Source organism: Saccostrea cucullata, unplaced genomic scaffold (assembly GCF_032062105.1).
Source record: "Saccostrea cucullata isolate Sc308-1 unplaced genomic scaffold, CSIRO_AGI_Scuc_v1 ctg396, whole genome shotgun sequence".
Taxonomy (NCBI): domain Eukaryota; kingdom Metazoa; phylum Mollusca; class Bivalvia; order Ostreida; family Ostreidae; genus Saccostrea; species Saccostrea cuccullata.
Window position 1 is genome coordinate 420,329 of NW_026933195.1, and position 72,089 is coordinate 492,417.

The 72,089-nt window shown below is 34.2% G+C and overlaps 4 protein-coding genes and 1 long non-coding RNA gene across 6 annotated transcripts in view; all 5 read left to right on the plus strand.

Moving 5' to 3' along the window:
• LOC134237584 (E3 ubiquitin-protein ligase TRIM33-like) overlaps positions 1–704 on the plus strand; it is a 980-nt gene extending 276 nt beyond the window's left edge. Inside the window, exon 1 of the mRNA XM_062719704.1 lies at positions 1–704. This exon is cut by the window's left edge and continues 276 nt beyond it. Coding sequence (XP_062575688.1) covers positions 1–704 — 704 coding nt within the window.
• Positions 705–3,930: 3,226 nt separating this feature from the next.
• On the plus strand, positions 3,931–6,250 carry LOC134237607 (histidine-rich glycoprotein-like). The gene is made up of 3 exons (XM_062719736.1): positions 3,931–4,135; positions 5,110–6,009; positions 6,121–6,250. The coding sequence occupies exons 1-3, from the start codon at positions 4,099–4,101 to the stop codon at positions 6,153–6,155; spliced, it is 972 nt and encodes a 323-aa protein (XP_062575720.1). The 5' UTR covers positions 3,931–4,098; the 3' UTR covers positions 6,156–6,250.
• A 6,049-nt stretch (positions 6,251–12,299) lies between these two features.
• Positions 12,300–16,378, plus strand: LOC134237608 (uncharacterized). Of its 2 annotated transcripts, XM_062719737.1 has the most exons (10): positions 12,300–12,403; positions 12,503–12,643; positions 12,778–12,867; positions 13,025–13,180; positions 13,268–13,354; positions 13,491–13,559; positions 13,716–13,787; positions 15,166–15,273; positions 15,555–15,614; positions 16,191–16,378. In XM_062719737.1, exons 1-10 carry the CDS (start codon positions 12,401–12,403, stop codon positions 16,287–16,289), a joined length of 885 nt encoding a protein of 294 aa, XP_062575721.1. In that variant the 5' UTR covers positions 12,300–12,400; the 3' UTR covers positions 16,290–16,378. The 2 variants fall into 2 exon arrangements, with proteins under 2 accessions (XP_062575721.1, XP_062575722.1); XM_062719738.1 differs by lacking the exon at positions 13,268–13,354.
• Positions 16,379–17,961: 1,583 nt separating this feature from the next.
• On the plus strand, positions 17,962–36,601 carry LOC134237599 (uncharacterized). The gene is made up of 18 exons (XM_062719727.1): positions 17,962–18,054; positions 21,656–21,853; positions 22,147–22,250; positions 23,012–23,157; positions 23,290–23,348; positions 23,701–23,882; positions 24,359–24,432; positions 24,555–24,640; positions 24,831–24,862; positions 26,167–26,855; positions 27,181–27,257; positions 27,967–28,154; positions 28,742–28,780; positions 29,339–29,583; positions 31,764–31,882; positions 32,455–32,609; positions 33,000–33,073; positions 33,838–36,601. Exons 2-18 carry the CDS (start codon positions 21,663–21,665, stop codon positions 33,877–33,879), a joined length of 2,502 nt encoding a protein of 833 aa, XP_062575711.1. The 5' UTR covers positions 17,962–18,054; positions 21,656–21,662; the 3' UTR covers positions 33,880–36,601.
• A 6,581-nt stretch (positions 36,602–43,182) lies between these two features.
• Positions 43,183–43,621, plus strand: LOC134237609 (uncharacterized). The gene is made up of 2 exons (XR_009985848.1): positions 43,183–43,370; positions 43,565–43,621. It is a non-coding gene; the product is annotated as an uncharacterized LOC134237609 (long non-coding RNA).
• Positions 43,622–72,089: the final 28,468 nt, after the last annotated feature.

Here is a 72,089-nt window from a genome sequence, read left to right on the forward strand (position 1 = left end):
ACTCATCCAAAACTACATGGCTGAAAGGTTTACCGGACAATTTCTTCATAGTAAACCTGATAGACAGGCGTTCAATTCGAACTGAAAGTAAAACTTGTGATCCGTGTGCATCAGACGGAAAACGAGAGCCCGCGTCAACTTGGTGTGTAAACTGCACTGAAGCTCTGTGCAAGCAATGCAAAAGCGATCACCAAAAATTCAAATCACTCCGCGACCATTCTCTTCTTGACCTGCACTTGGTCAAGACCAGGGAAAACGCCCCATTCAAAGGTTTTATTCCATGTCCAGAACACCTATCTTCACAAGCTCAGGTGTTTTGTGTTGATCATCATTCAGCATGCTGCACCTTATGTGCTACTATCCGTCACAGAAAGTGTTCTGATATATTAACATTAGAAGAAGCTGCGAAAAACGAAAAGGTTACACAAGAGTTAAATGCAAAATTAGATGAACTGGCCAAAGAAATACAAATAAAGATTTCCAGCAGAAAAGAGCGTCAACAAAATTTGCAGACATCGAGAGAAGCTATAGAACAGGAGGTAGACACTCAGACAGATGAAATGATCAGTCATCTGGAAACCCTGAAAACATCATTTAAACAGGGGCTCCAAAAATATGAACAAAATGTGACTAAAACTCTTGAGAGCGAAATTTCAAAGCTTTCCACTCTCTTATCAATAGTCCTGTATAAAAACAATTATTAACTGCTTCGGTTGAACAAGGGTCAAACGAAGAATGCTTAGTTGAAAGAGAAAAAATTTTGAAATCAGAAGGAGAACTAAAGAATAATTTTAGTGTATTCGATGCAGTAAGATCAACTGGAAAACTTTCATTCCATGCAGATTCTGGGTTTTTGAACTTGAAGTCTAAGTTAACAACAATGGGGCATTATGTTGAAGAGAAAAAATATTGCATGAGAGAAGAAAAAATCAAATTACTTCAGAAGGTGGAGCTCTGTGGTGGTGTCTGTAATGTTGTCTTCGACAATCAAGGTAATATCGTAATCACTGATTATCACAACAAAAGGGTACTAGTATGTGATGTTTCTTTGAAATGCAAATCTACAGTGTCAGTACATGGAAATCCACGGGACATAACGATAAATAGAGATGGTCTTATATATGTCTCCTTACCTATTGAGATGGAAATAATTGAATTGGATGTAAAAACCAACACTGTCAGAAAAATATTTTCTACATCAATTGAATGTTGGGGTTTGTACTGGATGAATAATAAATTCTTCATCAGTAATGCTAAAGGCAACCTTATTCAGATATATTCTGATATGGGGAAGAAAACAGATGAAATGGAGACATCCGGCGCATGGATCATTTCTGGCAAACAAGACACCGACAGTATTCTGTACGCTAAAGGTGATGAACTAATGGAAACCTCGGTGAGTTCTAAGGAAGAGAAAATGTTATTTCAACAATCTGCTTCAGGACTACGTGGCATTAGCACGGACTTTGATGGCAATGTATACACAGTTGGGAAGAACAGTAACAAACTTTACCAGTTATCTGAAGATGGAAATTTGATTCGAGAGATGAATATGGGAGAATTTCATCTGAAGAAAAATCTTTGGAGTGTTCGTCTTAATGACGGCAATAAGTTTGTCATTACATCTACTGGCGGCTCCGTTGCTGTGTTCGAGATAACTTCTGAATAATTCTACATGATGTATTTATATGATATTTTTTACATGTACGTCTATAGTGTACCAACAAAACAAAAACTTGTACAAACACATTTCAACTTTTTTGTTTTGTTTTGTTTTGTTTGTGTTTGAATGTGTGTGTTTCTTACAAAGCTTGTCTGTTTTAAATGGCATCGTTGCTTTTTAATTTTAATATGGTTTTGTACTTAATAGTGGACTAACAATGTGTGCAGTGAGGGCGTATCTGTTAAACATAAATTATATTTTCGCTGGCCACAATATGCACTGTATAATTTTTCAGCCAGCGACAACTTATATAGATGAACAACAATATGCGCTGGTGACAATATGTACAGGACGACGATATGAACAATTGCAAGTGAGCTTCGTGAAAAAATTCTGAACATATTTTTTCATCCGGCGACAATATAAGGATGCACTGAGAATATAGGTGTATGTCATCATCGAAACGACAATAAGTATCGTATCAACCCTTTGCAAAGAAGAAATTGTTCGAGAGAACATATTGAACAGTATTCAAGCTCAAAAGTCTATTCAAAATTACAGAATACATGTACATTCATGGGAACCAGTGCATGGATTTTATACAGCGTTTCAGTATCTTTAAAACATATCAAAGAAATACTAGATTGAAATACTGAAATATTGAAAAAAAAATCTTAACTGCAGATCAATCTACAATTGGATGTGGCATTTGTGGGTTTGTTATGTTGGTGTAACCAAGAAGTCACTTGATTAATAAATTAACAGAATTTTTGCAAAGTAATAGCCCTTCAAGAGTACACCTTCCCATATTAAAACAACAACCGACAGGAATGCTGAATAAGTAACTAGGCATGGCTTTCCATATTATGCTGGCAATGATAATTTCGATAGTGTTGGGAATCATTCAAATCAAGTCGAGAGTATCACAGTGTGAGTGAGATGTGACTCTTAAAAAAGAGATATGTAAACATAGTAATGGACACTGTGGTTTTACAAGCACCTAAGTTTTAACACCAGTGAAGAAAGAAGATGCACTGCAATATATTCATGTAGTGATGTAAATGAGATATGGATACTTAAAATCAGAAAATTTGAAGACAAAACATTTTACCAAAATACATAACTTCAAAACGTACGACTTTCAACTCTTTATATATTAACCATTCCCCACGTTAAAATTAAGTCCAGAATTTTTTACATCATAGATAGCTGCTTCTTTTTCAGAAAAAAAATAGTAAAAATGGAAGTCGTAAATTTATATACCTTTGCAAATATCCCGTTGACATTTGCAAAATCATCATTTATGTAGCAATTTACATGTACCATTATCACCTTTACATGGAGTATAATTATGTCTCCCTGCTTTAATTGAGAGTTTGCTCTACGTACGTACAATACAGTAACTAATTAATACGAGACAAGGTATTGACAAATAAATTGATGAAACAAAGAACGTACATCATCAGTGTCGTTCTATAAGTCAACATTTGGCAAGTTCTATGGTCGATAGAGTACTACGATATTGCTTCCATATACAATCTATCACTAAGGCGAATTTTAACTGATCTTTCTTCATTGAAATTGTAAGGCCACTATTATTACCCGGTACATTGAATTGCATACGAGTTGTCCAATCATGACAAAGAGCACACGGCACTTTTTAGCAGGGGTTGCTTGCTTATCTATGGCATCTGATCCAACCTCTGATGCATTTAGAGGTCTGTGTTTGCTCCCCGTTTGTATTGTTTAAGTGGATTTCTGAGATCTTTGTTCTTGATTTTTACAACATTAAGAGAGAGGCTAAGATATGAAATCTATCGGCCATCAGCATTATCAAATTAAAAAGGATAACTCAACGAAGAAATTAAGGATTTAAAAAAATGCCTTCTGGTTCTTCTAAAGGATAATTCTACTTTTTTAGCGATGTCAAAAAGAAAAATTACTTAAAATGTCAATGTACCAATACGCAAAAGAAAGTTTTTGATAATTTTACAAATGTAGTATTTTCGCTGGTTCAGTTCTGATTCTCAAAAAAGGAATCGAAAATTAAAAAAGAGGCCGATATTTCAGAATTTTTTTCCAGAATACATACTAGTAAACAAATATGTTTTTGCCTCAGAAGTCTAGAAATACCCGGTACGATCAAAGAAGTTCTGTAGTGTAAATTTTTATAAATAAAATAGACGTCAAGGAATTTCTGTAATGTGAAGATTTGTAAAACCAGAATAAACGAGATTTGTGTAAGATACATGTGCATGACAGTAATTATGTCAATATCTTGGTCAGCCTTGCGCTCGTCATGAAATCTAAGTTACCTAATCAAACTAACCTTGTTGTTATCATGGCAAAGGTAAAGGGACCCATGCTTCCTACATAAAAGGCCCGAGAGGAGACCAAAGAACGATAAACTGTAGGAAGCATTCAAACTGATCACAATGCTGAGAATTTTGTGTGGAATCGCTCTCGTGATTGGTGAGTAGTAAATAAAATATGATATTTATATAAATAGAAATTACTGACATAACAAACTGCATGTATTTAGTTCATCCGGCCTTTTAACTTTGGTCTGAACCCCAAAATACTATAATATAGTATCAATCATATTTTAAATTATCGTTAAAAATTACGACAAACTTTGATTTTCATGCTTCTCAGTACTAAATTTCGATAAATAGCGACTAAAGGCTTAAAGAAATGTTATCATGCACTTAAAATCTATGTGCATTTTGTTTAACGTCCCTCTCGAAAATTTTTCTTTCATACGAAGACGCCACCATTTACTGGTGACGAGCTGCAAATTTTATTCAGACTCGGCACTCAAGGCCATTGAGCAGTGAAGGATATTTTTCGTGCCAGCAACTATTGCGACACAGGACCTCGGTTTTTGCGGTCTCATCCGAAGGACCGGTCCTCGCGTTCCACAGTGGGATGAACTAAACTAAAATATGTATATATCGGGCAGTTTCTAAGCTCAAAATCCATTAAAACATTGCGCATCGGGAACAGAGCAAACACTGACCTCCAAAACATCAGAGGTGGGATCAGGTGCCATGGAGGAGTGCCGACTGGTCACATGCGCTGTGAACTCCCTGTCAATATCAGGAAAAACGGAAATTTTCAAACAATTCAATTCATTGTATCTATATTAGCGTTAGTAGCAATATTTTAAGCATGAAAAATATTAGCATGTAAGCATTTGACTTTATGATAGGTTTTATTTTCTAACAATGTCAGTGTATCGACAATAAAACTTACATGTACGAAATGCTGACTTTAAACGAGACTGTTGATATCCTTGTTTCATCGACTCGTTTTTCAATAGCTTGCCTCGGGGCAGAAATAGCTAAAATGTAGTATCAGGTAAAGCTCAAGCAATCGAAACACATCATAAAACTATACTTTTATACAAGACGAAACTTGACTTTGCTTTCTTTCCACTTATTTAGTGACAGCTACTGCCTTTCCAAACCTTCAAGAAAGAGCTGAATCATGCACCACCGACGCTGACTGCCCTAACGACACATGCCATGACCATCCAGGAAATGTAATATGTGCAATTCACCACGGAAATACCGGCGTCTGCCATTGTGAACATCACCACCACACGCCACATCCTCATCCTGCAGTTAAAGCCGAGTCATGCACCACCGATGCTGACTGCCCTAATGACACTTGCCATGACCATCCAGGCAATGTAATCTGTGCAATTCACCACGGAAATACCGGTGTCTGCCATTGTGAACATCACCACCACACACCACATCCACACCCGGCGATAAGAGCCGAGACATGCACCACCGATGCTGACTGTCCAAATGACACTTGCCATGACCATGCTGGAAATATAATCTGTGCAATTCATCACGGGAACACAGGGGTCTGCCATTGTGAACACCATCACCACACGCCCCATCCTCATCCTGCAGTTAAAGCCGAGTCATGCACCACAGATGCCGACTGTCCAAATGACACATGCCATGACCACCCAGGAAATGTTATCTGTGCAATTCACCACGGAAACACAGGGGTCTGCCATTGTGAACACCACCACCATACACCACATCCTCACCCTGCGATAAGAGCCGAGTCATGCACCACCGATGCTGACTGTCCAAATGACACGTGCCATGACCACCCAGGAAATGTTATCTGTGCAATTCACCACGGAAACACAGGGGTCTGTCATTGTGAACACCACCACCATACACCACATCCTCACCCTGCAGTTAGAAATGATAAATGTTTTAATGATACTGACTGTCCACAAGCTACTTGTCACGGACAAGATGGAATTGTGACGTGTGAAATTCATCATGAGGGCCACGAAGGGATATGCCATTGCACACGTAAGTAATTTTGTTGTTTTGTTCAAAATTTAAGAAAAAAGAATTTCTTTGCATTTTATTTTTTTATTTGTTCCCAATCATTATTTTCCTCTTTTTTTTTCTCTCCACTAGATACTCAAAAGTCATGGGAAGATGAAGAAGAATAAACACTAGATCAACTATTTTCTTTCTGTATTCATATTTCATATACATGTATCTGATCTTGTATTATTAATCATTAAGACTTTATATGTATTTATTGTATCATTTTTATGTATGTTGAATAAACAATATTTACACTTAATTTGCTCATTGGTCTGTTATATGGGTAATGATTGTGTTACTGATCTATCAATTTTAAAAACATTTTGAACGAAAAAAAATCACCAACCAATATATTAAATTTGTAACTGTAAATTGAATTCAGTACTTCATTATTTTATCACAAAAATGCAACGTAGCTGCAGGTATTTTTATATCTGATGTATTTTTAATTCAAGTATAGGAATATGAATTGAGGGCTTTAGATGAAACTCATGTATTGGTGTTTATATATGTTATAAGAAGATTGATTGATTATATTTGCTTAAGTCCCTCTCGAGAATTTATCACTCATATGGAGACGCCATCCCTTGCCGGTGGAGAGCTACAAATTTTGTCCTATACTCAGCACTGTGGGCCAGTGAACAGTGAGAGTCTTTTTTCATGCCAACACCTGCAACACGGGACCACGGTTTATACGGTCTCATCCGAAGGACCGGTCTCCACGTCCCACAGCGGGATTCGAATTAAAACGCGACGTACGGATTGGCTCCTTACTTCTAGAGCAGACGCTATAACCACGCGGCTATTGTAAGAAGATAAGATTTATGATTTTATAAGAAATTACCTGTATAGCATATCTTTCTAATTAAATGATTAAATTATTTTCATATCAATTTTAATTTTAAACAAGATATGTTTGTGAAGCATTGATGCCCCCGTATGGTGAGGGTTGAATTCTCTCAAATGCATGTCAATCTCCAAAGGTAAAGATCAAAAGTTTTGGTACCCAAAGGAATGTCTTGTTACAAGAAATACACCAGTGAAATTTGAAAGCCGTACTACTAACTGTTCAAAAGTTATGTCTAAGGTTAAAGTTTTTTAAAAAGTGGATCAAATTCCAAGGCCAAGAGGTCAAAAATATGCAATCCATATGAAAAGTCTTGTCACAATGAATATATGTACATGTGAAGGATGAAAGCCCTAGCTCCAACGTTAACTGTTCAAAAGTTATAGCCAAGGTTAAAGTGAGGTATTTTTATATAAAAGTATGTCAAACTCCAAGATAAAGATGTCAGATTTGGTGGTATCCATGGAAAGGTCTTGTCACAAGGAATACATCTGTGAAGTATGAAAGCCATAGCCCCACCAATTCTATAGTTATGCGTTAGGTTAAAGTTGACAACAGACAGACAGAGAGACAAAGAAACAGACAGGACAAAAACAAAATATCCTAGGGATCTTTCAATTCGGGGCATGATCCGGGGGCTTTCTTCAATTTTACCGTCTCGACATTTGTCAGCCATATTGAATTTTGGTACAATTGCATGCACCTGTCCTGAACAGGATGTAGATGGTGTACACCTAATGTGTACAATTTATCATGGAAAAGTGTACACCGAGTGTAAGATGTTGACAAATCAAGCGCGCGCAAACATTTTTTCGACATATTAAAAAGTAAAATGGAAAAGAGTAGCCTCAATAAGACACGGAAAGCGCTTATATTAAATTTAATGGGGAATATTTGGGGGAGAGAGTAAACCAGTTTTATATCTACTTTGAGATATGTGATAGTAATTTTGCATAGATTAAGCTTATTTTTGGGGCCAAAATTGAGTAACATCAATGATGGGCAACGAAATGCATGTTCAGAGCGTATTGCTTTCCCAACATTACCTCAGATTTATAAACATAACTAATTACGTTAGGTATATCTATTTAAAAAAAATACATCCAATTGTTCATATTTTAATATTATTTTGTTTTAAAAAGTTTAACACAAAGCTGGTTCCATACTCTTGCATTTCATGTTTTCCGATCATCAGTCAGCATTGCTTCACTCGGAGTTCCTCGGATGGTTCGTATCTCGAACATAAACTCGAGGTTTGAATGGAGCGCATTCGGCAAATGGGGCATAGCGGAGTCAGCCGAAGATTGCCGATTGACATAGCTTAGACGTCATCATAATTATACGTTCCCCAAACGAAGTTGGGGAACATATTGTTTTTACTCTGTTTCTTATTATTATGTTCCCCAAACGAAGTTGGGGAACATATTGTTTTTACTCTGTTTCTTATTATTATTATTATTATTTTTCTTCTTCCTGGGAAAATTTTGTCCACGAATGATCTTGTAAACTACACATCCGACTTAGGTGAAACCTTTTTAGGGTTGGTAGGCATGTAATGTAGAGTTGCCGAACAAAGGTCATTTTGCGTGCACGTGCCTGCAAGAGCGAGCACGTGCAACACGTGAAATGACTAATATAATGTATATTGCCGTAACTTTTCTATTTTTTGATGAAATGTTTTGAAACTCATAATGTAAGGATATATTAGTAGCATAGACAATATGACATGGTCAAAATAGCAAGATCTCACGCGCATGCACGTGCACTTCACTCTATTGGCTGAAACTAAAGTCTCAATATCTTTCTTGTTTTTTTTATAAAATCCTTTGAAATTTTGAACTTAGTATTTTTTTTAATCATGATATATAAAAATTTCATTTTGAAAGAACGTTCATGCATGTGTGCTGGATCAAGAGCGCGCACGCGCAACATGTGAAATTACCAATATAAGGATGAACCTCATAACTTTTCTATTTCTTTTAAAATTTTTTGAAACTCGCAATGCATGATATATTAGTAGTATAGACAAGATGGCATGGTCAAAATAGCTACAGATAACACGCGCATGCAGGTGCGCTTTGCTTGATTGGCACAAATAAAAACAATATCTCTTGTTTCTTGTCATAATCTTTTGAAATTTTAAACGTAATCCTACATTATGAAGATCTACAGCATGATACATAAAAATATTCATGAAAGCATTCGCATGCGCGCGTGCTGCAACCTGATTGGCTGAAACTTTAAATGGCTGTATCTCCTTTGTTTAAAGACGAAATGCTTTGAAATTTAAAACATAGCCATGCATTAGGATATCCTAAAATATGATATAGAAAAAAATTCATGAAATCACGAGCATGCACGTGTGCTGTAATCTGATTGGCTGAAACTTTATATGGCTATATCTCCTTTGTTTTTTGACAAAATGTTTGGAATTTTAAAATATAGTCATTCATTTAGATATCCTTCAATACGATAAAGATAAAAAATTATGAAATCACGCGCATGCATGTGTGCTGCAATCTGATTGGCTGAAACTTTATATATATCCCTTGTTTTTCAACCAAACAGGATGGGATCATTCAGAACATAGATAAATATAAGGGACTCCTACAAGAAGGTGTAGTCATTATGCACGTGAAATGAGTAAAATTAAATTACTACTTAAATTAATACTTTTTGATTAAATGCTTTGATAATAAGCATATAAAAATTTTAGATAGTGTAGACAAGATGATATGGTCGTTACGCACATGAACACGTGTGCAATGCCTATTTTTAAATATATTTTGTATTTTTCTGGGAAGACCTTTTTTTAGTCTAAATTCCATAAAGTATTTCTTATTTGATAGAGATTACAGGGAATATGGCACCAAAAGGGAGTTGGGGAGCGTTTGGGGAAGGATAATTTTAACGGTCCCCGTTACAATTAGCACTAGTTATTATGTGTGTCCCCCGCTTGAAAAGTGGGGGATATTAATTTGGGTTTGTCATTTCGTTTTCCGTCCGTCCGTCCGTCCGTCTGTCCGTCTTTCTGTCTGTCTGGAACGCTTTCGTTTCCACACGATATCTCGAGAACCCTTTGAGCTTTTGCAATGAAATTTAGCATAGCAACTCCCTATGGACTAAAGAATACCCCTATTGATTTTGAGGTCAAAAGGTCAAAGGTCAAGGTCATAAATAAGCAAATTCTGTCTGTTAAAACACCTTCGTTTCCACACGATATTCTAGAACCATATATTGCAATGAAATTTTATATAACAACTCCCTGTGGCCTATTGAAGACCCCTATTGATTTTGAGGTCAAAAGGTCAAAGTTCAAGGTCGTAAATTTATACATTCTGTCTGTGTGTAATACTATTATTTCCGGGCGATATTTCAAGAATATTTTGAGCTTATGCAATGTAATTTTATATCAAAAGTCCCTAGGACGTCTCTCGCCCCTTTCAAAGTGTCCCGCCCCATTTGTTTTTATTAGTATTTATAGTATTACATGTCGCTATATTTAGCGCAGTGGCATGAGGAGAGTTTTTGCGTATAAAACAGGTTCTCGGCGGACTTTATGTTCTTATTACATCTATTAGAACTGTTTAATAAAGGCTAAATAAATCAAACACCATGGATTGTGTAAAAGAGAATAGAACATGAAAACATGAATATATACATGTATGTGACTTCAGTTCTGCATATACCTCGCGCTATGTAAAGCGATTCCGTGGTCTAGTGGTTATGCCTCTCGCTTCATGTGTAAGAGACTATAGAAGAAAACCTTTCGTTTTTTTTTTGTTTATTTTAATACTTTTTTTTTTACTAAATGATAGTATTCAGCATGTGAAATGAAAAATTTATGAGGCTATAAAATCATCATTACAGTGTGATAAAAATTACATATAAAAAAATTTTTATACACATAATGAAGTATAAGCAATCAAATCTTTATATGCATATTGACATACATGTATTTTTTTGCTTCAGTATACATGTATACATTTAATAATTCTACAAATTCAGTCAGGGGGAGCCGACTTTTTCCCTAAGCGGGGGACACGAATTCTCTGAATTAGCTTGTTATTATTATTTTTCTTCTTCCTGGGAAAATTTTGTCCACGAGTGATCTTGTAAACTACACAGCCGACTTAGGTGAAACCTTTTTAGGGTTAGTAGGCATGTTATGTAGAGTTGCCAAACAAAGGTCATTTTGCGCGCAAGTGCTTGCAAGAGCGCGCACGTGCAAAGGTGAAATTACCAATATAATGGATATTGCCGTAACTTTTCTATTTTTTGATGAAATTTTTTGAAACTCATAATGTAAGGATACATTAGTAGTATAAACAAGATAGCATGGTCAAAATAGCAAGATCTCACGCGCATGCACGTGCACTTCGCTCTGATTGGCTGAAATTAAAGTCTCAATAACTTTCTTGTTTCTTGTCATAATCCTTTGAAATTTTGAACATAGTCCTACATTATGAAGATCTACCGCATGATATAATAAGAATTTTCATGAAAGCATGCGCATGTGCGCGTCCTGCAAGCTGATTGGCTGAAACTGTAAATGGCAATATCTCCTTTGTTTTTTGACGAAATTCTTTGAAATTTAAAATATAGTCATGCATAAGGATATCCTACAAAATGATATAGAAAAAAAATCATGAAATCACGCGCATGCACGTGTGCTGCAATCTGATTGGCTGAAACTTTAAATGGCTATTTCTTCTTTGTTTTTTGAAAAATTCTTTGAAATTTAAAATATAGTCATGCATTAGGATATCCTACGAAATGATATAGAAAAAAAATCATGAAATCACGCGCATGCACGTGTGCTGCAATCTGATTGGCTGAAACTTTAAATTGCTATATCTCCTTTTTTTTTTTTGACGAAATTTTTTGAAATTTAAAATATAGCCATGCATTAGAATATCCTACAAAATGATATAAAAAAATCATTAAATTACGTGCATGCACATGTGCTGCAATCTGATTTGTGAAACTTTAAATGGCTATAACTCCCTTGTTTTTCAACCAAACAGGATGGGATTTAGAACATAGATAGATGTAAGGGACTCCTACAAGAAGGTATGATCATCATGCACGTGCATTTGAAACGAGTATATTTAAAAATACTCTTGAATGAGTGATTTTTATTACTTTTGGACTGAATGCTTTAATATATAGTATATTAAAATATATAAATAGTGTAGACAAGATGATATGGTCATAACGCACATGCATTCACATGCGCTTGGGTGCAATGCTAAAAATTGAATATAATTGGTATCCTTCTGGGAAAGCGTTGTAAAAGTCAAAAATGCACAGAGTTTGTTCTTATTTAATGAAGCTTACAGGGAACATGGCACCGAAAGGGAGTTGGGGAGCGTTTGGGGAACATCTGTAACGGTTCCCGTTACAATTAGCACTAGTTATACGTTACAATCATGGTGGCGTCTTTGTATTGTGACGTCACAATAACTTATACCTTCACAACGGAGGCAAAACACTGAAGTCGTGAGCAGTGAAACCATTATGGTAATCTAGAAATTTGGTTATTTCATTTGCACTCGATTTAAATCCTTTCTACAATTAACATGTTAATTATTGGATTGCTTATTTTTTTATGATTCACAGGAACATAAGTACAAGAAGAGTAAGGAATATTTTGGAAGTTTGGGAGATTCAGAAAGTGATTGGGTAGACAATACCAGGTCAGAATTCAAAGACGGTACAGAATACCTAGAATGGTTGGAGCGACAACTTCCATATATAGAGGTATAGGAAAATGCATATTTCATTGTGCCTATATAAAACGAACCTTAAACGTTACATTTTTTAAAAATGACTGAGTGATTTTGATGCGTTTATTTTTTTTAAATCATGATTATATTAAAATTTCATTTTTAAAGGAATTTGAAGCTAGTGATGCGGATCATTACTACTTTTTTCGGAGCTGGAGCAAACAAAGATCATACTTCCCTGAGATGGAACCTTTAATTGTAAGTTATTTTCTTGTCATTTTAAAATTTATTCGATGCCTACATGTATTTCTCAATACAAGCCAGATATCCAGTGAATAAACCTACACTAACACCGTAGAGAAATATATCAGATTTTTGTGCACAAATAAAAACAAATCTCTCGTTTATTTTAAAGGAAATTGAAGAGGAAGAGAGTATAAGTTTGACACATGACTATGCTGATGGAGCAGTGAAGGAAACTGAAAAGGTGTGGGAAAATGGAACAAAGCCAGAATTCAAAGACGGGAGGCAACTCGTGGAATGGCTCGAAAGAAAGTTGTCATATCTGGAGGTACTTAAAATTACAAAAACACATCTATAAGGTGACATCATAATTAAATAAATCATGGCCACATTTTTACTTATATTTTATTTTTAGCCATTTGCTCCAGAAGACGCTGTGCATTACTATTTCAACAGACAGTGGAGTCGGCAAAAATCTGAACTTAAACTCGAAGTGTTAGTTGTAAATGTACATACATACATGTATCTTTATATATATTTTTGTTTTAGCTATTCTTGAGTATTGGAGTAAATTCGGTTGGAGATTTACTTCAAGAAGTTTAATGTCCATGTAAACAATTTTGTCGTTTTTATTGAAGGAAGACGACCATGAGAACGAGAATGAAAATATAGACCACTTCAATCATGGAGATGACAAAAGCTTGAAGGTGAGTTCGCATTTTTATTTGAAATTCATTTTACTATACTTTATGAATTAATTTACAATGTACATGTGTATATAAAATCAGTATTCAGTTCATTGTTTGCAGTTTTAAGCATTTCTGTTTTTTTAATCAAAAAAAAAAAAATTCTCTCATTTTTAGAACAAAGATGACAGAAATCCTTATATCAAAATGATGGCTAGTCCTTTGGTTCTGGAAGGATTTAATTTTAAGGTATAAATAATGAACTGATTGTCTTAAACTTCAACGTGTGTCTTACCAGTAATTTAAAGGTCATTCTTAAAACAAGAGGCCCAGGGGCCACATCGCTCACCTGAGCAATTCAGGCTTGACTTTACTGGGGGGGGGGGGGGGGGGGGCTGTGTGAATTACTTTCACCCCCCAGGGGGTCATGATTTGAACAAACTTGAATCTACACTACCTGAGGATGATCCCACATGAGTTCAATCTTTCCTGGCCCAGTGGTACTTGAGAAGAAGATTTTTAAAGATTTTTCCTATATATTCCTATGTAAAACTTTGATCGGCCATTTTGGCCCCACCCTGCCTCCGGGGGTCATGATTTGAACAAATTTGAATCTACACTACCTAAGGATGATCCCACATGAGTTTCATCTTTCCTGGCCCAGTGGTACTTGAGAAGAAGATTTTTAAAGATTTTTCCTATATATTCCTATGTAAAAATTTGATCGGCCATTTTGGCCCCACCCTGCCTCCGGGGGTCATAATTTGAACAAATTTGAATCTACACCACCTGAGGATGATCCCACATGAGTTTCATCTTTCCTGGCCCAGTGGTACTTGAGAAGAAGATTTTTCCTATATATTCCTATGTAAAACTTTGATCGGCCATTTTGGCCCCACCCTTCCCCCAGGGGTCATGATTTGAACAAACTTGAATCTACACAACCTGAGGATGATCCCACATGAGTTTCATCTTTCCTGGCCCAGTGGTACTTGAGAAGAAGATTTTTAAAGATTTTTCCTATATATTCCTATGTAAAAAATTTGATCGGCCATTTTGGCCCCACCCTTCCCCCCCAGGGGGTCATGATTTGAACAAATTTGAATCTACACTACCTGAGGATAATTCCACATGAGTTTCATCTTTCCTGGCACAGTGGTACTTGAGAAGAAGATTTTTAAAGTTTTTTCCCATATATTCCTATGTAAAACTTTGATCGGCCATTTTGGCCCCACCCTACCCCCGGGGTCCATGATTTGAACAAAATTGAATCTACACCACCTGAGGATGATCCCACATGAGTTTCATCTTTCCTAGCCCAGTGGTACTTGAGAAGATTTTTTGAAAATGCCATTAATTTTTCTCTAATTCATAATTATCTCCCCTTGGAAAAGGGCCTGGCCCTTCATTTGAACAAACTTGAATCCCCTTTACCCAAGGATACTTTGTACCAAGTTTGGTTGAAATTGGCCCAGTGGTTCTTGAGAAGAAGATGAAAATGTGAAAAGTTTACGACGACAACAACGACAACAACGACAACGCCGACAGACAACGGACAAATTTTGATCAGAAAAGCTCACTTGAGCCTTCGGCTCAGGTGAGCTAAAAATTATTTCTTTTCCTCTAGAAATCTGAGCCACATGGAGATGACACTGCAAAGAATGCTACCAAGGAGAAGGATACACCTAAGATGCAGTTTACGAATGGATGCGATTCTCTGATTGGTGAACTAATGGTAATATATTACATTTATATTCAGAGTGGATAGATATTTCAGTGGTCACTGGTGCACAGTGAAGCATATCCGCCCCTCAGCCAGAAAGAATCCTTTTTAATACTAATTTATATAGATATATTTAACTTTTTAAAAAAAACCATAAGCTTAAAATTGAAATCTTTTCATGTAGGAATTTTCATTTCAAGGTTTTACCAATCAATCCTTTTCAAAATTATGGCATAAAAGAAATTTTGGTAATATTTTTTCACCCGTTAATAATTTTTTCGTACCATTTTTAGTTGAGCGGTGTCAAGATAGCAAAAATCCAATCCAAGCTTCACCCACTTCTACAGAAGAAAGTAAGTTGTATTGTTCAATATATTATATCAAATGACATCATAAATAAACGTATGTCGTTACTGAAAGAAACAGTCTTTTTGTTAAGACTGAAATATTTGTTGTTACCTATTGTTAAGATTATATTTACATTTGCAAATGTTTTCCTTTATATAACACTACTGAAAGCAAGCGTTTTTATAACTGTGTAAATACAGGTATGGGGTCAAGAGGTCATAGATGTGCGTTTGGATAAACGTTCGACGTAATTTCTCTGTGACGTCATAAAGGATCGACGCGCGTTTAGTGGATTACATACATGCCGTTGGGTTTGAAAAATTAACGTATTTCACACGTTAAAAGTAACAATCAGGCAAATATAAAGTATGAATAAGTCACAAATGTAAATATAAGTAATAAGGTATCATTTTTTGAGTTTTATTGAGATGTAAATTCGGGTTGGCACTGGGATCAAATCTTCCATAAAGACCTTCGGGCTTTATGGGATTTGATCACGTGACCAACCCGTTTTACATCTCAATAAAACTCAAAAAATGATACCTTATTTCTTAAATAACAACGTGCTTTTATTATTTCAGAATAAGGAGAAGAGAGATCATTTCACAGAAGAGAAGAAGAAAGCGAAGACAGAGACTAAGAAGACGATGTTTTCATTTTTTCGTCATGTGTTTGGTTGATGCCTGAGACATCTGTAAAACAAACTATAGACAGAGAATTGTTGAATTATATATAACATTTTTGAATTTTTGTAATACATATCACCTGATTGAACATAAAAAATATATTTCTGTAGAATGATGCATTTGTTATTATAATTGATTACATTTTAAATTTTTATGGTTAAACAAGATGTGTTTGTGAAACACTGATGCCCCCGTATGGCAACATGGCGAAGGTTATTTTTTTTTCAAATGTAAATCAAATATGTTGATATCCAAAGTAAGGCCTTCTCACAAGAAATACAAATGTGAAATATAAAACCCTAGCACGAACTGTTCAAAAGGTATGGCCGAAGTTAGCGTTTTTAAGGTAGGTCAAACTCTTGGGTCAAGTTCAAAGTTGTCGGTATCCAATTAAAGGTCTTGTCACAAGGATTACGTATGGGAAGTATGAAGGCCCTAGCCCTATACCGTTCAAAAGTTATTCCAAGGTTAAAGTTTTAAAAATGTAGGTCAAAATCCAAGGTCAAAGGGTCAAAGTTGTTGGTATCCAATGGAGGGTTTGTTACAAAGAATACATATGTATAAGTATAAAAGTCCTAGCACTAATCGTTCAAAAGATATGGCCAAAGTAATAGTTTGGAATTTTGGTGTATCTCTTGAAGATTGGGGTGGGGGGGGTATGGTTTCTTTAAATTTAACCTTGCCCAATACTTTTGACTGGGTGGGGCTATGGCTTTCATATTCCTCAGGTGTATTCCTTTTGGCAAAATCTTTCTATGAGTACCATCAAATTTGACCTCTTGAATGAACTTGACCTTGGTGTTTGACCCGCTTTTACAAAACAAAAACAAACAAATAAAAAAATTGATATAACTTTGGATATATTTTTTGAAAAGTTAGTACCAGGACTTTCATATTTCACATGTGTATTCATTGTGAAAATATCTTCCTCTTGATGCCAACAATTCTGACCTTGTATCCTGTATGACTTATACATTATAGAAACTTCAGCATTCGCCATAAGCTGCCATACGAGAGCATCAGTGCTTTAAAAACACATCGTGTTATGAGACACAAAAACTTACCAATTTTAATTAAATACAGTTACTTGAATTCCTAGTCGAACATTCAGGACTACATTTCTACACCAGATACATGTATCATGTCTCCAGTTCTTGTAGGTTTTGTTAAGTTTTAAAACTAAAAGTAAAGCAGAAGATATTTAATTAATATCGAAACATAGGAATGATAGACTAAGAATTCGTGTATTTTTGCTAAGTAATTTTGTTTCTAATAAAATTTCTCAGAAGCTGGTGTATCGGGAGTTACACCATCCATTAGTCAGGTGCCTGTGACATACAGATGTGTTCCAAGAGTGAAGATACACAGTAGTTTTATTTTTTTTTTCGCTATAAAATGTGAAGTTATCTTTTTTTTTAATGTTGACTATATTGCGAGTGTGTTTAGTTTTCAATCAGTGAAGTATTATACAGAGAAAATAAAATTATCTTCACTATTGACACACATCTGTATTTAAGTGAATATTACTTATTGTACATAAAAATATCAGTTGAAATATTTGCAGCTACCAATTTAGTCTGTCATGGATTTATTGAGACAATTTTTGCACAACATTCAACCATTATTATTATATCCCTCGAATGTGACATCGTACGATGCTTGCAAACCAACTTCCGGAAGTTATGAACCACATGCGAAGCTGAAGGGTTATCCCGCGTTTCTGTCTGCAATTTTGTGCAAGGTTCCTGACCAGAAAAATGTAAGTTTTCACTATAAATATGAAGTTAAGACACAGTTTAATTAACTGGTTTCGATGCTAAAGAATGCAATTTTGTGCAAGCTTTTGTCCAATGTTTTGGTTCAGTGGTTGTAAAGGGGGTAGAACAGGTTGGGCACACACCGCCAAATGGTCATTTAACCCCCGTTTGGTGGTCATTCGCCCATATCGGCGTCTTTATTAACCACTAAATGGGAGAGAAAAATCGTTCTGTTCAGTTCTCTGGAATGACGTGAAATGGCGCATAATTTCAACTCACGGGGATTAAATATAGATATTTATCTGTACTCTGAACGAAAAAAATTAAAATTTCAACGCGGACATTTTTGCGCAGTGTCGTTCAAATAATTGACAAAATCGTCACCTATGTAAACAAATGTAATGTTTCTCTGTTTTAACTTTAAAAGAAAAATTCCCTCCGTCTCGAAAAGCGTAGTTGAGCCTATCAATCGTGTTGATATGTTCATATTTCTGTCATCCGGGCAAACGATCAATTATCTAAACCAATCAAAAATGACGATCTTTTCCAAACTTGGGTCAAAAGACTGAATTAACTACGGCATTTTTAAATGTTAATTTTCAAAAAGTAAAATAAGAGGAATGGTAAGAATTCGCTTTTATTTAGTTTATTTCGTAAGCAATGGCTTTATTCTTTATGAAAATGCTATATGCAGTGAATTCATGTTAAAATAATCACTCGAAAACCATAATCTTGGAATAAAAACAGGAATAACTGCAAATGTCACTTTGTAAATCTTTTATTCAAAAATATTTAATAAATATAGTAGATACAACATAGATATGCATACTAAACCACAAAGGGTCGCACAGAAATCGTAACTTCATCCTAAAAGAAAATAAAGAATAAATGTTACATTCAAATGTAGGAAAAATGAATATTATAGCACCAAGTGCCCACCATACGAATAAGATTTGACACACAGCTCGTTTTTAACGGGATTTTATAAAGATTTGTATAAAAAAGATCGTTTGAAAAGTTACTTCTCTAGACTAACACCTCTTGCTTAAATGTTTTTTTTACCGAACTATACACAACCAAAATAATTTTTTGTATTGTTTGAGCTAATAGTTCGGCCGTCACGAACAGCTGTGGGTTTCGTTTTTACGAAGTTCCACAGAAATTCCACATGGAAAATTGACTAAATTGTATTAAATGTGCGATGAATATGTTAATTAAAATTCCCCAATGCCTAAGTAAATGCGCTTTTGCTTTATTTCAATGAAAATTAGATTTGAATAAAAAAGACCACCATTTGGTAGGTAAAAAAGACGCTGATATGGGCGATTGACCACCGAACGGGGGTTAAATGACCATTTGGGGGTGTGTGCCCAACCTGTAGAAGGGGGTAGATGATCATTGTTTTGCGGATTACATGATGCTACTTCTACAATTATCAAAGGGATATTTACTAGTTACTTTAATTGTTTGATTAATTTTTTTACCCCTGGGGCTAGTGATTAAATTGCTGCCAATAGACCATGCAGATTTTGGACAAGTAATCTAGTATAAAAGTGGTAGTGCTTAGCTATTTGAATTACTCACATCTGACATTATAATTAATTATATTCGGCAGAGGTTCCAAATTTCACCTACCTTTGATCTTTTTGATTCATTAGATAAAAAAAAAAAAACGCGAATAAGTTCGATTTGTAAATCAATTCCAATGAGCCTCAGAGGGCAGAATTACTGCAATGCTACAAAATTCTGTCCAGTTGGGCTAAGGCAAAAATTATCTTTATATACTAGAAAATGTTAAAGTATGTTACTTAACAATTTTAGTTTTTAATCTGATCATAACTTAAAGGATGAGCATCACTAACTAGGAAACATAGTGCTCATTATTTTACCCCCCCCCCCCCCCCCCCTTGAGGTATTTCACCCCCAGACCTATAGATAGTTTTCGATGGGCCTAAATTTAACTCCCGTTGGTCGCCATACTGGAGGTCGACTTGGTTAGTTTTCCTTTTCGTCTTACCAAGTTTAAGAATATATAGCAGAAATATTCGGTGGAAAATCTTGATTAAGTAATTTTTTTAAAGTAAAGGAGGCTTCCAAAAATTTATGTATTTCAGAAAAATAATGATTCCTAATTCAAATTAACAAATATTAAAATTTAAAATTGGTTGAACAATGATGAAATATGAGCATTTGGACCTCCAGTATGGTGACCAACGGGAAATAACTGTGACAATTTACCAGAGGGAGAGAGAGAGTTTTTCCATATCAACATATCTGTCATATAAACTTAAAGGTCACAGTAAAAGCCTGACACCAAAAACAGCCAAGAGGTTCTATTATAGGAGAAAATCAATTAATTATGATTTTCCCCGAGGAAATACACAATATTGGACATGTAGCTTATCTTAAACCTGACACCTTTATTAAAAAGAATTAATATGCTGTGCCACCAGTGTGCAAATATGTGGACTTTGAGGAGGTGGTAAAAAACATAAATTTTGCTCTTGACACTTTTTGATATTACTGTTGGAACTAATGGAATGAAAATTGACATACTTGCCAACCTCCAGCATGTAAAAATCTAGTCATGACCAGATTTAGAAAGTAAAAAATCTGGTCATAACGCGTAACGACATTCACGACGTTTACCATGATTAAATTTTATACATATATATACAAAGTATTTGTGTATTGAGAATTCTTTTATTGAAAAAGGATTTAATTTACTATGACAAAAAATTCATACATAATTTGATTTAATTTATATGTTAAAAATGAGAACTGAAGGTTCATATTTTAGTATTGACCTGAAGTAAGTGTGCATTTTTTTAAAAAAGCCTTTTCAGTTTCTGCTAAATTTGAAAGTATACCAATTTCAGTTTTGAAGTTATTTTTCCTCTCTCTTAATTAATTAACTACTGCAATATGTTTTAAATGTGAAGTTAGGCCTACACTGTCTTCGATCACTTTATTTTATCTAGAATGAAAGTTTTTTTTCCCCAAGATTCCTTGATATGTACATAAATATCATTTCTCTTTTTCTTGGTTCAATCAGAGACATGTGTTTGGTTCAATTTGTTCCGGTTGACCCTGATAACGATCTAGTTCTATCGGAAGCCATTTTAATTGACTTCAAACATTGACTGTCAAAACAACACCCAGTTAATTGTTTACACCTGCACTGATAATTAATCCATCGGCATTGTTCACGTAGATCTAAGCTTGGGTTGTAACTGGAAATTAAAAATGCAACCTAATTTACGAACCAAATCCGGAAATCGGGAGATTTTCGGGTTGTTCAGCAAAAATCGGGTGATAAGCATGACCCGCCGGGTCATAAAAAATAATTGGGTTACGGGTTGAAAAATCGGGTGTGACCCGACGAAATCGGGTGAGTTGGCAATTATGAAAATTGACCTCCAGCCCCCTGACCCCACCCTTCTCAATTTTTTTAAAAAGAGAATTTACGTGTTACTGAAAGATATATCTCCTCCGGTAAGTGAATTAGGATCTTTAAAAAAAAAACCAAACCAAAAAATACGTGTGGTTCGGGTCTAACAATGCCAAATAAAAACCAAGTTCTCTACTTTATTTACCTGGTAGTACCAGTATGCCTGTCACCACAGTACCAGACCAAGTGAAGAAGAACATCAGAGCGGTGCTCCTGTCCAAGGTGGGTGGGGTGTTGGTCAGTGACCTAATTAAGGACTACAAAAGCCTCCTGAAGGAGCCCCTCCGATTCAAAGACCTAGGTTTCTCCTCCATCAAGGAATTTGTCGACGCCATCCCTGATGTTTGTAGGTCAGTGCATTTTATGACACAAAAATCGCTGATGGAAATTTTTCTAACAAATCAAATCCTTGAATTGATCTACTGTTCCACAGTAAATGAATTCGTAACAAATGTTGAGTGAATGCTGTGGGAATGATGAATGGTAAGTAAGGAAAACTGCTTATGAACAGGAGAATTTTTTTTTTAGAAAACTATGGTAATTTTCATTATTAAAAAAAAAGAATTGTATTTTAGGCTGTATTTTTCATAATTCGTAAAACTTCTGAATACATCTACATTTCTATGGGTGCATTGTATTTCAGGTTGGAGTATGATGAGGGAATCATGGCACACAAGCTTTACGGCATTGGAGACAAATCGTCCTACATGTCCCTCAGTCAGAAAAGAGCGGAAAAGTCCAAGCCAAGTAAATCTTCATATCAATTTAAAGTCAGAAGTAAAGACTCTTTTAAACCCAAAAAGTGTGCATTAACTTATATTCTACTTTCAAAGAGTAGATAAACAGTTATTTGATGTATTTTGGCAAGATTATGAGTTGTGATATTCTATTTTCTTGTTGTATGGATAGGTTCTAGCAGTGCACAAGGTATTTTGCTAAAAACATTTGATGGAGATACAGTGAAACTCATCTTATCTGGATGTACAATACAATTATTTTAAAGAGCAGGCTTCATATTTTAGCGGCTTTGGTGCAATGAATGATGCACTAATTTAAGAATACCATTAAGAAATCTTTAATAAATGTAATACACAGTATAGAAATGTGTAGCCCTGGTTCGTGATTAAGCCAACAACTCCACATCCATGGATTGCGCTAAATTTTGAATATGCTTAGTTATGTACATGTACAGTTACTTTATAAGTCTAAAGACATTTCAGTAAATTCAATTTGATATTTAAAATGTTGTCAAAGCTGGCCCTTTTTTTTTGGAACCTTTGTTATTATTAAACACAAAATTTTTATAAAATTTGATGGATGTTTTGTCATTTTGCATGAAATAAGAAAGAGAAAGCTAATCAATAATGTGAAATCATTTTCTAACATGTTTGAAAAATCAATTTTCGCAAAATGTTTTGTGCATGATAATTAAATTATAAAATGTTTACAGAGCAGTGCTTTGAATTCACTCCTTAAAATGAAAGAACTTTTTTCTGCTTTATCAATAGGCATGGGTTCTAATTCAAGAAACAATGGTAATACAGGTGCTAGACGTGAAACCCGTGAAACGGACGCAGAGTTACTGCCCAACAGCAAGGGATTGTTTACTCTGTGTTATCCTAGGAACAAAGAGCCAAAGGGATTCAGTGAAACGGTAAAACTGATGCAGGAACACTTAGTATCTTGGAAAAGTAGTCTTCTTTCCATCTATCATTCTATTAATGGCACTTATGTTAATATGAATTTCCTTTTCCCACAAATTATACTAAAAACTTAACTCTTTTAGGACATACATCAGAAGTTTGAGGAGTTTGGAAACCTACAAGAAATTCATACCATTCCAGGGTAAACGTAAAATTCATAATTTTTCACTAATCAAGATTTTAAATTGAGTCTTTCAGTTTTTAAAAAAAAATTTAAAGTACTTTAGATCACTAAATGACTGTTTTTTAGCGAGACATAATTTTCACAAATTGTTATTTCTCTATAATCTTACGGAATACTATTATACAAAAGAATGAAGTTTTTGTGAGCTCACGCGAAAATAAAGTTCTCGCAAATTAAAAGTGATCTACAGTGATATGTAATGTTTGTTTCAGTTGAATGAAATTTTTCTCTATTAATCATGGTATTATTTTTTTTATTATTTGAATTAAATCACTGTCATTGAATTTTTTAATTGCTTCATATTTGACAGGCTGTTTTTCCTGCGGTTTTCGGATATTGACTCTGCACAGGCAGCCTTAGACTCATACAGGGAAGAGTTGGAGCTTCGCCCAGCTTCAGAAAAAACCAAAAATCGCAGCTACGTTAACAAAGACAGGGGAAATATGCAGGAGAAAACATCAGCCAACAGAACTTCTCCTTCTACTTCTACCGGTAAGTGGCCTCTGTCAAAAAGCTGACTATTATAATTTTGTAATGTGTCACACAGTTAACAAATGTTTGTTATGGTCTGAAAATATAAGGAGCAAAACAATAGCAGTTTTGCTTATCCAAATTTTTTGAAAATTTATTTAACTTCTAATATCTTACTTTTCTGTTTCTCAGGATGAGTATTTAGTTTAACTTTATTAAAGGTTCCTAATGAACTCTTATTGTGATAATTAATGGTTGAGTTGTATACAGATTATTAAATGAATGGAGAATCTTTTATTATGAGTGCTTGGAGCACACAAGTGAGAATGGAACACCCACTCATGAAATAAAACAATGTAACTCGAATGCCAGTAGATGACTGATATGTTGCATATTTCAAAGAATCCAAACTCATAATTTTTTTTTAATTAAAAAAAATCAAACTTTTGAAAGCATCTGGATGGAGTGACTGTGCTATATTACTCTTTTTGTTACAGATGATGCCCCTCCCACCTCAGCTACAGATAACGTAGAAGTTTTTATCGGAAACATCCCTTTTGAGTCTGACCATGTAAACACATACTTTTCTTTTTTTTTTTTGCAAAACTTTTTCTGATTTGAACTGTAGGAAACACTTATTAAAAGTGAGCTTCACAACTTTTGATCAACAAAGTTTTGTTTTTGTTTTTATAGGATGCTTTTAAGGAAGATGTCCTTTCTCAATACGGACCTTACGAAATCCGAATAAAAACTGGAAAAGGAAATGATAATAGAAAAATGTATGTACATGTATTTGCCAGAATATTTTTTTGTTGTGTATGATTTAGAAGATGAATGTAAGGGCTATAAACTGTAAAAGATTTATGGTCCCTAAATGTGAATTCCCTAAATTCTTTTTGGAAAAGGGTAAAAAATGTGGTATTCCCCCTCCCTCCAAGAAATGTTTCTGTTTATGCATTTCCCTTGTAGATTTGCCTTTGTCAAATTTTATGGGAAGGACTGAAGAGATCCCCCTCCTCACCGCGATGCTAGGAAACGAACAGGGTAAAGGCTTATCCTCATTAGGGCCCGGCAAGGATTTGCGGGTGCCCTAGTAATCACGACTCTTGTCCACAAATTTTCTGTTTTTTTTTAACTTTTTTTTATAGTTACCAAATTTGGTATGGGAGGAAATACATATTTTGATGCTAAGTTTGCTTCTCTATGTCTTCTGGTTTGGAGCTGGGGTGGTGGGGTAAATTTTAACTATGCATAAGAATGAATGGGCAACTTTTTTTATGGTTGCCCAATCAAGTACAAATTTGGTATGGTAGTTCCAGAAATACATATTTTTATGCTAAGTTTGGTTCTCATGTCCCCTGGTTTGGAGCTGGGGTGGTGGGGTAGATTCCTTAACTTTATATACAAAAGCAGTGGCAAAGAGAGATAACTGCTGAAGATGTTGCCATTGTAAACTGAATGCTTCTATGAGTCCCTTGGGATTAATTAGCTTTCCTCCTGAAGAAAATCCAGAGCATTATCTTTATCTGTCAAATTGAGATGAATTACCACCTCTGTCTGCAAATGAAGTTTGTTTTGAAGTTAAGTCAATTTGAAATGCTATGAACATCTGAAATGTGGATTTAAATATGAATATTTATAATTTATTTTTGTTTAAAAGTTATGATTTCTGATAATAACAAGAAATAGATTAAAGAAGATTTTTTGATAATTTTCGCATTAATACTGAAAAAGTTCTTATTGTAACTTAAGAAGAAAATGATGAGAGAGAAAATTAGAAGTGTGTTTAGTAGGCTTATCTTTATCTGTCACTTTAAGATTAATGAAAGAACTGCTGTTTGTTTGAAGAAAAGCCTTCATGATAATTGCATTCATTGAAGGCTGGCATTTTATATAACACATTCTTAATAATCATGATAATTGTTTAAATATACATTCAATGTTAAGTTGTTCTTTACTGCCTAATGTAAATACAAGGATATTATTTTCAGGTTCTTGAATATTCAGGTTGAAATTTTAAGAATAAGTTGCTGTTTTATTCTTCGTACATTTTTTTATCATAGCACCCTATTAATTCAATTTGACAGTTTTCTAGTTTTCGCTAGATCAAAAAAATAGAAGTGTGTTTAATAGAGAAAAGAAAATCAGTGGTAGACTTAAATAAATGTTTCAGATCTTTGGTGTTGGAAAATTTTACGATATAGCAATTTGACTTCTTGTATCTGTAATGCTGGTCCCCTTTGTTTCGTAATATTGAAAATTTTTATGCAAGTTTTATAAGTGGTCTAATTTTCCCTATCAACAGATGGATCAGGGAGTAAGGGTCCCTCACCGAATACCATTAAAAGCCGAGTGGAGCAGCCAGAACCAGCTTTTGATGAGGAAGAAGAGAAGTGGGACGAAGTTACAGAGAGTGATGGCACCACCTCGGTGTGGGGGAAGATACCACGCGAACCCATCACATCCCCAGCACCACCCCAACCCACTGATATAATGAGTGAACAAATCCTGCAGGACGAGAAACCTCCAGTGAGCACAATGGAGGAGCTTCACATTGACACAGGATTCCATGTTAATACAGATTTCAGCATCGCAAAAGAGAAAACTAGTCCCGCTCTGTCTGTCCAGAGTCGCAGAAGTGGAGGAAGTCAAAGGTCAAGGTCAGAATATATGTCACAGTCTAAATCAGTCCTCATGGGAACCAACCTTGAGCCCCTCCCAAATAAGAAATTTTCAGGAGGGTATCCCAGGCCAGATAATAAATTTGATGACATGCCAAGTCTGGAGCCAGCAGGAGGTGGGATGTTTCCTCCACCACTGCAACCGGTCGGAAATGGGAGATACCCTGCTCCCCATTGGCAGAACGGAGGGGAGATGTATCCCCCACCATTACAACGAGCAGAGTATGGGGCGTATGGTCATCCCCCACCCCTTCAAACTAATCAGCAGGAACCACAGCTCTTTGTCAGTAATTTTCCTTACGGAGATAGTGACGTAAGTTTGATAAAGTTACATTTCAATTAAATGCATCTAAGCATATCATATTTGAAGTAAATATTTAGTAATGTTGAAGCCCTTCTAGTCCTTTGTGAAGGAATAAATGCGACTGAATTGATGATGGTTTTATTTTGGTTAATTCTAAGATGCAGACTTAGTTTTATTGAATATTAAGCTGGCACTTTAATTTTTTTTTAATTAATTAACGGAATAAGGTTTTATTTGCTTTGAAATCTTGAGTGGGGACAGAGTTTTTCATTGAATATTACGTTGTCTCTATGTGATGGTGATGTGTCAGTAAAATTCAGTCTCTTTTCTGAAGGAGGAGTTGCTGAACCTTTTCTCTCAGTATGGTGCTTACGATATCCACATGATGAACAGGAATGATCCAAAAGTCAGGTAAGAAATGGAGCAAAAAGCCCCAAGTTGATATTTGCTTTGGTCTAACTGTCACCTAAGTCAATTGGTAAGAGACTGCAGTAACACACACTACGATTAGTCAGCTTAATGCAACGACCATTGGCTAAGTCTGAAAATACTTTCAAACCTAGAAAAAAGTTGGCTTTCAATTGTAATGTGGAGAATTACTCTGCCCATGCAAATTTCATGAAATGAAAAAAAAAAGTAAAATTTGATTTTTTCTTCAAAGTTACATTAAAGTTGAAGTAGAAAGACACCATCTTGATTTTTATGTAAATGTGTGAATATTCTGTAAATGTTTTTGTAAGAATCAATAGGATTTTGTGCAAGAATTTTTTAACTGAAGAATCCCCAAAATACAATCTTTAGTGCTTTTCATGAATGCTTTTGTACAAGACAGAATTGAAGATTTTACAGAAGCATCTTCACTTACGGTGATCTTGACCTGATTTTGAATTTTAATTGCTAGCTTATGTATTTTCTACCATTTGGTAATGAGTAAGGTAAAAATTTGATGAGGGAAAAAAAAAGGCATTGAATTAGAAAAAAGGGAATTTTCTGTCATGTCAAACAAATGAAATTTTGGTACACTAAAAAACACTGTTATTGGAGAGTTAGTACCAGGGTGTGTTTTCAGCACATGTGCCATTCTTTAATAAATAAGTTTTAAGCTTTGATGTGTTTTCAGCACTCGTGCCATGATTTACGTGTCCAACATGGAAGAAGCAGACAGGGCCGTCATGGAATTAAATCAGATGATCTACAAAGGGAGGCGACTCCTGGTGAACATATCCAAGTACCTTGGCAATAACCCTGTCAATTTCCTCTCGTCATACCACGAAATGGAGAATATCAAATGTACTGTCACGTGTAATGGTAAGAAACTACTTTTTCTCTGTCGGATATACCTTTGAAAAATCATTGAAAATCATGTGACAAATGAAGAAAAAAATTATGAATTTAAGGCTATCTAAATTTAATTCCCTGGTTCGCAGGCCAATTTTCTCCAAAACAGATGCGGGAGGGCGGCATTTTATTTTTCATTTTATTGGCAACAAAGTAGATGAGGGAGGTATTTTTTTTTAATTTTAATTTCCGAATTTTCTTTAACATAAAGATAATTTTTTTAATCACAGATATACTTTCCATTTCTAGTCAAAATTTCTGCTTTATCCATTGCTTAACAGCGTGTAAACATCGTAGGTAATGTCCTCGAATGTATTTTCAAACGAAGTAGCCAAAATCTCATTGTAAATGGCTACCGGAAGTGGTATTTGAATACTAAACTACGAAACAAATGAGGTCGGAAATTTTTTTCCCGGATTGGTCTCCGCAATACCAACTTTTTATTTTATCAAAATTACAATAAAATCGGCAGTGCGGCTACCTCAAAATGGATGCGCGCGGGCCTGAGAACCAAGATTTCAATTTTATATGGCCTAATCTTCCTTATTCTATTGTAGAAGGGAGAAAAGCAAAAGTGGATAAACTTCCAGGACCAGGTAAGTTTGAAAAATAAAAAAAAAATGAAATACATACTTCATTCTTTACATTTTTTAATATTTTTCTCTATATTAAAAATTTATGAAATATTCAGAAAGGTTTTATTTACAATTTTACTAATCAATTAGAAATTTTAGGTTTTTATTGGAATGATAATTTGTAGGTGGGGACAGTCCCACGGCTACATCAGTGTCACAACCGATAAGAAATGTTACCTATTTATTGGAATGATAATGTTTGTAGGATTATTTTCAATTTTTAAGACCATTAAAAAATTTAAGGTATTTATTGGAATGATAACATTTGTAAATGGAGATGCTACTAAGCTTTGATTTGAACATATTTTATTGCACTAAATATATACAATGGGATTGGGCACAAGTTCTGAAAACTTAAATTGCCTTCTCCCTAAGCTTTATCAGCCTCACAACAGATTGAGAATATTAGGTATGTATTGGAATGATAACATTTGTAGCTGGGGATGTCCTTAAGCTACATCACTGTCACAACCAATCAGAAATTTTACTTATTCCATTGTTATTATAACGATTTTGTAGGTGGTGACGGCCCGCGGTTACATCAGCGCCACTCCAGCCAGTCGTCCGTAGCCTCCTCCCAGGACGATGGTTCTTCCTCTTCCTCTGTGACCCGGAGCTGGCATTCCATGCTCCAGACGTACAAAATCATCATGAACACCCTCCATCTCAAACCCTACAACATGCGACCCGAGACAAAAGAAATCATCATCTACATCACCTCTGTGTTTGATCAGAAAAGCTTCTGGGGACAAATCGTTGTAGATGTAAGTCATGCAATGTTTTGTTTTTAGCTCACCTGAGCCGAAGGCTCAAGTGAGTTTTTCTGATCAAAATTTGTCCGTTGTCTGTCATTGTCGTTGTAGTTGTCGTCGTTGGCGTCGGCGTAAACTTTTCACATTTTCATCTTCTCCTCAAGAACCACTGGGCCAATTTCAACCAAACTTGGCACAAAGTATCCTTGGGTGAAGGGGATTCAAGTTTGTTCAAATGAAGGGCCACGCCTTTTTCCAAGGGGAGATAATCATGAATTTGTTAAAAATTAATGGCATTTTTAAAAAATCTTCTTCTCCAGAACCGCTGGGCCAGGAAAGATGAAACTCATGTGGAAGCATCTTCAGGTAGTGTAGATTCAAGTTTGTTGAAATCATGACCCCCGGGGCAAGGGTGGGGCCAAAATGCCCAACCCAAGTTTTACATAGGAATATATAGGAAAAATCTTTAAAAATCTTCTTCTCCAGAACCACTGGACCAGGAAAGATGAAACTCGTGTGGAATCATCCTCAGGTAGTGTAGATTCAAATTTGTACAAATCATGACCCCCGGGGCAAGGGTGGGGCCAAAATGGCCGACCCAAGTTTTACATAGGAATATATAGGAAAAATCTTTAAAAATCTTCGTCTCTTCAAGAACCACTGGGCCAGGAAAGATGAAACTCATGTGGAATCATCCTCAGGTAGAGCAGATTTAAGTTTGTTCAAATCATGACCCCCGGGGCAAAGGTGGGGCCAAAATGGCCGACCCAAGTTTTACATAGGAATTTATGGGAAAAATCTTTAAAAATCTTCTTCTCCAGAACCACTGGACCAGGAAAGATGAAACTCGTGTGGAATCATCCTCAGGTAGTGTAGATTCAAATTTGTACAAATCATGACCCCTGGGGCAAGGGTGGGGCCAAAATGGCCGACCCAAGTTTTACATAGGAATATATAGGAAAAATCTTTAAAAATCTTCTTCTCTTCAAGAACCACTGGGCCAGGAAAGATGAAACTCATGTGGAATCATCCTCAGGTAGTGCAGATTCAAGTTTGTTCAAATCATGACCCCCGGGGCAAAGGTGGGGCCAAAATGGCCGACCCAAGTTTTACATAGGAATTTATGGAAAAAATCTTTAAAAATCTTCTTCTCCAGAACCACTGGACCAGGAAAGATGAAACTCGTGTGGAATCATCCTCAAGTAGTGTAGATTCAAATTTGTACAAATCATGACCCCCGGGGCAAGGGTGGGGCCAAAATGGCCGACCCAAGTTTTACATAGGAATATATAGGAAAAATCTTTAAAAATCTTCTTCTCCTCAAGAACCACTGGGCCAGGAAAGATGAAACTCATGTGGAATCATCCTCAGGTATTGCAGATTCAAGTTTGTTCAAATCATGTCCCCCGGGGCTAGGGTGGGGCCAAAATGGCTGACCCAAGTTTTACATAGGAATATATAGGAAAAATCTTTAAAAATCTTCTTCTCAAGAACCACTGGGCCAGGAAAGATGAAACTCATGTGGAATCATCCTCAGGTAGTGTAGATTCAAGTTTGTTCAAATCATGACCCCCGGGGCTAGGATGGGGCCAAAATGGCCGACCCAAGTTTTACATAGGGATATATAGGGAAACCTTTTAAAATCTTTTTTTCAAGTACTTCAAAGCTATGATTAGTGATATTTATATGGAATCATCCTTCGGTAGTGTAGATTCTAGTTTGTTCAAATGATGAACGCCTGGAGGGGGGGGGGTGGAGTAAATTCAAGCCTGATGTGCTCAGGTGAGCGCTGTGGCCCCTGGGCCTCTTGTTTTTTAATGCATGGCTCTGTAGCTTTCTGGTCTTTCATTCTTTTATTTTTTAAAGATCAGTGCACTTAAGACCTGCAGCTAAAGAGAAAGAAATTTTTTTTATTTTTTAATTTTAAGTTACTTCAGTGTCTGACCAGACAGACAAAATTTGCCTTGCAAATGGACCATCAGGCAGGGCATTTGTGTCCAATGGACATGTTTCTATATCATGATTAATGCAAAATATCTGTTAAAATAAATGTTACTTTTATATTCCACACTCCTTAAAAATAGTCTTAAAACCTCAAATCACTGTTGTTAGGAAGATGAGGCAAAATAAATCCAGAAATCAATTGAAAATCGCTGAGACTTGACCTACAATAAGTCTGTTATAATTTTTAGGAGGACAGCCTTCAAGCATTAACTGAGGTCATGACATCTCTTCAGGAGCCTGAACACAGAATAGGGCCCACTAAAGGTCTGGGTCGATGTGCTGCCCTGTATAAGGATGAATGGTACAGGTAAGTTGTGGATATAGAATAGGTCTCACCAAAGGTCTGGGTCAATGTGCCGCCCTGTATAAGGATGAATGGTACAGGTAAGTTGTGAATATAGAATAGGTCCCACCAAAGGTCAGGGTCGATGTGCCGCTCTGTATAAAAGGGAATAGTACAGGTAAGTTGTGAACACAGCATAGGACCCACCAAAGGATTGGGTGGATGTATCACCATTTATAAAGACGAGTGGTATAGGTAAGTGGTGAGAACAGAATAGGTCCTACGGTCCTACCAAACGTCTGTGTCAATGTGCCAACCAGTACAAGGGCGGATGGTACAGATGGGGCAGGATTCAGATCTAAAACTTCATCTTCTGATTTTGTATTTTGTTTTGGTGTGCATATTTCACCAGATTTTTTTTTCTTGTCATTTTTGATCCGCATCATATTTTCTTTGAATCAAATATCTTTCTTTGCAAACTTCTATTTATAATTCTCAATGTTAAGTTTGTTAACATATCATTTTTCAGCCAAAATAAATTTTTTTAAAATATGTACTGATTTAGTGAACGTGCATTTACTTTGTTTTATGTACAGAGCCTGGATCATAGGAGAGAAGTCTGCACAGAGACAGGTGGATGTGTTCTTTGTGGATTACGGAAACACGGAGAGTATAGACAAAAGGAAGACCAGCCTCACAACTCCGTACATCTGGGAGACCAAGCCCATACTCCAGCCCTTTGTCATCTCAGGTAAGTCAAGGAAATACAGTAAAACTTGTTTAGTACAAACACAGATATTGCAAATTCACGGATATAGCAACGTTATCTTGGATCACCCGCTATATAAATTTAACAAATTCCTTATATGGATACAACAAATGATGGATATAGTAAAGTAATTTCATTGGTCCCAGTGACTTTGCTATAACCAAGTTTTACTGTAAACAAGAACACTTAATCACTCAGGTCGAACATTAAATTTTTTCAAGTTATCTTATAAGTGTAATTTTTCAAAATACAACTCTCTTACATGCCAGCAAGTACCGGTACTTGTTGCACTTTCATAAATTCTTAAAGTTTTGCAGTTTATTCTAATATCTTTTAAATACAGAATTTACCTCGTAAATGTTCTCCTTGTAGAGGGCTGTAAAGTAGACCTGAAGGACAGTGGATTAGTGAGTGCAACAGTTGTCAAATATGGAGTGGATGAAACAGTTAGTAGATTTAATAAGAATTTGATTTATTAATTATAAGTTAAATAGAATTTTTCTGATTGGTTTGTCAAATTTTCATCATTAAAGGACTAGCTGCAGATCTGTAGCGTTATGGTTTTATATATTTGTCTTTGACCATAACGCTACAGATCCCATAGTGCAAAAAAGGTGCAATTTACGGCGCAATATTTTTTGCGCTCTTTTGGGGAGAATTTCTCCACTTTCTAGCATTGGTCAATCAACTACCTTTCACTCCCTAATTCTAGACACATTCTGTTGCCAATATGTATAGTTTATCCACCTCCCAACCATTTATAGTTGTCTCTACAGGCAATAAACTCGCTTGAAGTGAATTTTCAGTAATCTAACAAATAATTTTAAGCAAGCGAGTTTATCACTTGTAGAAACGACTATAAAGGGTTGGGAGATGGATAAAATATACAGATTAGTTAAATAATGTGTCTAGGATTAGGGCTTGAAAGGTAGTTGATTGAACGATGCTGGAAAATGGAGAAATTCTCCCTAAAAGAGCGCAAAAAATATTGCGCCGTAAATTGCACCTTTTTTGCACTACGGGATCTATAGCATTATGGTCGAAGACAAATACATAAAACCATAACACTACAGATCTGCAGCTATTAAAGTACATGATAAATCTTTTTAATAATTAAGAATACATTGATGAATAAAAATTTTAAGTCATCTGTAATTCATACCACTCTTTTATTTAATGAATTGACATGAAAAAAATGTGAATTTTTTAGGGTTATGCCGTGGAAGTGAACATTGATGGATATATACAGTGAAGAGTTTTCTCCCTTCCAGCAGAACATAAATGCCAGGGTAAAGGGACTTAAATCCTCTTTGAGTCGGTTATTTTTCTATTTTTAAAAAAAAAAATTCAATTGTTAACAGTGAATTTTGCAAGATTTATATACATGTATTAATGTTGGCTTATGTTATTCTCCAAATGCGGTGTACTGCAAACTGGATATACTGTAAATCACTTTTTATTCGCGAGAACTTTATTTTCGCGTAATTACGCGAGACAGTGTGCTCGCGAAAATTAAATTCTCGCTTATAAAAGTATTCCTTAAGATTACATATAACAATAACCACAATTCGTGAAAATTTTGTCTCGCTAATCAAGAGTCAATGACTATCTCGCGAAAATAAGGTGTCGCGAAAATTTAGTGATCTACAGTACACAAATTACAAATGATTTAGATTTGAAGGTACATGTAAAAATTTATGTGCTATATTCAGCACATAAATTTCCACATTTAAAGTGTTCTTTTTTTTCTAGATGTGTAAAATTTAGGGAAAAAATCCTAAAATTTTAAAAATTTGAGATTGGTTATGTTTTGTATCAATTTTTTTATATGAATTAAGAAAATTTCTTTTTTTCTTAATGTAAAAAAGGGTATGCCCTTTTAAAAAGTCGTCATTCAAGAAATTGTTTGTTTTTTTTAAATACTTATACAGTTCCAAATATACATGAAAATGAAGACCGTCTTCTGCAGTTTTTGCTGAATCTTGTTATTAATTCTTAGAGATTGTGAGTCAAGCAAAATAGCAGTGCGGGTATTTTGTGAGTGTACTATTTATAAAATGTTGAAGGCTATAATTTGAATTTCTTGAAGCCTCTTTGGTTTAATAAAATATTGTCTCAGAAAACCCTGTGATATAATGCAAAATCAATTATGATCATGAGGGCTTAAATTTTGTTTTCATGCAAAGAAGAGACCCATATAAATTGTATACTTCACAGAAAGTTTGAGTTACAAACTACAATACATGTATATTAATGTTTCTTCGTTCTAGAAATTAGATTCTTTGAAACAACATCATTTCTTTAATCCATGTGAGTTGTACTTCCCTTAAAATAAAGATTTAGCAGTATTTAGCACTGCATTGACTGTTTTATTACTTATTAAGAATTATATTAATGTATGAAGAAAATACATTGTCAGGTAAATATCTTGTTGATGGAAGTTGTTGTCTAAAAAAATAATAATAAAAGAGTCGCTTGTTCTCTCCTCATGGGATACCTTGTAAATCAAGATCTATGGAAATCTAGTTTGTTTATCACTTTCTGTGAGACAATTTTTTTAATTGTGTTGTTGAAGTATTCTTCAGTATATTTTAATTTTTTGATGAAATGAACATTTGGATTTCTTCTATTGTAGTATGCAGTTCTGCAAACACAAGGTATTTTTGCAAAACTTACATGTATTTCTGTTTTTGAGGTCACAGATGGCTATGCTGTTATATACTTTGTAAGTGTCTTAGAATTTTATTTTCTTCCTCAAAAGAAAATATCAATTATAAACTGTCATTATACATATATTTGTGTTAGTTCTTCAGAGGTTCTTGAAGTTTAATTTTGAAAAAAAAAATTGTTTAATACCTGTTTTTTGTCAGGACCAACATGAAATTAATTTCCTTGCAATTCCCTTTAAAACATTTCCACAAATTTTTGTACCATAATAAGATGAAGTAAATCGTAAAATAAAAAAATTACGTTGCAACATAAATATTGAATTGGGAGTGTTAAAACTGATGTCGAGGGATAATTGCACGTTCTTCTACACATGATCTTGTTTGTTTCAGATTAAAACTGGTTATTTACATATTGACTAAATTTAGATGGTGATTGTCTTATGAAAAAAAAAATTCTGGATTTTGAATTGTTCGTTTACATTTAGTTTCTAATTAAATTGCTTAGCATGTACTGCTGTTCATGAAAAAAAAAACCGAAAAAAAAAAAAAAAGAATTATAAAGTCTTGTTGTTGGCCTTCATGTTGCAGTCTGTTCCTCAAATGTTGGCAATGTCGCATAAAAAAAATTGAATTTTGATAATTGTATTCACATACGTATGTCAGAAATGCAATTGTATTTTTAAAAAAATTGTGTATCTTTGTATGTATAGTTTTGAAGAACTATTTAACCTTAATAATGTAATTGGTTTATATATAAACATATACTTGGATTAAAAGTCTAGAAAAGAGAAAGGTACAAGTACTGAGTATATTGATTCTCCTCTTTTTTGTGGTACATATGTATGTTGCACTTTATTGCTTCCTCATCCTTTAAAAAAAATTAAAAATCTTGAATGCATTACTTTCTATGCTTTATGTCCGAAAAATTAATTTTAATGGTTTTTTTTGGGGGGGGGGTCAGATTGTCAGTGGTTTTTATTTTTTGAATCAAAATAATTTCATGCTTTTTTTCCTTCATCTTTTTCTATATGTTAATGTTTATGTGAAATTATTATTATTAATTATTGCACTATCTTTAAAAAATATTTATCTTTTGTGCTCAATCCACCCTTGTTATTTTGTTGGATCCACTCCTGTCTTTCTTGGAATGTTTAACCATGACATTGTACCACAAATGATTCCTCTTGTTTTCTTCCCCATGAAGCTCAGAAAAGCTTAAGGGAGTTGGCCCACATTGTAACATTAAAACTGTGTTCAATGTTCTTCAGTATTTGAATTTTCCAAATAAAAATATCTTTTTTCTCATTCGAGTTGTTTTCATGTTTAGTTCATTATTTGGGTTTTCTATTGCAAAAAGTAGCTGTTTTTTGTAATTTTCTTTTAGTAATGTGGGCAACAAGGAGAAAAATGCTTTGTTGCAATTAGATGAATTTAGTATGGGTATAAAAAGCATCCAGATGAAATCATTCTTCTTTGATTGCTGAGTCGGTAGATTTTTTTTATTTGTAATGCCCTGTTCACACAGAGAGTTTAATTCGAATTAAACGTAAAGTTACTGCGAATTAGCTTCGCTTAGCGTTCACACGAAGAATTTAATGCGAATTAGTTTAATTCGAATTAATTTACTGCGCATTAAATTACTTCGCATTAGCTCCATGTGAATGCTAAGCGAAGCTAATTCGAATTAAATTTTGACGCATGCGTAAGGCCACAATTAAGTCACAGGACCCGTGTTGGTGGTTATATTTAGGTATTTGTGCTATATTTGGTTCAAAAATTGAGGGAAAGTATGTAAATCACTAAAATCAATGAATACCTGTAGCCACTACACCTGTACATGAAGTATCAAAGGATGGCTCTGCATACATGACGTGATTTACAAATGACGTCATAATAGACTTACTGACGCCTGACTGTAGAAGAAAAATTTTAATTCGCATTAGTTTACTTCGCATTAGCTGTCGTGTGAACGCAATTTAATTCGCATATGCCATTAATTTGATTTGCATTAGTTTACTTCGCATTAATTTACTGCGAATTAAACTCGTCGTGTGAACAGGGCATAAGAGAATTAATACTGCTAGTTTTACTAAAAATTCAATGGCACTTCATTAAGATATCAAGAGCTGAGTTCTCATCAAACAACATTTACTTTGCTGTTATTTTTTAGTGAAGCACTGGATTTGGTTATGAGCAAAAACTAGAGTGTAGAGCGTATTTCTTTTAATTGCAAACTAATAAATTCTTATTTGAAATATATAACTGCGCTGCAGTGCATTGCATGGAAAAAACTGATGTATTATCTTGTTCTAATACACTTAATTTTTATTAATAGGCAATTAGAGTAGTCAAAACACTGTGAAATTTTATGTTTCACAGACGAGTGAACATTGTCAGACTGAATATTAATGAAACATATTAAAGGGGACTTCTTATAGGGGACTTCTTATTACTGCTAAGCAGTGCTTGGTTTGTGAGACAAACTCACGGATTTATTCATACAAAGCCTGGAGAGAACACAAAACTTTAGTCTGAATTCAACACTTACATTGTACCGGTAACTATAATTGAGCGACTCTCAGCTCTTCTATAGTATACAAACTGACTACTCGTTAGCATTGCCTAAAACATTTGCATAAAATAAAACAGACGTTGTTTCTACGTTGTTCAAAGGGACATAATTTGAGTTATCGAACTTTGTTACAGAATGACATTATGCAAATTTTACAACTATAATCAGTCACAAGGGAAAATTATATATATGGGATGTCTTTTAATGGTGGATGGTGGGGGAATGTTTGAAATACAGTGTTATGGAAAATGATTAAGACTGTACAAGTACAAGAAAGATTGCATCTTAATGCACTTTCCTGCAATAAAATGCTACACATTGTTATGCATGGAAAATTATCCAGTCCAAATAATCTGTCATTTTTAGCTCACTTTAACGATTTTACCTTCGGCGTCCCAGGTTAAAAATTTTGATACAGTTGATTTTTCTTTAAGTAAATCTATACCCTACATTGACACGCCTGCTAATCGATCACTTGCACAACCAGCAGTTGTGTATAACAATCAAAAGAGATCGATTTCCGGTTGTGCAGTTGATGCGAATAATTCCAGTGCACAGGTAGTAAACGGACTCGATTCAGGCAATAATTGATATTTTTATTAAAATATAAGAATGTGATTCCATGAGCAATTTATTTTTCTTTAATTTTACACTCTCATAAAATGCAGTGATTGTCGATTAGCGACTATATTTGTTTTGAAGCAAGGGCTGGTAGAGCGAAAACGCTGATTGAAAACAGTATTCGCCGACTAAAATTTGTTTTAATCTCAACTAACCTTGAAAATTCAATGTCCACCATGAGTATGCAACAAGTGCATCCTATCCACCAAAACTGGGACTTCGATATGTGTATAATTTGACAAATATTCGAAGAAAAAAACATTGCTTGTGCATGCGATCATTCAGTTGTCGGAAAGAGATCTCGGGTTATGCATGAGATAAAGGATAAAAAGTCACGCAAGTATTATACAATCTCCATAATTCACCTCTTATACTATTTTATTTTTGGTAATTATCAAATGTTAAATATTGTCTATAATATGAAGACGTTACAGGGGCAGATCCAGCAATTTTTGAAAAAAGGGGCCGGGGGGGGGGGGGGTGTCCAGGTGTCCAACACTCATGCATATAGGCACTTCAAACCTGGCAACACTGAGTTTTCAACAGTTCTATGGGGGACTTTGACAAGCAAATAACAAACAAACAAAACAAAAACACAAACAAGCAAGCAGGGCTCGGATTCATTGCATGTGACGGTACTCGGAGGAAAGCATATTAAACGAGGGAACTCTATTTATAGCGATCAGAAAGGACAGAGATTGAACAACATGTACAGTGTATTTATTTAATTCGAAATATTTTTTTTATTCAAAGTATTTATTTTATTCAAAATATTAGACGTAATAAAATATCCGTGTTACATAACTCTCTCTCTAATCAAATAGAGGGGGGGGGGGTCAAACCCCAGGAACCACCTTCTAGATCCGCCAATGATGTACAGTCACTTTTGCAAGCACATTTTGACTTTTTCAGCAGCAGCGGCCGATCTCTTATATCGGGAAATGAGGCGTTATTTTTCATTAGTTCTGTAAACTAATCTTAATTTTAAAAACTTTCTTTAAACTGAGCATTTATTGTTGTTGTTACAATTTCATTGTCTTTTAATTACCAAATTAGAATTCAAATTGGGTAATTAATGAAATATGGTTATATAGAAAGAGTTTACAATAGGTTCTCCCCAACCAGGGAGTAATCAAGATATGAAAGGAAATCGTCATGATTTTCCAGATAATAATGAAGTGGTAAAAGTTGCAAGGTGAATAAAAATTGAAAAAGTTTTTCTACAACACTGTAGTAAAAATTGTCTTGAATGTGCTACAGATGTGACAACAAATATTTTTCTTACATTTTTTCCATCAAACTACGCGCCTTGATCACCTGCTGCAGAAACCATGGGTATTATCACGTGATAAAGATCCAAGGTTTCGGCCTGTGGTTCATCTTGAGAGAACTACATCTTCATTCATACATTCTTATAATTCATCATTAATTGACTTTTTTGTTGATTCATTGATAACTCCATTTGATGACCAAATGCACTAAAATTTCTATTTAATTAAAAAAACCATTTTATTTATTTTTGCTTTGAAGACAGTCTGAAATGAAATCGATCTATTTCAGCTTTGAATATGTTGTGCTTCCCATGCATTGATGCCTTTGAAATAAAGAAAGTACTAGTAATTTTTGAAATTATAAACTTTGCGGCTGATTTGATGCTTTGCATTAATTTTACAGTGTATTTGGAATGTTTAATAAGGATATTTTTTATTGAACGATTATTTTGGATTTTTGACGATTTTTCCCCTATAGTATACATGATGAATAAATGTAATAAATATAATTTGTGAGAAAAAAAAGTGTCCAACAAGTCCGGGGGTGGGGGGGGGGGGTGGGGGGTCCTGTCCAGAAGCACCTGTAATGTGGTGTTGTCATCTTGATCCTTTCCATCTCGATAACAAAATTCAGGATACCTTGCTTCAAAACACCAGGAAATATTTACCCCTTGGCAAACACATATCATCGAGAGCCTGCCTCTTATTTTTTTTCACAGACAGCACTTTTACTATAAAATATATATGAAATGAAAGCATGAAAAATTCGGTCTTTCCCTCCACTTTTGTTGAAGTACCGTCAAATAAAGGTAAGGTATGTTTGAGTTAAACAATTTCGTACTGAAAGAAAATGATATACTGCCCAGTATATGCTGTTTTTTTTTTAATTTTTTATTTTATTTTCTCTCTTTTTTTATTATTAATTTTATTTATTTATTTTTTTTTTTTGCATACGGAATAGTCATATTAAAGATGCATTGGATAATTCACACAAGATTTATGATTTAAATAATACACACATAATTTTTTACTGTAATTATATATATTGATTGTAACTGAAACTTTAACCCCCTCCCTTAACAGATCTACTTCAACAGTTTACTTATCTTATATATCTTTTTTTTCTCACAAATTCAACTTATTTGCAAGAAAATTCTATAGTTTTATGTTTTAAATTTTGCAAGACTACGTTATAATTATTTAATGTTTAATTTTATTCGTAAAGTTTGAAACCTTTTGTCCTTCATCTCATGCATAACCCGAGATCTCTTTCACAACTGAATGATCGCATGCACAAGCAATGTTTTTTTCTTCGAATATTTGTCAAATTATACACATATCGAAGTCCCAGTTTTGGTGGATAGGATGCACTTGTAGCATACTCATGGTGGACATTGAATTTTCAAGGTTAGGTGAGATTAAAACGAATTTTAGTCGGCGAATACTGTTTTCAATCAGCGTTTTCGCTCTACCAGCCCTTGCTTCAAAACAAATATAGTCGCTAATCGACAATCACTGCATTTTATGAGAGTGTAAAATTAAAGAAAAATAAATTGCTCATGGAATCACATTCTTATATTTTAATAAAAATATCAATTATTGCCTGAATCGAGTCCATTTACTACCTGTGCACTGGAATTATTCGCATCAACTGCACAACCGGAAATCGATCTCTTTTGATTGTTATACACAACTGCTGGTTGTGCAAGTGATCGATTAGCAGGCGTGATTGATCAGACATACGTGCAAAATACTTTTTGTGCGTTTCATTTTACCAGTCAAGGTTTCAGATTCTGCAATTTTAGCCAAGGAACGACCAGGTTAATGTTTTTGGAGCAGGGGTTCAAGTTTTAGGTGCAGTTAAAAGTTTTTTGGCGCAGGTCTCATTTCGGAGTAACTATAAGCCCTATGTTGACCAAACTTCCATGGGTGATACATCTAAGGATACATATTACCAGGCTTGCTTCAGAATTGGATATGACCTACATTTTTCGGATGAGTGAACAGGTAAAAGTTTTTGGACCAAAACTTGAAATCTATAGGAATGCACACTATCATGCTCGCATCTAGATTTTCCAGATGAGTGATTTTGGGATGTACACTTTTAAATTTATTTAGTAGTTTAATGTAACTTTGCCAGTTTACTGTTAAATTAAACTGCACAATTTACTATTGTATAGATTTAACTCATATTTCCTGATCTTGTTGGAGTTCGTCTAGACTGATTATAAACACCACCCCCTTCATTTGACTTTAAGTTGAAAAAAAAATTGTTTGATCGTCGGAAAGAATAAATATCAATTCAAACAAAGGGTTATTTTTTTCTTTCATAAATTTTCCTTGGGCCTAGGTGTCTTTTATATATGCGCCAACAATTACCTTGGACCGTTCTGTTAGGGCCGAGGTGTCGATTTGTCGGGCCGAGTTGTCGCTGCGTTGGTGTCGGAAGCAAAATGAATGTGAAGGGGGGGGGGGGTTAGTGAAAGAGAAAAAAATTCAAACCTACAAAAAAATTTGAGTAGCCAAAAAAAATAATTAATAAATACCCCCCCCCCAAAAAGGGGGGGGGAATGCGTCCATTTTCCAAAATAAAAGTCCTATTTCGTGCGGGGGATGGATGCATGCTTTGTTGACCTAAACTGCAAGTGCCTGTTGAAGTGAGGGACCGGGAAGGGGGGGGGGTGCTAAACATACGCCCCAATGTTCAAAGCCTATATGTTATGTCTCTCTTTGCAAAAAAAAACAAACAAAAAAAACAGTTGGAAATACGTCACTGGTGGATTTAATGTTGTTGTGTGTACTCATTATTTGAATTTCTTAATAATGCAATATGAAGAACAGGGAAAATAGTCATAACGTCAAATTTTATATTTTAGTTTCAAGAAAAAATGTGGGAAGACAGGTATACACTGCATGTATATGCGATATCATATTACTAAACCTTGTGAACATTTTAATGTATGGTTTTACAACTTATTTTACCATCTTAATTAAGTTTTTTCTGGATTTGATTGGCATGTCTACCTATTATAATTGGTTTCTGTTGTATTATAAGTACAAAATTAACCTACGAGCTCAATAACTCTTACGAATCAAATAATAATTAGGAAATGGTTTTTAGAAGTTTAAATCTAAAGTTTACTGAAACTTATCTATAATTATATATATTAATAGATAAGCTTAAATTTACTTTAACTTTGAATGTAATATATATATAGTACATGCATCTGAGCAAAATAATTTTTTCTTTCCTTGACAAGCCAAAAAATAGGGGATCTTCAAGCGTCATGATTGAGTGCCACCTAACCTGATAGTGTTGTGCCCCTCCCCCCTCCCCCAACACGATGCTTTTAATGGGGCCTCTACGACACTAATTTTTTGACATGTAAAATGTATTTTGAAAAATTGGCTGTTATGTAATTTTATTTTGACACACTGTTACATTTTGTATACAGTTTGCACACGACAACTACACACGGGCCGAGGTGTCACTTAATTATGGACCCTTTGCACCCAGCACTAAATATTTCACGGGAACTCACCTTCCATTCTTCATTCATTTGGCGCCGAATTCTCCGAGACACTAGACAGATAACTTCGAAGCAGTAAGGTACTGTATTTTTGTTTAAATCTTGGAATATTGATGTGAATAATGTTATTTAAAATGCTTTTTAAATTTTATTTTAAAAAAGTTATTTAATTAAATATAAATGAGCAAATAGACTGTGTGTACGTGAATGTATAGCTTTTGCGGGTTGCGACATTACGAAAAAAAAAAAGAAAACTATTTTACCTTTCTTTCAGAAGGTATCCACTGATTAAAAAAAGAACAATGCCTGCCACATGCAATTGCTCAGAAAGTAAGTATTATTTTCAACATTTACTGTTCAGTACACATACATACAGAGCAAAATTTTGGATGTATCGCCATGTTATTTTTTAGATATATTTTGGGAGCAAATGATATGAATATCAAATCTCTGAAAACTAAATAAAAAAAAGAGAAAACTATATACCCGGGCTTTTTAACGCCATCCTTCTTTTTGTTTTTATTACTGCAGACGATTTTTGTTTTTGTCTTTTGAGAAACTTATTTTAAAAAATTGACTCATTCTTTTTACTTAGACCATTCACAGTTATTTTTCTCTGTTTAGCGTCCACCCATCATTCAAAAAAAAAAAAAAAAAAGAATAATGTCTATTATTTAGCAAAATCAAGAAATAAATGCTTAAATACACCTCGCCTGCTCTGAGTCTATGGACATTTTGTACAAAAGAATCTGAGAAATCGTCAGAACTAAGATTTCAGCCCAAATCATCGGGGTTCGAGCTCCTTATTTTGCTTGTTGTATCTGATACGAGGTGTCAAAATCCAAAGTACCTGCGGACACTAAACATAAAAAAAACACTTGGAATGGTCTTGCATAGATCACATTAGCTGCAGATCTGTAGCGTTATGGTTTTATATGTTTGTTTTTGCCATAACGCTACAGATCCCGTAATGCAAAAAGGGGCACAATATTTTTTGCGCACTTTTGGGGAGAATAATATAAGATCAGCAAACATCACATGTATCAATTAATGTAAAGTGGGGTATTTTTTGTGGGACGATTATTTTGGGTTTTTTCACGATTTTTTCCTATGGTACACTTGATGAACAAGTGTAAAAAATTAATATATTTGTGGAGAAAAAATTCCAACAAGCCTAGGGTTGAATATCGGGAGGGGGGGGGGGGGGAGATAAGAAATTGTCTCTCGTAGACAAATAATTTTCAGAGTTATCGCTCTTTCATCCTGACAGTTATTTTTCCTAGGTGGAAAATGCCAATGCATGGAATTTCAAACCTGTCCACCCAGCGTGTGTAAATGTGGACCCGGGTGTAAATGTGGAGCTGGGTGCACGTGCACTGGATGTCAGCTGAAATGCAGCTGTAGCGGTGAGTATAATTATTAAATATATCATAATTAATTTTAAAAATCAATTTATTTAAACATACGTGAAGTATTTTTGAGTCGCCTGTCTCATGTGTCTGGTTATACGAAATAAGTTTGGAGATCTTATTCTAATTCGCTGACAGTGGAGAGGATCTTGAAGTAAGGTTATGTCCAAATAGGTTTGGGACGGTTACTCTGAAATTAAACACACTGAAGTTTATAGACTTTAGTTTATCTAAGTAATAGATACTACTTTATCAGTTTATTCTGCATCTACAGGCCACAAGACCATAAACTGAGAACCGACTTTTAAAGTCGAAGCTTAATTAAGACGAATATAAATTCTGAAATAATTTTGATAATAATTTTGATAATCAACCAAAATTTTTATTTTATTGTATTGTACGTGCTCAAATTTTAAATAGAGATAAATATGCAATTTTTGAAACTAATCCGGGATTCCTCTGACTCTAACCCCTGCTTTTATATTGCATATTATATCTCCCCTGCACAAGTCACAATATAAAAGCAGGGGTTAGAGTCAGAGGAATCTCGGATTAGAGATAAATATGAAATTTTTGAAACATGTGCAGCTGCTATATGCAAAAAAAAAAAAAAAAATTTAAAAAAAATTCTTAAGATGTTGAGAATCAAAATGATGACTTAAGTCTATTCTCAATTTATGGTCTTGGGCCCCTGGTCTGCGATTAGAGTGACCTAGGTAAGGTACGCAATCTAAATCGGAGACCGTGGCTTCCGTGGTCAATTTCGTCCAAACAAAATTTAGTTTCTTTGTTCTTGATTAACTTCATTAATTGCAATCTGATTAAATCACATCTTTTGATCCGCTCACATAGATCGCTACAGCAGGGATCCTTGTGTAGCGATGTATGGGAGCGGATCAAAGGATATGGTTTTAATCAAATTGCGTTGATTGAAAATGCGATAATAGAAGATCACGTGACCGTGAAAAGGATAATCCTCCAACAAAGAAAAATCTATTGACACACTTGAGTATCGCTTTATTTTGACACTAGGCATTAAAAAGATGAAAGGAAACCCTTAAGGTGTAACACCCCTCTGATAAGAAAGATAATTTTTCGAGGTTCCGAGCAATCCATGGCCAATAAATAGCCCTGGCAAGCTCAATAATGCGGACCATTTTAAAGTCAACTCATTCAAATATGAACTACATGTATTGTTCAAATATTGCTATTTTCTTTTGTCAATATTTTTATTAATTACTTATAATTAGTTTACCTAAAATATCTGTACTCAGTTCCTGTCCTTTAAACTAAATATTTGTATATAGCTCTAACCCTAACTCTAACACCAATTTTTAAATTTTGTGGTGATATAGAAAATTATTGATCTTTACATTAACCATATCACATTTTCTTAGTATCATGATTAGAAACAATATTCAATTCTAAATTTAAAAAAAAAGAAACCAAATTAAAGCTTCATACTTCAAACTATTTTCCACTTGAATCGAATACAGTTACTGTTATAATTGTTGATAAAAAATGATGTTGGAAAAAAAAAATGGTGAAATTTGGAGCAGAGAAATTTCAAGAATAAAAAAAAATCAACGAAGAAATGAAATAATAATGTCTCATTTACAATTAAATGGCTGCGGCCGATAATGATTGTCCAATGGAGGACCCAGCGTGTGTGTGTGTGTGTGGGGGGGGGGGTTCCAAGGTTTGAAACCTCCCTTTATTTTTGCAGCGAGAGGGGAGAGAGGACGTGTTTTGCTGGAATAGATTTTTATCCCTATAGTATTAAATATAAAAGTAAGGGGGGGGGGGCACCTTGGAGAGTTATCAAGGGGAAATAACTCTTATAATAATTGATATACTGTTGCGTGTTTGAACATAGTAACACGATCGTGTGTGTGACTGTGCGGGTGAGTCTTATTCGTTGAATTTATTAATTTTAAGCATATATTTTTTTTTTTTTTTTAAAGAAATTATACAGATTTACTCTTTTTTGCAGGTAATTGTGCGTGTGGACAAGGCTGCACCGGACCTGATTCTTGCAAATGCGCAAATAGCTGTGACTGCAGAAAGTGACGAAATCTATATAAATGTACTCATGTGGTCTCAGGAATATCTTGTGTTTCACAGCCAAAGAACAAAATAAATTTAACATTTAGATAAGTAAATAAATTGATCTTCAAGTTTCATTTGTCATTATATTTTTGGTACTAGTATAGAGAGTTTTTTTATAATTATGCGATTTTTCTCAGAATTTACGGCTTATTTAAATTTTAAAAAAAGATTCGAAATGAGATGTGCAATTGAAAGAGGTAGAAATACAGTATTAAATGAAAATATAATGATATCACTGGTTATAATTGGGGAATGGAAGGTGAGACACCCCCCTCCCCCGACATACGCACGGTGAGCGAGATAGATGTACATTTGCCCATTTGAGGACTGATGATCCATTTTTAGCTCACCTTAGGCTCATGTGATCTTTTTTGATCGAAAGTGGCGTCGTTGTCGTAAACGTTTCACAAAACTATCTTATTCTCGATAAGCACTGGGCCAGTTTCAACCAAACTTGCCAAAGGTACATTGGTATCGTCGTGTGATGGGAATTCAAGTATGTTCAAATGAATGACACGCATTCTTCCAAGGTGGGGGGAGGGAATAATAAAGATTTCATGAAAAATTAATGACATCATTTCAAAATCTTCTCGAGAACCATTATGATTGAAAATATACCACAAACTTATGTGGAAGCAGCATCAGGTAGGGTAGATTAACATTTGTTCAAATTATGACTCCTGGGGGAAGGATGGGGCCACAGTTGGTGATCGAAGTTAATGTGTGATTGGTCATATTTATATGGAAGCATCCTCAGGTAGCGTAGATTCAAGTTTGTTCAAACCATTACCCGAAGTAGGGTGGGGTTATCATGGCGGATCAAAGATTTAATTGGAATTCATAGCAAAAATCTTTAAGAACATAAAAGTTGTGATTGGTCATACCTATATGCATTCTATAAGCATTCTCAGGAAGCGTTGATTCGAGTTTGTTCAAATAATGCCCCCCTCCCCCGCCCCACAACAGGGGATAAAAATTTACATAGGAATACACAGAAAAAAAAACTTCTCGATAACAGCAAAGTTGTGAAATCTTGGCACATTTATACTTTTCTCTCCTTTTTCTTTGCTAAAGTGCTCAGGTGAACGATGTGGTCCCTGGGTTTCTTGTTTAAAATGTATGCAAGGTTTTCCTTTTGCCAAGCTTTTAAAAATCATTTTTCAAAACGTGCGCTCAACTAGAACCTCGGGTCCCTAGAAAATTTTCTGTTGATTAAACGTGTGTTGACGACTGACAAACACATCAATATTTAGGAAAATCATCACTTTAGGGGACAGAACCATGATTATGAAATAATTAAAATAAACACAAGTTGATGTCAAAAGATTCGGTGTCGGACAGGTGCCACCCCCTCCCCTCATTCACAAATGTTTTGCTGTTAAATCTTATCAAGCAATGCATAAATTATAATTAGCAGTTTGAGGATCCAAGGTCCTAGCCGAGCGTACGTTTTATCCTGGTCTCTCTGTATACGAGTACTAGTATTCTAGACTAAAGATTGAAATTATACATGACTATTTATAAGAATGTACCGGTACATACATGTAATGAGTAAACAAACGGCAAATGATATTTTGTACACCAATCTTTTTACTGTTTTTTTTTTCAAACACCTTGTCTTATAATCAATCTTCAACATGTTCAAAGTGATAGACACACATAGTACAGCATTGTATAGGATTTGTTACACACGGAAAATGATAATATAGATGTAATTCAATGAAGCGATTTAATTATTTTCAATGAAAATATTCGAGGAATCATTTGTTAAACAAACTTATAAATGTACGTACACCATCAATTCACTTGGTGGAAAATAAGACAAAATCTTGCTGATATTGTAGTTAAGGTAATCCGATCCTCAGGTTCATAAAATTAGCAGTTAAGTAATCGAAAATACATGTATTCATAAAAATATCTCTGAATCGACAAAGTAAAGTAGATTTACCGACAGAATTTTTTTTAAAGTTAAACAATAAAGTTAATCATATTATAAAGGGAAAATTTTCATATCTCCGATATATATTCAGAAAAAATGAATAGGAATATCAGCTATGCATTTTCTAATTGCAAATTGATCAACAAATATATTTTAGATTAAAAAACAATAGGTATCCAGACATTTAGAGAAACTGTCATGATTTATATAAATTGGTATTCTATGTCTTCTATTTCCTTCATGTATAATATAAGGGTCTTAATACATGTACATAGCGTAAAAGACTTTTGCTATCAGTGCAAGACATCACAAATCAATTTTAATTTCAATATATACTAATAAGCATTGATATCTAAGGCTCGATTCAAGAAAATCTTACTTCTCTAAAACTGTATTTACTTTTTTCCTTTTATGGGATACAAATTTTAACTTTTTAGAGACCTTTTCTAAGACTTCCATAAACATAGAATCATATAATAATGAATAAGATGAAAATTGTTGCATGGAAAGTTTTCATGCATTTTCAAGCCTCATGTTTATGCTTTTTAAATTTTTGGAGTTATCCTTCCTGGCTGAGAATCGAATATCCTTAAAAGCTAATGTTTGTTTGCATGATGTTTAACGTGCCTATTAGGAGAAGTCTTCACTCATATTGTCAATGAGACAACATTTCTTATAAGTTAACGGCTTCACATTCTGGCCTGTACTCGGTACTTCCATTGCATTTGAGAACTATAAGGGATGTTTTTCCTATAGAAAAAAAAAACATGGGACGTATGTTTATAAGGTCTCATACTAATGCTTGGATTCCACGTCACACAGTGGATTCGAACCCGTGGCGTCAAAATCATCTCCTTACACCGCGACACGAGAGCAAACGCTCCAACCATTACAACACGCATGTGACCAATTTGACAATTACTCAATCAATGATTGGTTAATGAATCTTCTACATGTATTTGATTTTCTTCACTTCTCCATAGCGCTCAGCCACAATGAGGTTGTCACTACTGTCTACAAATAAACCACATGGACTTTTCAGATCACAGTTAGCATTGATGTAATTGAGGAACTTTCCATCCTCATCTAGGATGTGGATATTGTGGTTGTTCAAGTCTGATATCAGAATATGACTTTGGCTGTCTGTTGTGATGCCATATGGATCAAATATTCCTTTTGTAGTCGAAGGATCGCCAGTGTATTTAAATCGCAGTTTTCCTGGTTTATTCACAGCGACTACTGCACCAACTTTCTGGTCAGCCACGCAAATATCCAGGTTCCTGTTCTCAGTGATGTGTTTAATTTCACCAATTGAATACAGAGGTTTACCTTTATCATCAAACTGAATGGTTTGTTTCGTCGTTGACCCAGAGTATCGGACAACTTTTGATTGTTTATTATCCTCGTGATTCATGACAACAAGGAAGTCACCTGAAGAAGTGCTACAGATATTGCACGGTTGCCAATACTGTAGCTTGATCACTTCTTGTATCTGGTCATTATTATCCACTATGTTTACAGTCCTTGTATTGTGGTCAGTATACACTAGATCTCCATCTTTTGTCACAGTTATGTCACTTGGATCATTTCCTGATGTCGTTTTGATTGACTTCATTTGTTTAGCTTGAAGGTTGTAGAGTTTCATAAGTTTGTCAAAACCACATATCCAGACTGCTTCATCAGTGAGGCAGGTAACACTGTAAAGGTTCTCGTACCCAGTGTCTATGGTGGTGATGAGCATTGGTTCATCAAGGAGTGGTTTAACAGGGGGCCATGATGAAGATTCTAGTGTCTTTATTGTGAAGCCACGATTTTCTGTTTTAATGGTTAATGCTGAGAGCGAACCAAACATATCAGATAGAAACTCTATGTCAATCTCTTGTGACAAAAAACGTGGCAGGATTGCATGTACTTTAGAGGGTAAACTTCTCAATTCAGCATTTATTGATTTATGCAAAGAGGTTAGGGACCCCTCACTGGTTCTAAACAATTTCTTCATTTTCAGATCATATATTTTCTGTTTTATATTAGATATTATCTGTTTAAATTCAGCTTCCTGGTTAACAAGATTAGCAAGGTGTTTCGTTTTCATATCCTCAATTTCAGATTTTTGTTTATTGACGATGATGTTAATTTTTCTGTGCCAGTCTTCACCTTGTTTGATGACAGCTGTCGTTAGATTCTCGTAACTTTTTTCCAAACTGACTTTTTCGAAGTTTAAATTTGATACAATCTCATCCAGTGAAGGGCTGATTATTATTTTTAGTTCTAATAAGTCTTCTTCTAAATTTCTATCTTCTGAAATTACATGTATCTTTGGAAGAACATCCGTCATATCGTGTCCTTTGTGTTGTCCAGAGGAGATGCAGGTAGAACAGACAGGAATGTCACATTTCTCACAGAAGAGTTCACATTGTTTTTTGATGTGAGCAGGACATTTTGGGTAATTCGGAGCAGGAGTTCTATGTTTATATGGTACAACACTGTGTCTTTTGGTCGAATCAGAGAGGTGTTCCCCTACGCATGCTTTACACAGGTTAATCTGACAAAGTTCACAACGACTCTGTAATGCTGCTTTCTGACAAAGGTCACAGTGAAGGAGAACTTGTGCACTGTAGCGGGGGTCCATCATAGGAATTTCTTTTACATGAATAAGGCGATGCTGTAAAAGTATGTATAATTTTATAATGTATGTCAATTTCATTAAACAATAGATGAAATTTCCTTTCCTAGTTTTTTTTGTTCAACTTGATATGAAAACAAGAGGCTGAAATGTTCGAAAAAAGGTACTCCTTCAGTTGATGTATCTATATCAAATGATTGCTGTACTAAGTGAATTGTTCTTTTATATTCAAATTTACGATTTGGGCAATGGATAAATAAGCTGAGATTTGAGCATTGGATTGTTTTATAAAACTATTGAGTAAAAGTGTTGTGTGATGTTTGTACTTCGTGTTGATACCACGAAGGTGGAGAATATCTTATTTTTCATAAAAAATTAAGAGCCACTCTTTTTGATGCCTAGAACTAGAATATTTTCAGAACTTTTCCTATTTTTTTATGATTCAAGTTGTTGATACGGTGAACTTCTATCAGGCAAAACTAAATGGTGGCTTTGGTTGCTAGAGTAAATACTAACATTTTATAACATGTTCAAATTAAGTTCCATAGTTATTGTAGACACTTGGCAATGTCAGAAATGAAGGCCTTATCTGTCTTAAATCAGTTAAATAAATGGGAAATCCTTGTATTTTCTTACATTACAACTTTAGCTGACTAAATCGATTTTTTTTCTTTTTGGCAACTAAAGCAACATTGTTTTCTTAATCAAGCTATTTCAATACATTGTATTCAAATTTTATCTTATTAAATAAGTAGAAGCCAAGTAATATGTTTCTTGATTTAAAAAAAGTAAAAAAAAAAATTTCAAAGCAGCAAAAAAAAAAAAAATATAAATAATTAAAGGTCAATATACCATTTAACTTTTCAGATGTAAAAAAAATCTCCTATATATTACTTTGTAAACATTTGATCTTCCATTATAGCCCCTTCTTACCCCTAGGGGTTATGGCTTGAGCAAATTTGAACCATCACTAAATGAGGATGCTTACATGTGAATATGCCAAAACATAGCTTTTCTGTTCTTGAGAAGATTTTTTTCTTTATTTTCTTATGTAAAACTTCGATCCCCCATTGTGGCCCTGCCCTTGCGTACTCCGAGCGTAAAGATTTGACAAGCTTGAATCAAAATAAGGTCAAGACGTTTTCATAAGTATAATTTTTTCTAGCTTATTGGTTCTTATGTAGATTTTTTAATTACACCAACCCAAATTTTTACTAATTCTAAGTCATGACAATTGAAATAACGAACAGTATTCAAGATCAAAATTCCATAAAACAATACAAAATAGGAGCGAGCGGAGCAAATACGGAACTCCAAAACATCAGAGTTGAGATCAGTTGCCATGGAGGAGTGAGCATCCCCTGCAGACCAGTCACACCCGAGTAGTGCTCCTTGTCATGATCAGAAAATAACGGAAAAAATCTGTCGACAATGCAGATTGTAAACTATGGCCTAACAATTAGTATGAAAACGTCGGTCGGTATTTGAATCAATGATTAATGTAATTGCTGACAATTAAGGTCACTGTATCGACCACAGCACTTACGAAATGAGGACCTTAAACGAGGCAGCTGATATTCTTGTTTTTCCAACTTGTTTGTCAAAAATTTACCTCGTTCTAGAAATTGTACTTGCAAAAGCATGCACTTGCGTATCGAATCAACTGAGAGATATAAACCACGTATGAGTAAGTTTATAAAAAAACCCCACATGGATAAATTTGATTAAAAACTGCTCTCAGTATCTAAGATGTATTTAATATTTCATGAATAAAATCTTTTTTCTTTTCATCAGTACTTCAAAAAAATTGATGAATTATATCTTAATCAATTCAAGGATACGCATAATGTGCAGTTATTGAATATATTGTACACTAAGCGCATCACTTCCTCAAAAATTATTTATCAAAGTATACATTATTAAAATGAATTATTTAAGAGATTTTAAAGGGTCTCACCTGTTAACCCAAATTGATATCCGTATTGAGTTGCTAACTAATTACAATTAGACTCCCTGGTCTAAATTCTAAACTTCGACCTATATCAGTTCATTTAACAAAGAAAATATCTGTGTTATCTTGGGATCGATATTCTTTAAAAAGAAATCACATAATTTATAGGATTTATTTGGATCGACCACCGCTCTTATCTTTGCGCTTTACACTGTAAAATTTGTGCCAAAATTCAATGTTGAGATAAATCACATACTGAAGTATGTACGTTTACAGTATGTAAAAGAGGACGAAGATAATATGATTCAACCACACATTATTTTTGAAATAACAAACCTGTTGAAACTTCAATTTAATTTTTATGAACAAAGTCTTTATATTTGCTTGATCGAACTAGTCAAGTAGTCAATTATTAACTCTTTGAAAGACACGTGTATTGTACAAGGTATGGATATAAGTAAAATAGAATAATCGTACAAATACAGTCAACTTATGTCCATTATTATTATACATGGTTGTTACATCTTGTTTGGTTAAAATTGAATATTAAATATTAAAATTGAATGTATAGAGATATAAATAAATTTATTGCCTTGTGATCTAGTTTATTTGATTTTCTTTATTGTACCACTCGTAGAAGTCTCTGGAATCTACACATAAACCACACGGACGGGATAGATCACAGTTATCAATGTAATAGAGGAACTGGCTATTCCGATCTAGGATGTGGATACAGTTACTGGGCAGCGCAATCTCCCGCCCGGATCTGACTCTGGCTGTTTGTGGTGATGCCATATGAATCAAAAGATCCCTTGCTAGTCGAGGGAGAGCCATCGTATGTAAATCGGAGTTTTCCAGCCCGATTGACCATCACAATTGCTCTAGCTACACCGTCAGCTACACAGATATCTAGGTTTCTGTTCTCGCTTACGTACTTTGATTTAATCTAGCCATATGAAAACAATAGTTATCCTTCACTTTCGAACTGAATGGTTCGTTTCTCTGCGGAGCCAGAGTAACGGACAATTTTTTATTGTTTCTCATCGGCACTGTCCGTGATAACCAGGAGGTCACCAGAGGAGGTACTACAGATACCGTAAGGTTTCCAACCTTTTCGTAATCTGATCAGTTCTTGTATCTGCTAATTCTTGACCTGATGATGTATATAGTTTTTTCATTTGGTGCTGTAAAAATTAGATCTCCACTCCTTGTAACTGTTAGGTCAGACGAATATTTCCCTGATTTAGTTTTTATTGACTTCAATAGTTGACCCTGGAGGTTGTAGAGTTTCATGACTGTGTTATTTCTTCATGTCCAGAGTTCTTCATCATTAAGATAGGTAACGCTGTATAGTTGGTCAAATAGTGGGTCAAATTCTGTGTTAATAGCAGTGATGCATACCTTGGTTTTACCGGTATTGAAGGGCGGAATGCAACATTTGGTGTCTTCATAGTGTAACCGTGCCTCTCTGTTGTAATATTAATGTTGACAGAGAACCAAGCATTTCAAGAACCTTTTCTGTATTGATGTTTTGAGGAGAGAAATTAGGTAGTAAAACTTTTAGTTTAGCGGGTAAACCTCTACGTTGAGCATTAATGGATTTATATGAATAAATTAGGGAGACGTCAATGAAGTCCAATATTTTCTTCAGATCAAGAATTTTGTGTTTTACATTAGAAGTTTTATTTTCAACTTCTTTTTCCTGTTTAATTAAAGCAGTTAGATGTTCAGTTTTCATCTTATCAATTTCATATATTTGTTTATTCACAATAATATTTATTTCTCTGCAAAAGTGTTCTTCTTGTTTAATGACAGACATTATAAGTTCCCCCATTATGTTTTTCATGGCTTTCTTTCTCACGAGTTATGTCAGATGCAATTTCCTCATATAACGGACAGATTCTGTTCTCCAATTCTTTCAAGTCCTTTTTGATATCAGTTGTTTTCATCTTTAATTTTTGCAGGCCATCCGTAATATCATGTCCTTTGTGTTGACCAAAGGAGATGCAGGTAGAACAGATAGGGATGTCACATTTTTTCACAGTAACGTTCACAATGTTTCTTCGTGTGGTTTGGAAAATTAGGAGTGGAAGTTCTGTGTTCGTATGATACAACATTGTGTCTTTTGGATGTATCAGAGAGATGTTTTCCAACGAAGACTATACATAAATTAACATGATTAAGTTCACAATGACTTTGTAAAGCAGCTTTTTGACGCAGGTCACAGAAGAGGATGTCTTTGGCACTGTAACGGGGGTCCATAATTGGTACATGTATCTCGGTTTAATGATGAAGATGGTGCTTTAAAAGAAAATATGTAATTATATTAATTTTTCCCCATTGGTTTGTTCAATGTAATAGCTTGAAATTGTGCAAAAGGCATTACATTCTTTTGATCAAATATATGGCATTTTGCGCAAGAAGAATATATAAAATGGAAAGCATTTGTAAAAGCAAAGAAGTAGGGAAAATAATCAAAAAGATTTATTTTTCGAATCATAAAAAGTTACAGAGTAATGAAAAAATGTATAAATTAAATGGTATTTCGTGTTCTAAAAGATCACCTTATATTGTCTAGTTAGATTCATTTTGTTGCTAATGTTGTACAGGTATATTTTTCGATGCAAAAAACCTTTTCTAAAGGTTCTTTGAACGTAGTTTCCAAATGCAGACTATATACTCAGGAACAAGTTATACCTGTGTCTTGTTAGATAGTTAAACATAAGCTAATTTTTCACGTTTTACTCTTAATAGTGATTGTTGAATTAAGCATCAAGAAAAAATTCACAGAAATTGAACATAAATTGTAAGTGCTTAGATTTGTTATATCATCTCACCTGCAACCCAAGCCTCCCTTACTGCACGGATCAAATTTTTTAATCACCCGCTGGTCATGACTCTGGATTTCGATCTACTGTCAGGTGAAATGGTATCTGTACTAGCCAAAGTTTTTTAAAAAATTCAAATTTCTGTAGACGACAGTAAGACAATTGAAAAATAAAATTCTTTTGCTTGCTTGGTTTGAGTTGATTTTAATTATATCTTATTGAATAAAATAGTTGCTTAGGGACTTTGATAAATTGCATTTACATGTACTATCCCTTGTAAATAATATTTATTTTCCCTTCTTCCAACATAAAAAAATTGTTATTTCTAAAATAAAATAATTTTGATATCATCTAAGGCAGGGTTTATCTAATGTTGGCAGAATCCACAACAAACTTCGAGGTATCCGAATGTTATAGATTTCTTTAAGTAAGAGCATACTAGCAACACTATATTTACTACAGGTACTGTAAACAATGAACTCCACTAAATGATGCACACACTCCCAAATGGTTATAAAGGCAAAGTCCATGTTTTGCTTTGGGAAACCCAAAAATCATGATTATGTTGTAATGTTGCTTGAATTCTGATGCTGCTTTTCCAATTCAGGCCCCAGGGTCATAAACTGAGAACAGAGTTATGCTAGAATTTAAAACAATTAAAAATCAAAATTTTGACTTAAGTCTGTTCTCAATATATGGTCTCCAGGCCTGGTTTTTATTCTTTCATATCCCATTTCCTATTGACAACGCTATTACTTATCTGACTCTCCCCAAAAGATATATATTTCTGCGTTTTTATTATTGACTTGTTCAAAGTTTTTTCATTATCAAACCTTATACAATTTTTAATTTCTATATAGCATTTTACAGAAACTTTCATTGAAAAATAAAATTTAATACCACTAAACTTTTTTATCTTTAAGGTAAACACTGATGATTGTTATTTTTACGAATTTGAAAAAATGTATCATCCGTCCTTTAGGATGTTAAAGGGACATAGACACAGTTTCAACTGTTACTGAATTTTTTAAAAACTAATTTGAATGTTTACAATTCCTAACTAAGTAATTCTAATGATCAGCAAAAATTTGAACACCATCTCTTGATTTACAAGGAGATACAGAACATGTTTCATAATGTAAAGAAGGCTTGTGCCTTGTTTTTGTTTACATATAGAAAATAACATATTTATAAGAAAATGAGATTCAGCAAATTACTAGAAATTATCTAATAGTATTTAGAAGTAACTTCTTTATAGAAAAAAAATCTAGTTTGGTCTAACAGAATTTAGTGTATTTAACCTAATTATGTAAACAAAAACATTGCGCAAGCCCTGTTTATATAACAAAGGTTTGGAGCTCTTAGTCTGTCTTGTATGCCGACAACTGAAGTTCATTTATAAACATAAAGAAAATGGATTTTTTTAAAACTTGAAATTGTGTTCATGTCCTTTTAAAGGCCAAATAAATACTGACGATAAAAGCAGTTATCTCTCGTGGTCCACAGATGACAAGATTATATAAAAAGACCATGAGCCTTGGTCTGGAGATCTACACTAAAGGAGGTATATTACTAGTATACATAATTAAAGATGGGATTTGGAAAAAAATCTCAATTAAAGATTTGTTAAGAGATTTCAAGGAATATTTTCAAATGAATGAATCAATAGACTGATTTCTGAGATCTACTCACAAAAAAGGGTTGCTGAAACAAAGTCTAAAACACGACATGAAAAAGATACTTGAGTTTCTGATTGACTACATCTATTATATTGTTTTTGGATACCAGGTCTTCCAACAATCTTTGGAATTCACATGGGTACCAATTGCACCCCGTTTTAGACCTTTTTTTGTATTCATATAAGCAGAATTTCTGCAAAATCTTATGTGTGAATAGAAGAAAACACTTGCTGTGGCCTTCAACTCGACATTTAGATATATATCGACGACGTATCATTAAGGTCTTCCGTTTCCAACGGAAGACCTTCTACTGATTCTGTTGGTAAAGATTATTATTCTTTTTTTTTCTTCTACTTCCTAGAAGCCAACTTTGAAACCTCATATCTCACTCATTTCTCAACGGATTTCGCCCAAATTTTCAGAGGTTATAGACGTTTATAAACTCTATCATCTATCATTTATTATCAGAATAATGACTAAAATTTCAAAAAGTCACTTCCGGTTTTGAGTTATTCCCCTTTAAACGAAAAATCATAGGCTTTCGTTTCCGGATAAAGGCTCAGAGACCACAAAAGCTGGAGCAGAAATTTCACTTGTTTTAGATAACAGAAGGATTGAAGTTGTGCACATCAGTTTTTGTTTTTCGATTTCTGCATTCAAAATGGCACTATAAAGGGGTCAAAAATTAGAACGCCTAAAAGAGCGAAAATTTACAGATATTTTCCTTTTTATCTTGAAAACTAAAATTATTTTGTTAAGACATGTTGAATAAAAGTTGTGCATAATTACAAGCGCTTTCATTTGATATCATTAAAAAGGGCCTGGCCCCTAAAATTAGGGATCTAGGGCCCTTGAAAAATTTTGTTTAATATCTCAAAAAGTATTGAGAATTTATAATACGTCAAATAAGCAAAGTTGTTCAAAATGTCAAGCTTTATCTAATGAGGTTGTCAAAATACGTCCGGGGACGTCACTTCCGGTCAAACTGGAAGTAGTCAAAAATTGCAAATTTTTGTTGTTCTTGACAGGTTTTTGGATATCATATGTCACTGAAAGCTTAAATCTTAATTTTCCGTCCGTTGAAAGTACTTCCGGTCAAACCGGAAGTTGCCAAAAATGGCTTGATTTTGCAAAAATGAACATAGATTTGGAGGATTAAACCATTTTTCGACTTCATTACTCTTTTTTATTTCAAATGAAAGTTACTTCCGGTCAAACAGGACGGAAGACCTACTCGTTGCTTTGCAACGAGCTCGGCTCTAGTTTGTCAATTAACAATTGTAATATTCATTCTTATGTCGATAGAATTTTTCCTGGTGAACTTGAGATAAAAGATACCACAGAGTCTGACATATCTGTTTCATATTTGGATATCTTACTTGAAATAAATGTTAATGGTAATCTAATAACCAAGCACAGTGATCATGATAAACGTGATGACTAACTTTTCTATCGTCAACTTCCCTTACTTATGCAGCAATATACCTTCATCACCCGCATACGGACTTTCTGTGTCTCAGTTGATTCGATACGCAATATCATGCTCTACGTATGAACAATTTCTAAAACGGGGTAAATTATTGACAAGCAAGTTGATCAAACAAGAATATCAGCAGTCGTCTCGTTTAAAGTCATCATTTTGTAAGTTCTATGGTCGATACAATGACCTTTTCAGCAAATACAATTCATCATTGAGTCAAATGCTGACTGACGTTTTTCATACTAATTACTAGTCCATTATTCATACAGTGAATTAACGATGGATTTTTCTGTTATTATCCGATCATGACAAGGAGCACTCGGCGGGTGTGACCGGTCGCCATGAGATGCCCACTCCTCCATGGCACCTGATCCCACCTCTGATGTTTTGGAGATCCGTGTTTGCTCTGCTCCTATTTTATCTTGTTTTATGGACTTTGATCTTGGATACTGTTCGTTATCCCCATATGTTTCACCCCAAAGAATATATTCTCATTTGTTTTCAGAAGGTATAAACATTGATTTTGACTTAAGCTGAAGTGTCCAGGAATGCTTTATTGAGCTTTTCACTTTTTAACTCTATTAGTCATACATGTTGACCAAAGACGAACATTTGTTTGTAGAATTCAAACATATAAAATGTAAAACAGAGTCTTGTATGTAGAATTTAACTAGCATTAAAATATACAATATAGTACAATTATGTAGAATTCTACTCATATTATGATATACAACATAGTAAAATTCTGTAGAATTCTAATTATATTAAAATACACGAAATGGTACAATTATGTGGAAATCTACTCACATTACGATGATAAAAAAACATGGCACAATTATGTAGAATTCTTCATTCTATTCACATAGAGATATACAAAACAGTACCTAGTTATCTTTTTTACCTATGAGTTAGATACATGTACGTAGAAGTCTTTTCGGATATAAGTCAGGTTTATGAAAAATTCTATGACATAAATTACACGGGAAAGAGTTTGCAGAAGAAGATGAAGTGTTATAACATTTTTTTTCTAAATTTTATGCATTAAAAATTTACATCTATTTTCAAGGTTTTTGATTTTTTTTTATAGTATCCTTGTTGTGCATATAAAATGATAGTTTTAACGATGCGACAGAAAATATACCCACCCAACAATAAAGAACTAGATTAAAATCACACCATTCTCGTCTCAAAAAAGGGGAAATGGGCATTAAAGCACTAAAGATTGACCCTCTATATAAAATGTTAACCCCATCAACAGCAGGGGGAGAGGATTTCTAAAGGATTTACTGCCCCAGACTGAACATGTAGAGAGCAATTGTTTGAACCATTTTCTTTTAGCCATAAATCCTACCGTGAAATTTGACGCATATATTTGCACGTAGATGTGGTATGTGGTGCAGATGAATAAATCATGGACATGTAGTTTTTGTTTACTTCAAATTTATTTGTAAACATGGTTTTATAGTGTATATATATTTATTTATATATAAAAGAAATCGGGTTAAATATGAAAATGATATGAACAATAAAAACTAAGATTGCTTTTGGTTTTACCGTTTTTTGTTAAGTTTAGTATGCATTCCTTCTTCCATTCAAAGCTGAACGCTATATAGGAAGAGAGATGAATTATCCCTGTAATATACTTGGTACACTTTGTTTTTATGTGTTCGATGGCGTACATATTCCATCATTCATAATGATTGCCTAATTTTCCTTAGTTTGACTGTTTATTAAAGATAGAAAGTGCATAATTTTATGCATTGGATTTCCATATCTATAAATACTAGTTAACAATATGCATTTGCAGTATTAGGTATATACATTCATTCAAAACGTTTTATTCCCAAGAAGTAATTTGTTTACAATTTATATTTTGGTTTATTCTTAGAATGATGCATTGGCAATAGAGTGCTAACCAAGAAAGATACAATTTTTTATCAACAAAAAATAATGTTTACTAAAATGCAAAATACAAGCCAGATGCATTAATGCCCCTTAAACTGCTCGATCAGGTGCAAACGAAATTTATAACAATTAGCTGACACAGGTGGTAATTTTCTGATGTGTGTGGTGCAATTTTGGAAAAACATCTTAATTGAATGTTACCGTAGCTTCGTTAAGATTGTTTGGTAGCATAAAATTACATGCTCTGAAAGACACCATCAATTAAGCCAAATCGTTATTAATTAAGGTATTTACAGGTAAGGTTAAATGAGAAATAAGTCATTATGAGCGAGACCTATAGATGCATTTTTGAGTTCATGGAAAAACAATAGGTCCCTGTTTTTGTGTTTATTTATCTAAAGAAATGGCTATGTATTTCCTGAACACCTAACGTCAGCGACACGATTGCTCTGACAATGTGATGCGTGACCACCTTACAACATCGGTATATTAATTAAATACATGTTGCAATGTACATATCATTTCTTGCTTTGCAATATACCGATTTTTTCCATGCAAGAAGCTCCCATCTCTCTGAAATAAAAAAATTCTTTTCTTCATAAAGCAACCATTTTTTTCTGAACTACAAATTGAAGAGCAGCTACTTCCGATTTATCATAAAATGTTTGCATGCTTTCATATTTCAACTACAAAAATCACTCTTAAAGAAACGTATTTAGACGGATCAAGCATTTTTCCTCAAGAATTGTGTCAACTTAATATTAAGCAAGCATTTTTACATCTTACGAAAACAGACCCGTCGTTGTTATAATTTGAACCGTCTCTAAATTATTAAATAGTGTAGCCTTCTTATAGGTCTTTATTGTACATACACTTGTAGATCCCTCTGCTCGGCCGTGCTTTATTATTGTCAGCTAGACACTGTCAACATAATCATGGGCCTTAAAATAAGCTGTTTAAAAACATGATTGGTTTTTGTATCTGCAGTCTAAGGGGCTACAATTAAGTGTCATCAATTGCAATCGAAATATTTCATTCATGGAATCCAGACTCCATCGTGTTAGTTTTGACAAATTAGATTGCCATAAAACTGTGTTAAATATTGTAATTTTCCTGTTCAACGAACTGCTCCCTTTTTTTCTCTGTGTAGAATTTCTGCCATTGAGTTCTTGATGCTTTATGTGGTATGCTTCAAAATCATCGGGTGCCCGGGTACTCTTGATATTGACATTATACACACAACCAAAATCGTTCGCTAAAAGAGAAAACCACACGAGATCCTCGCTAAAACCGGACAAAAACAATCCATTAAGTCATGGACCAGCATTTTGTTCTATAGGTCCAGTCCAAGGCCTTTGTCCAAAGCATTGTTCATGAACTCCAAGGACCCTGGGTAATTATTTGGAAAACATCTATTATCCTACAGTAAAATGCGTGTAATGAATTCTGCCAAAAACCAAATTTCGGATAAACGGTGCTAGTTTTGGTTTTTACTTTCTGACAAGTTAATCCCTGAACTCATCTCACCCCTTGAATTCAAAATGTTATTTTTTTAAATATTATTATTTATCTTTAACCAAGAAATTAAAAAAAAAAAACCATCCTATATCATTCACATGCACAAAAGTATACTCGTACACAAACAAATTTCCTTAACCTTTGCCAAGAGATGGCGTGTTTGCACAATTTCATACAAATACAATTTCCTTAAAGGTATACTTTGCAAGGCAACATTTTTAAAACTACATTTGCCACTTTAAATGAAAAGGAACTACACGAACTGCATATCAATCCAAGCCGTTTGTCTACCAAAATCTTTTGCATCAGAGAATTAACTAAAACCCTTTAGCATTCTGCGATCCTGGTTTTGTCGGTTTCGTCACGAAAATCAAATAACCAAGGTCTGCATATTGAAGGTAAAGTAAATGTTTTAATTGAAAGATAATTAGAAGTATATTATTCACTTTTTTTGCGAATTCATCTCCAGATTCATGAAAACAATGGAACACCTGTCCAAGTCTGTAAAACGAGATCCAGTTGCAGAGCGCACGTGCAGTGCATTCAGCTGAAGAGTTTCGCCCACGCAGTTTGTAAATTTCATATGTATACAACTCAACCTTGCGATATGAATGAAATTTACATCGTGATATGTCAAAATAAATAGTAAGAGATATACAAAACATTTATGGACTGTGTTTGGTCAAAATATGTTTAGTCGACCCCTTTAACAAACGACTTCAGACAAACAGTTTGATTCTTGGGTCCGACAAAACACATGTTGCCCTGGAACCAAGTCAATAAAAGTATTTTATTATACAGCTAATAAATAGTCTCTAATAAAAAAAACTACTAAAAATTTTGAGAATTTTAGCGTTCAATATTCTTGGTTGCTGAGTTTGTTTTACGTAATACATAATATGAGTACGTCCGAAACATTCCGAATACGAACGTTCAATATCGAATGCCCCGTTGTAAACAAAAAATGTCGTCTGGTCAAATTCTCAGAGTTAAATTAAAGAAAAGAAGAGGCATCTAGGTAAGAATTAAAAATTTAGTACTTATTAGACCTATATGAGCAAATCATAACGCTCGGTAGGGTCATCAGAATGATGCTATATTGAACACTTGCATGACAGGCGTTAATTTGAATACCGATACTAAAATATCATTAATTTGAGTTTCTTCGTTGGAATAATTATTATAAATTATGAGGAAATGTTTTACTATATAATAAAAGAATTATTGAACTTGTATTGGTGAATATTGGCACTCGTTGGCTGTACAAATGCACTCACAAGCTCGTGCATTTGTACAGCCAACTTTTGCCAATATTCACCAATATAAGTTCAATAACCCTATAAAATTGTTTCCTGGATAGGTATTCGTGATTGTTTGTAAATTTCCAAAATTCTTTTACAATAACATACATATGAAAGTGGTTAACAAAAAATTGAATCCCACTGACCGCCAACTCATTGAAACAAAATTACTTATCGGGTTAAAGAATAAACATTTCGAAATTATTTTCAAAGCTAATTTCCCCCAAATGCATATCATTATTTGTCCTTGAACGCCCTTGTTGGTGATGCCGTGTACTTTTCCTCCCATTTTGGAATATAAAATTTCAGTAAACGGAAACACCCTTCCAGAAGCATTGATATTTTGGGCAGATACCTTGTGTGTGGTGTGCAAGTTTTATTACTTTATGCAAACATATCAATTAATTTCGATTGTCATTTATAGCTTCATAAATTTGTTTTTTTAATTATGATGCTACATATAGATAGCAATAAAACTGTGTTGTCGAGGTAAAAAAAAAGAAATATGTATGGAAATTTGTCCTTTTTACTTTGCAGTTTAGCTATTAAAGAGATCGGATAAATCTGTTGAAGATATTAAAATCCCCCAAATTATACTAAAAGTGTTTTTCTTGTTTGCCTTGGTTTCTGATTGCTCTTTTTGAACTTGGTTAATGGTTCAAGCCACGCTCTACGTGTTAAGGTGCACTGCCATCCTGCAGGGCGTCATGGGATTCGGTGTGAAACACGAAATGTCACATTACTTCTATAAACATTCTTTACAAATGATAAAGATGATCTATTTCATTGAAAAACTTTTTAATCAGAAATTTTGCACCGTATTCCCCAATGGTACGGAGGTCACAGATTCGTTAATTTCTATCACGTTGCATTTGGATTTACCTTATGAAAGGCATACCACAAACAGAAAACAAATTGATCATTAGATGTCAAGGTCACCTTTAGAATGCATTAAAAGCAAACAATGCTATAAAAATAGTCAAATATGTAAACAACAATGATTATCATCAATTCAACCTACGTGAAATATTCTTCAACAAATAGACGAAAATATACGTCAAAAAACCCATCCCCAAAGATTATGTCTTTTATATCTTAAACAAAACTGTTGGGCTATTTGATTGGTAACAAACACGCTAAGTATATGCTTATTCCACTTACAGAGCTGATGATGTGCGAAACTAAATTTCAGTCTTCTAATTACGCAGGTGTGTCTCAAAGCGTACAGTTGGCTGACCTATTATTTCGTCCATCCTTGGCTAACACCCATGAAATGTACCCATTCTCTCTCACTACGGCCATATACAAATGTATCGCTTTCCAGACGTATTGTTAACACACATGCATCTTCGCCAGATGGGAAAGTTTGAAATAGAGCGATACAATTATTTTTCTATCAAGTTCCATAAAAGGGGGATCAAAAGAAAATATTTTGTTTCGTAGAGATATCGCTTTATAATGGGTTGGGTTCGCTGAGTGAAATCTTGTTATTGGAGTTTCCTTTAGACAATAATGACAAGACAAAATGTAAACAAAGTCTAAGGGAGACGAGTTACGAAATAATTACGACTGGTCTGTCTTGAACCTTAAAGTTCAAATTAAAGTGGAGGGACCTTAAGAAGTTAAAACCAAAAACGATATTAGATTTCATAATATCTAAATGGAGAAACAAGTACATAGTATTATGACCGAGCTAGTTGTATAAACTAATGACATTTGGTGTCATTGTCAGAAAGCTACAGTTACATATTTAGTGAATTCCAGGGATTTTAAAAACAAACCTCAATTCTCACGATTCTCATGTGTTTGCCAGAACATGCATAAATATCTTTAACTGTTTTTTGTAACTATGTCATTTCAAATATTTTGTTAAATGTTAATAAGTTCAATCTCAGAACTGCTAATACATGTAGATATTTAATCCTAGAAAAGTTTATCTTAAACTTAATTACCAATGGCCTATACCAGAGTAGTAAGGTGTTAACTGTTTTGGCATTGGTGCCCCTAATGTCTATCTGTCACAAAACCTTTACCGGGTCATAGCTACGGGACTGTTGATTGAAATAAACTTTCTCAACCTCGTTCTGCAGAAGTCGGTGTCACTTCATCATGAAATATTGAAATTGCCTCAAGGTCCAACCTTTCTAACCCTTGAGTCTCATTTATACGGTAACTATTATCCCTTATCTTAAAGTGCATTTATTGCATTATTAGCTCGATATCATATCCGTAAGGTGAAATCGTTTGGGCATTATATTTTCTAAGCAAATACCAAACTTTTTGTGATTTAAAAACTCGCGGTTTTCTGAACAGTGAGATAACTCTCTGCCCCTTCACTGGTGAACCTTGTTCTTTCTCATAAATTGTATATTTCGACTACTTATATAATTTTAAAATTGAATTTCTCTGCCGTATTCAGCTTTGGTACTTAACAGTAAGTTGTCCTTATAAAAATTATTAAGGTGCGTAGAAACTTTGAGATTACAAAATTGCTGTGGGGAAAATGGAGGCATTTTCTGCTGTTTGAAAAATCTTTTGATTAAAACTGATATATCTTTGCAGCCTGAGTATGCGAATCTGTGTTTATCTTTTTTATATAGAAAAAAAAAACACTTGTAGTTCAAAATTTTATTTGAGCTTGTATTGATGCACAGAAATACATTGAATTAGTGAGCATTTCAAAAATTTTAACAGAACAATTTTTAGACGAGATAAGAGTCTAGATCGAATCTTTTAAAATCTGTCCTGTAATATTGGCCTATTGCCTAATAGATGCATCAAAACTGAAATTTTCTACAATAACCTTTTTGTACCAAGAGTTAAAGGTAGAAAAAATCGTCGGTTATCTCTCACACAATTTAGTTTTCATACCATCATAAACAAATCAATTTAATATGGGGGCAATTTATTTGGACCATATTCTGAAATCGTTAACCAAAGGTTCCACATGAAGTTCAAGAACTTAGTAAATTACTTGTGTATTTGATTTCCCCCTCCGTTTGGGATAAAGTTATTTTGGGTTGGTTTCTTTATTTAGAGTGAATTAGATCTAAATAGATACATGTAGCAGAAACCATAAATATTACACCACAATTGTCATATGTACAAACATCAATTTCTTCCAGGTTATTTTTTTTCGTTAGAGAAAAAAAAATCAATTGCGATTTTTTTTAAATTTCTTAAAAAGAGTAAAAATAAATCGTTTGTGAAAGAATCCTCGTTTAGTTTCTAACTGAGGCTTGGATTCATGAGGAAGTTTTTCCCTCTAATTTTTGCATGTCATTGCCATTTGTTTGATATTTCAATGTAATTTATAAGCAGATTTTAGTCTGAAAGTACCTATACACAGAACTAGGGCACTAAAGCAGTTCTTTAATCCAGGTCCTCTTACAATGAGCGTGGAATATTAGAGCTGAAAACAGATGAAACTAGATCACCAAAGGCCATACTTACAAAACAAAAACCTAGGTTGAAAAAAAGAACCATTTTATCACTAAGAGTTTGTTTACATCATTAGCCGCATATAATTTCATTCTTATTTTTAAAGCTAAATTGCAAAATATCACATGATTAATGCTTTTGTGGATTTCTATTTTTAGATCTAAAAAATATTGTTTTGCTCTTAATATTGTACAAAAACACACATTCAAATTATGATAGAAAAACTTTTACATTCTATGTGCATCAAAGGGTGAAATTAAACTTATATAGAAGTTTGATGCTTTTTCTTTTTATTGATGTTTTTTTTTTTTATTTATTAACACATTATTAATTGTAAGTGACTGATAGGTAAAATGCTCAATGAAGCAAAAGAAAACACACGCACTTGTAAATATAAATACGAGTTGATTTCAGTGCATGCAAATTAGGTGTTCATTGACAAAAGCTGGAACATCAGGGGATATTTTTGTGTATGTTGCATTGTATAAATGACATTTATAAGGATGACCTTACTAATATCAAACCGGTGCCACGGCGTCCGAGAGAGGAAGACATAATGAACCATTACTGTATACCCAAACAAACTCCCGACAAGTCAATGGCTACCTGTTTACACCTTTATCAATGATAAAAACTAACAGGTAAAGAAATAAATAGATATAATCGACCTTGTATCCTCAATATCAATATGTTTTGACATACCGAGTGAAAAGTGACATAAAATTAGGGTGCGCAGAGCCCGTGTCAAATATTGTCGTGTTCGAAAAGGGGAACTTTAATTCAGGCTCCGAATTGGTCCGGGTACGGGACGACATTGTCTGAATATTCTCGGGTCACTCGGGTTACTTGAGGGGAGTCTGACGCGATATTCGTTTAGAGGGCGTTTCATATTTGACAATTTAAGCCCTGATAGTGTATGCAAAATTTACAATGTACCTCGTAATGACAGTAAATCGAATTTATATCAGACTTGACTCGTTAAATGATGACGCCGCTCTCAAATCCATTAATGATATATAAGGGAGGGTGTTTCAATATATGGGGGTATCTCTTTTCCTTCTCAAGCAAGTTATCTGTCGCCTACGAAATAAACATCAAACAGCGCCCCCGATTTTTTTACGGATCAATTTAGACAGAGCCCAGATGCTTATCAGAAAGTTAAACTGTTCACGGGTCTTAGTTGAACCTGAGCACAATATACGAACGAGGTCAAAGCGAGCCTTATTCTAGGGATAATTGATTACCGACATAATTGGTAATGCTATATAGAAATTAAATCCCAGATCTTTTGACAATTGTCATAATAATTTCTTTATATGCAGTGTCATTCATAAAAATGGATTAAACTTTTGCTAGTAAACACGTTTTATTGAATGCCGAGGTGGGGGATGGAATACGATATCGGTAATATCTTATGATATAAACGGGGCTCACTTTGACTGAACTCAGAGTCAGGATAGAAAACTAGAACCTTCTTGTCGCGAAGTTGCGCTGATCGCTTATCTTGAGGTATATCTGTTTCCTAATATACTGGTTACAAAAATAAAAGAAGATACTTCTGTATATTTATAGCAATTTAATTTGAATTCTTGAAATACTAAAAGACAAAAATATCTTAAATGTCTGCGTAAACGGTCTTAGATATCTTTGCTCTAAATTACTAACATTGCTGTAACATATTCTACATATATAACACTTGGCAGTAGACTAGTGAAAATTAAAGAAAAATTGACGAACAGTAATAAAAGAAAAATAATATAGTCGTATTATATAGTTTTTTGACCGTTATTAACTGATATGTCAAAAATATTAAATGTTTTTGGCAGACAAAAAGAATTAAATTTATTGCAGACCCACCCAAACTATTCTTCTCCGCACTTATTCTACAAGACAGTCGCCATCTTAAATGGAACTGCGACTAAATCAAAGAGACGGTATTTGTGAATAATTTGCAGATCATAAAGCTTTTCTCCTTATCTTGTAATCTGACACACATGCACTTCTCATTGAAAAAAAAGAACTGTATTGAATATTTTTGAAATTGCTTGCAACACCATGGAATACTTGCACATCATTTTCATGACTTCAAACGAACGAGACACTTAGACTTCGTTTACAATCCCCATGTTTTGTTCCTTCAGAAAGTAAGTCAGGAAAGAAATGGATACCTGTGCAACAAATAGATAAAATCAGTCCAATGTCCAGAGCTCGAATTCTCAATCGAAAGGTAGATCAACCTTAAAGAAATTTGTTCTGAAATTCGTCATCCAGAATGATCTAAATATGCATATATCGGCAGGCCTAAACCCATATGAAAGTCAATCTAATTTTTAGCTTTATGATTTTATGCCCCTGTTATAATATATATAGTGTTTGTCCTGTCCGTCTGTCTGTGTGTCTTTTTGTCCGCAAAAACTTTCATCTTGCCCATAACTAAACTTTAGATTGGTTTAGGCTACACGACTTTTCTTGTTTCACAAGTGTATTTCTTGTAACAAGACATTTCTTTCTGTATCAAAATAATTGACCTCTTGACATTCAATTTTGACTCACAATTGCAAAAAAAAATCACTTTAACTTAAACCGTGGCCTTAATTATTGAAAACCTGGCGACAGATGTTTCATACTTCTTTATGCATTTATTGTAACAAAGTCTTTTCTTTCGTATAAAATATTTTTGACCATGACTTTTAAAAAATGTTTGATCCACTTTTAAAGAATAACCTTCGCTATATCTTTTGAGTAGTCTGTACTAGGGCTTTTATATTCCACATGTGTATTTCTTTGAATACCAACAATTTTGACCTTTTGATCTTGACCTCGGAGTAAGGCCTATTTAAAAAAAAAACAAACAACAACATTTTTTTTATTCCTTGACCTCTACCTTGGAGTTAGACTTGCATTTGAGAAACTTAAACCTTCACCATAAGCTGCTATACAGGGCAACAGTGTTTTATAAACACATCCTTTCTTTATATTAAAAATCACCGTTCCATTAAAGGCACAGTGGATCATCATTAACAGATCTCTTATCTCTAATTTTATCATTAATGTGCAATACAATTATGTCTTGAAATTAAGAGGAAGAAAAAATGTATATACATCGATCTGTATCATATTTTAAGGTCGCCCGCGTGGTGCAGTGGCTAGAGCGTCTGCTCTAGAGTCGTGGAGTAAGGAGTTAATTCTTACGTCTGGGGTTCGTATCCCACTGTGCAGTGGTACGTAAAGACCGATCCTTCGGATGAGACCGTATAAACCGAGGTCCCGTGTCGCAGTAGGTGCTGGCATGAAAAAAGATCCGTGGTCCTGAGTGACGAGTATCGGACAAAATTTGCAGCTCGCCACCGGCAGATATGAGTGAAAAATTCTTGAGAGGGAGGTTGAACAACATACAAACAAACAGACATATTTCAGAGGCAAATTCACATAAAGATAATTACAATGGTGAATATTTTTTGTTTCGATCTTACGTAGAAAACAAACATTCAAGCCAGCAAAAGACGTATTCGTTGAAACAACTTGCTTTCCGTTTACTCTTTATTGGAAATAGACTGTATAATGTGTATTGGTCCGATTTCTTTTCTGTACTTTGAATGCATGCGATCTTCTTAACAAAATAATTAAGTTTTCTAGCCTTTTTGCACCAGTAAAAATATAATCAGATCCCATGAATAATAATTAAACCGTGACGTAGGATTAATGAAAATGTTAACGCATTATGAGGTGTTCAGAAATCTCGTCAACAATAAACCATTTGGAGAAATTAAATCTGGTAAACCACAAAATATGCAAGAATTCTACTTCGACAAAGCCATGAGCGTAATCAAAGAAATAGAATTAAACATATCGTTGTTTACATCATATTAATGTTTGTAAACATTTTCTTTTTACTACATACACTTAACTGAAGTACATTTTCACAACATATCGGACGCAACGAATCTGCTTCACATTTTCATCTATTGTGTGTTATTAATAGTTATAAAAATGAAATTTTAATAATCGGAAGTAGAACTAACATCTAAGTAATATTTCAGAAACACTTGCTTTTTTGTAAATCATATTCTGTATTCACTGCAATCTTTAGAACGTAGTACGCTACAGAATTCATCCACTCTATATACAATTCAATCTCGAATGCACGATTTGTGAATTCACGTAATATATCATGAAAAAGAATGTCATTTTGGGGGGAACTTTTTATTTTTTTTTTTTAATTTAAACTGTACTCGAATACGTAGAATTTGAAAAATTTAGGTTAAATTTTATGTAGTGTAAAAAATATTTAAGACTTTTACTTTCTTCTTTATTTCTTGGCTAATTGTCCTTTTCCATCATTGACCCCCAAAAGCCATGGTTTTTCGTTACAGTGATTTCAAATGTCTATTGCACAATGCACGACACTCACTTTCTTATTTTTTATGTACCATAATTATCTCTGCCATTCTTCTCAATGTGCCCATAAAAAGAAATAAAACTCCCATTGCAATCTGAAGATCAAAACACCTTTCCAACGAAGATAGGTAATTTGATAGGGTGCAAAAAATAAGTTAGCATAATTTGATGACTGAAAAATGATCTCTTCGTTGCTTGCTTGACAAATTATCACTTCA

Bases quoted from the DNA above. Each gene is read 5' to 3' on its own strand.
- LOC134237607 (XM_062719736.1), top strand. From the start codon at position 4,099: ATGCTGAGAATTTTGTGTGGAATCGCTCTCGTGATTG. The intron at 4,136-5,109 runs GTGAGTAGTAAA...CCACTTATTTAG, and splicing joins TGGAATCGCTCTCGTGATTG to TGACAGCTACTGCCTTTCCA. The intron at 6,010-6,120 runs GTAAGTAATTTT...TCTCTCCACTAG, and splicing joins AGGGATATGCCATTGCACAC to ATACTCAAAAGTCATGGGAA.
- LOC134237608 (XM_062719737.1), top strand. The intron at 13,355-13,490 runs GTAAATGTACAT...TTTTTATTGAAG, and splicing joins TTAAACTCGAAGTGTTAGTT to GAAGACGACCATGAGAACGA. The intron at 13,560-13,715 runs GTGAGTTCGCAT...TCTCATTTTTAG, and splicing joins GAGATGACAAAAGCTTGAAG to AACAAAGATGACAGAAATCC.
- LOC134237599 (XM_062719727.1), top strand. From the start codon at position 21,663: ATGCCTGTCACCACAGTACCAGACCAAGTGAAGAAGAACATCAGAGCG. The intron at 21,854-22,146 runs GTCAGTGCATTT...ATTGTATTTCAG, and splicing joins GCCATCCCTGATGTTTGTAG to GTTGGAGTATGATGAGGGAA. The intron at 26,856-27,180 runs GTAAGTTTGATA...TCTTTTCTGAAG, and splicing joins TTCCTTACGGAGATAGTGAC to GAGGAGTTGCTGAACCTTTT.